A 72,089-nucleotide genomic window follows, 5' to 3' on the forward strand; every position below is an offset into this window, starting at 1 on the left:
AAACAAAGACATTAAGGGGTTGACTGAGGCATATTACATCAAGCATGGAAGGTCTACCTCATACTACCCACAAGGAAACGGCCAAGCTGAGGCCACTAATAGGGTGATGCTGAAGATCCTTAAAAAGATGAAGCATGAGTATGGAGGGAAATGGAGTGACCATTTGGCAAATGTAATTTGGGCGTGCAGGAGCTCTGTAAAAATAGCCACGGGATTTTTGCCATTTTCCCTAGTCTATGAAACAGAAGCTATCAGTTCTGTGGAATTAGTTGTTCCTACAACAAGAGTAGTACTTGAAGAAAGCCAAAAGGAAACCGAGGACACAAACAATGAAAGGAGATTGGCAGATTTGGAAAGGGTAGTGGAAGAAAGAGAACTAGCTAAGAAAAGAAGTCAAAGATACCAGCAAAGAATGACTAAAGCATATGCACAAGCAGTACACCCAAGGGCTTTCATTGAAGGGCAACTGGTACTGAGGATGTCAGAACACGTAAAGAGGAACCTTCTAGGACCCTCCAAATTCGCCCCAAAATGGGAGGGACCTTACATCATCAGAAAAGCTTATGAAAGTAGATACTACTACCTTACAAAGGAAGATGGGATAGTCCTGACAGAACCCATAAATGGGAAGTAGCTGAAACAATACTATGCATAAGAAAGAAGTGGTCTCAGCACACCAGGATCCTTTTGCCAACACCCCAACTCGCTAAGTGCTTTTTTTTTTCTTTTTTTTTTTTTTCATTTCTTTGCTTTTGTTATGAATTCTTGTCTAAGTGATTTTGTTCAGGAACCCATGATAGGAGGACACTCTGTGATCCTTACTATCTTTGATGACTTTTCCTATGTTCCTTAAATGGTAATCGTATTTTAATTCAATGAAGTTTTTCTTTCCTTCAGCCCTTTAGTCCTAAATACTGCAAAGTCCAAGTCTGGACAAAATTGAGGGAGGATATCTAGGCCAAGGCAAAAGAAAAAATAAATACCTTTTGACACATGACCTAGGATCCACCTCACAGATAGTTCAAATGCCTCACAGATAGTTTCAAATGCCTCATAGATAGTTTCAAATGCATGGTCTAGGATCACGGGCAAAAGTAAGTGCTCAAGATACTTAGCCCAGCACTTGACAAAAAAGGGGACCTGTCAAGTTCATGAACTGGGACTAAAAAAAAAGGGGGACACCCAATGTACCCAGTTCAGTACTTGTGCAACAAAACAACCACCGGGGTACTTGATCCAGGACCTACAGTAAAACTTGTAGGAACCATGGCCCAGGACTCAGTAAAAAAAGAGGGGAAAGAAAAGCAATATACCAAAGGGAGCAAACAAATCTACATGCTATTAAGAAAAATTAGAAGCAGTTTTGAAACACAAACACTTAGGAGCAGTCTCGAAACACAAATACAGATCTATGCAAAAAAAAAGAGTAGTGTTCAAGCAGAAGAAAGAATAGAAACTTATACAATCCCAAATTGTTCATGCACATCTAAACCAGCTAGAAAGAGGGGGAGAAAGGAACAGCTAGGAAATAAAGCCGGCCAAAAATGAACCATCTGGGGAAATAGCAGGGACAACTAAAGAAGAAAGAACCCTCTGCCTTTTAACCTTCAAATCTTACAAGACCTTGTGAGCACGAGCCAGAGCTTCCTCAGCAGTAACAATCTCAGCATCTATACTCCTAGAAGCCTGCCTCTGAAATAGCATGTGGGCCCGTAGACACAAATGTTCTAGCAAGAAAGACAGGTTAAACCTGGCCTCTAAAAGGTCCTGTACCACCCCCCCCCTCCACTCCAAAAGCGTCTCTTTAGATAAGGAGTCTACAGAAGAATTTCTTAAAGAAATCAACATAGCACACAACAGCTCCATAAGGATGTTGCCCAGAAAAACACCTCCCCTAAAACCACTGGTAAAGTCTCCATGACTCTTGAGCAAACCTTCTAGCAATGGCAGACCCTCCATAGGCACGGAGAAACGCAAGAAACTGCAACAAGAAGACCCAAAGGAGTGGAAGTGGCTAGTAGGAAGGCTGTTGAACTCCAGAAGATCAAAACGAGCAAGGAAGCTGGAAAGCCTTGAATCAAGATCTAAAGCAGCCACTCCCAGAACGTCCACCGTCACTATATCCCCACCTGCAGGAGCTGGAGAACCTTCAGCCTTTTGGGTTGTTTGAAGATCAGCAACCTAAATGGATCCCACAATCCCCTCAGGAACCACAAACACAGAATCCCTAACACCTGTATCAACACTCACAAAAAAAAGAAAAAAAAAAAAAAAAAAGGGATAGGAAAAAAGGGAAACCAGTATCGGCCTCCTAGGGCAGAACCTCCTCCTCTTGCTCCTTTGGCTTCTTAGAAGACTTTGAGAAAGGACACATAGCAAGTTGAAGAAAGGGTGAGGAATCCTTAGCAAAACGACTAAAATTAGAAAGAGACGCAGGGGGCTTCGCCATAGAAGAAGAAGACAGGGGAAAGGCATAAAAAATAAAAGAAAAGGAAACATAGTAAGGATGATCTACACCCACCTTCAATATCTTCTGATTCCAAAGAAGAGGCAACGCTAGGAATAGACCTCACACTTGCTTGACCTAAAAAGAGAAAGGAAAGAAAGAACCCAAAAGGGGAAGGAGAGAAAAAAGGGGACAAAAGAGAAATAGAGTTAAACACTATTATAAAGGAAAATAAGGCTCACCCATTTGTTTGGATAGAGACGCGCCTCTCAAAGTTTCTGTATTTAACACCGTTTGAGGGAACACAGTTCTGATGGGACTAGGAGTCTGCTTGAGTTAAGGACTTTGGGACGCAGGAAGTTGAGAAGCCTCAGGATCTTGGGTAGCTTGGACACCTTGCATTGGCTGCCTAGCCTCCTCAATTATGCCACCACTAAAAGGCTCTTCTTCCACACCAGGAAACGCAACAGAGAGGGCTGCAATCGTTTCTTCCTCCAGAGTCCTGCCAGCCATAGAAGGAGACACTTCCACCTAAAAAAAAAAAAACAAACAGAGAAATAATAATAAGTGTAGGTAACAAGGTGTCACAAACACACAGTACTTGAGAAGGGAATAAAATCAAACAGAGAGGCATGAATAAGGAAAGGCCATACCACATCATCACCAGATGACTGACTTCTACCTTTCTTGGAGTCCGATTTGCGTTTGGACTGCAAAGGAAACAACCACTCATCAACTAAAAAGGGGAAGGGGCTGTAACAACAATGACAAATATAAAAGAGAGAAGAAGGAAAGAGGTCTTGCCCTTCTCTCTCTCTTTATAGATTCTTTGATGGTCTTTTGTTTACTACGAGTACGCCCAGAGGGTCCTAAGGGGGATTGAAATAAAAAATCAGATGATCCCATAGGACCATGGACTGAAGAAGTCACAAGAACCTAGAAAAAAGAAGACTCTACCTTAGTCTTCTTCCGGGTCCTTGTAGCCAAAGGTTGCCCAACTTCCTTTTCCTCAGGAGTCACCAATTGCTTTTGGGATTTCCCAGTCTTTCTCTTTTTCGCCTCAGGACCAACCTATGTGCCCTCTGCACTTTCTTCAACTTCAGCTTCTTTCAATTTTTCCTGCTTAATCCTTTTTTCTTTTCCTTTACCTGCGGGAGTGGCAGCACCTATTGCCTCTATTGCACCCCTCTTAATAGGTACCCTAGAAGAAGTACTAGTCACAGCCTGACCAAGTTTCTGGAAATTCCTGTGCATAAGTCACCCAGCCTCCCCTGGAAGCATGCCATTCCACAAACCCTGTCTTACTACTCACAGCAGTAGAAACAATTCCAGCAGTAGGCAGGGATAGGCGTTTATTGGACGTTGGAGCAAAAGAAATACTAGGATTGGGGGCTTCCCTAATTGTGCCAGAACTAACATAGTCAACAAAAATTTTTGTACTCTCCTCCAATAGCCAACATAACCATTGGAGGCAAAAACTCCTCTCTAGGAATTGGGCACTACAAACTAAAGGCTCCTCTGCGACCAGTAGGAGAAGGCCTAGAGTCTCAAAAAAGGATCCAAAGAAGGAAGAGATGGTACTATGTCTTTAAACACTGGGGGAATATCCTGATCAAAACCGAATTGCCAAAGTACCCGGTGTGTTGAGTAATGAGTGTACTTGGGACCACTTGAAGAAGGCATAGGAAGCCAAGAGAGACTAATACAAGCTAGGTAGGCTAAACTACCCTCATCACCATGGTGCAAATCAAAAGTGTTTCCTATAGAAGTAAGAAAAGAAGACAACACAGAATCACAAGCAAAGCCAGGACCAAACTCCCGGGGAGACCTCCAATGTAAATGTCCTGCCTAATCAAACAACTCAACCAGGTTGAGACTTCCACCTTTCAGACTAATCCAGCAGAAGATGATAGGAAAAGTATTAGTTGAATTACCACAAAGACCTTTAATTATATCAAGGGATCCCTAGAATTTGTCTTTCACAAACTTCAAATTCCTACACTTAGCTAAAGTGGCTGAAGAACGATCCCTCATAAATATCTGAAGGATGGCACAGTGAAGAGATGAAGTGATTACATAACAAGAGTTGCCTTCGGCTTCATCTCCATGAAGTTGATCTAGTTGGGAATAGACATGGCCCAAGAACAAGGGGACTAAAGGATACTGAGTGCCTCGGGCCAACTTAATTGCCAACGGGAAGAAAGTAGACTTGACCCCGTACCTGGGGAACTCACTAAACAGGAACTTACTAAGCCAGAATGCTAGGAAACCGGCTCGCCTGACTCATTATCTTTCTAACGCGAAAGAGTCATAACCCATCTCCCCATCCTCGCCGGCTTACCACCAAGAGAAGCATTGCGACCACCAAAATGGCTAAATAACTTGTTTTCTACCTCGAGATCCTCTTCAGAAAGACTAATATCAAAAAGATTCTCATCCCCAATCACCAAGAGAAGGAAGTTGTTGACCACATCCTCTAGGGTGATAGTCAACTCACCAACAGAAAAGAAAAAAGTGTGAATAGAAGGGCACCAACGGCGTACCAAATGCCTGAGACCCTTAGCGTCTTTGTAACCCTCAAGATTTCTGAAAATCGCCACTGCTTTCAGGATCCCAGCACGCTCCAAGCGACCCACGAACTCCTTATCAGAGAGTTCCCTATTCATCCAGATGGGCCAACCTTGGATTTTCCCAAGAACGAAATCAGAGAAGATAGGCACAGCCTCTCGAAGTCCCTGCCTGATCTAAAGATCAAAAATTTCTCTAGGGTCTGGAACTTGAGCGGAACCAGCGAAACTCGCCTGACCAGAGAATACCCAAGCGTAAGGGGATGGAAGGGACTCACCATGAGACACCTGAGGGAAAGATAGACTAGGGGTATACCAAGGGTCCCGTAGGGGAAAAGCTAGGCGCTCTATAACCTCATGAGACTCGCCCTGAGCAAAACCAGAGGAGCCTTCACCCTTAGAAGGGTTAGGAGTACACTCTCTTCTTTTTCGAGAAGAAGAAGAAGCCATTAAAGCAATGGGTATGATGAGAAGTAGGGAGAATTGGAAGAATGGAAAAAGAAACGGGAGTAACAGACTGATTGAAAGAGAGAAAAGAGACTTAAGAGTGGAAGATTCAGGGAAACAAGAGATAATGTGAAGCGCCTGCAATAAAGGCACAAAGATCAATTGGAGAAGACAATGTATAGAAAGACGCGCCAGTTGCCAAAATATTTAATTTTTGAGGGAGAGATTAATTAGCAATTATTAATGGAAGTTACAGGGAACGTAAAAAGTGGATGGAGGAAGTTTTACTCCAAAATTCAACTACCACGTCCTATGCAAAAGGGGGAAACTACAAAATAGAGAAGCACGACACGCAGAAAAGACCAGGATATCCAAAAGTAGCAAGAAGGCCAGGATCTTGAAGAAGGAAGAAGGGAACCCAGGGATAATTAAAAGGAAATCCCATGGAAGCTTAAAAATAAAAAAAAATAAAAAAAATAAAAAAAATAAAAAAAAGAAGAAGAAAAAACCCTGAATTACTCACGCGTGGGCTTTAGGCAACCCACCAGCTTGGGGGCTAAATGTTGAGGTCTAAAAAATCACAGCACTCAGGCCCAAAAGAAATAACACAAGGGGCCATAGAAAATGAAAAAAGGTGGTAAGCCCAAAAGGTTTGAAGCCCAAAAACCATAAAAAAGACAAGCCCTAAAGCCTATGAGAAAAAGAAGGAAGAAAAAGAAAAGAGGCTCAGATTAGAAGATTGCAGAAGAACCAGCGTAAAAAAGCTAAGTCGGAATCCCCTTAAGCTACCAAAGGCTCGGAATCCCTGAGATGTGTAGCACATCCAAGACAGGATTAAGACAGCTCAAAGGAAACGCCAAAAGAACACAAGAAACAGAGGGTAGATACGTCTTTCTCAGGTACCAAAGATCCAACAAGAAAAAGGAGAAAGCCTAGAGTGACCTCTCACAACGCAAATGAACGGTACCTAGGGGAACCAGAATAAGGAGCTATAAAAAAAAGGATGTAGCAGTAAAAAACTTTCGAACCCACAGAGTGGGATTCCGCCCACTTGGGAAAAATGACAAAGAAGAAGGACGGCCAAAAGCTGAACCATAAGGAACATGACATCAGAAACAAGTGCACTCCGGAATGGAAAGTCAGTCATAGACTTTCGAAGAAACAACACCAAAAGGAAGAAAAATTGAGAAACAAGGAAAGGCTCAACCTTCTGGGCGATGGGCACAAAACGGGCTATGGTACCTAGGGTGCAAAACAGGGGAATCAATAGTTCCCCGGGACTCTAGAATAACACTATAAAAAGGGGGGAAAGTAGCCGGCAAAAGCGGAGGAATTTTTTGTGAAGAAAGCAATAGAAAATTACAACATAATCATTTAGAAAGTTTTGTCGAAAAAACTCAAAGAAAGTAATAAACTATCTCCCGGTATCCCAGAAATAGCCACTATAGCACGTACTTGGATTCAAAAGGATTCAAATTTTGCAAATCTTAAAGGCTTGGATAGCCATCTAAGTCTGTAATTTTTAAGCTTTTTGAACCTTGTATCATGTCTTAGTGAGCACACTGTAATCATAATAAAGAAAATTTAATGAAGTATTTCTTATTAATTTGAGGATCCCTGACCATTGCTTTGTGTATTTCCCGATTGCTTTGTATTCCTTTTGCTATTTTTCATTGTTCTTCAATACAAATATTCTCATTTGCTAGTTTATGTGTATTGTAGGAAGCATTTCCTGTGCACCACTTAGTTCTTAAACAGCCCTTTAGTTGTGGTGAACCAAAGCCCAATCTACCAAACTATAATTATTTGGCCCAGGATCCTTGGACTTGTGTGCTAAAAAAAAAAAGGCACTCTCACAGAAAGTTTGTCAACTAAGTGTTTGTTTTGCTAATTTATTTTACTATTCAGTTTATTTTTGGTACTATTCATGAGTCCTACTGTACTTTTTGGTACTATTCATGAGTCTCGCTGTACTATTTCAACTAACATTGACCTTTATCTACCGTACTTTCAGCAAAAAGTTTTTAGTTTTAACAAAATAAGTGGATCCCAAACAGACCATAAATATAAAAACTTAGGTAGAATCCTAACGGAATCATTTTAATTCAAACTCTAGGGCTTTATTTTATTTTTTATTTTTTTTAAATGAAACAATAATTACATTAGCAAGTCACAAACTCACAATACAGATACACAAAGTACTTGTACAATAATTTCTAAGGCTTCTAACACATGAGCTGGTCGAGTTACTTAAATTATGTACGAAATCTATATATTGGACCATGAGTATTGTAATCAGTAACATTACCTTATAGATATATATATATATATATATATATATATATTTTTTTTTTTTCTATTAAGAGAATTAAAGTTATACCTCTTCCTCACTAATAATAACAATTTAATTATTAAAAAAAAGAAAGGAAAATTTATGATAAGACAACCGTTTCAACTAAATTATATTTTTTTCCAAAAAAAAAAAAAATCAAAATGTTGACAAAGAATTCCAGGATGTCTTTAGAAGATTGTTTCAAAATGCAAAAAACTATGAACATGCACAAACTCACCCAATTTTACAACTTACTTAAGTGTCATTTTGTAATAGGATTTGAACACTTACACAGGGGACTCACACAAGCACTTAATAATAATAATAAGTGCACCAATCATAGGGTAACACCTAATCATTTTGTGAATTTAGGTGTGTCCTAAACTTTCTCTTCAATAAGTCATTATTCACGGCTGGCCTTTCTATACTTCCAAAAACTGGTGAAAAAGTTTGCGGTCGCACTTTTTCACCAGAGACTTTTCCAATTCAGTCCGCAGCCATCGGAGACTTTTTCCTTTCCATCCTATATGTTGTCTCCATTTTCCTCTACAGTCCTTATCTGAAAGATTTTCTTCACCTTTAGTCGTTTATTTATCAATATTTATTTATTTTGATAGATAAGTTTATTTATAAAAATGTAGTATTATTTTCCCCGGATGGACCCGGGGCCTTGACCCCTCTAATATAAGGACCCAGAAATATTGAAGTTGATTTCCTGCTTCACGTATACGAAATAGAAATAGCATATCCTGTGTGATGGGTTATTATTGGATATTTCAGCAGTATATTTTCTCTCTTGCAGAAGAGTGAGTCCCACTGACTCACTCTAGAATATATTGAAATATTAAATCTAATAAAATAAAATAAGTATTTATCTTCTTCTTTTTTTTCTTCTTCTTCTAGAATATATATATATATATATATATATATATATATTGGCCTTTAAAATTATCATAATGTTTTAATATGGAGTAACCAAAAATAATTAAAAAAAAATCCCTTTTGACATGGAAAGATTGGTTGAGTTGGTCAATTAAATTTGCTTGGTTGACTCTATATAGCATGAGTAATAAGCACAGTGAATGATGCTCTCTCCTCTCACATTCATGGTGAGATTCACTAACCAAATTCATGGTAGGGGCCATTATGAATGTGAGAAAAGGGAGTACCATTTTATTATACTCAAAGAGTACATATGAATTTTCCCAATAACAAAACCCTTGTCGTACATACAAAGATCATAATGAGTTATGCAATATATAAATACATAACAATTTTCAATTGAGTTATTAGGTTTTATTAGTTTTTACCTAAACCCATTATTAATATCACTTTATCATCAAATATTAATAAGTTGTCACCTCAATTATTATGAAATATTTTGTAAAAATTGTTGTGACTGAAGAGTTAAGGAAGCAGAAAATTTGTATCTTCACCATTCATTTCCTATGAAAAAAAAAATCTTTAAAATATACCAACTGAAATCTTAATTTTTGATGATTCAGTTGATAGTATACTTATTTTTCCAGAGAAACAAATTGAAAGGATATCAGTATTGTATTAGTCTAATGTTTCCTGTGCCGAATTTAGAGCAATAAACGTTTTCGAGTATTCAACATGATACCTTTGTTATGCCATGAAATTCTGTCAATATTGAGTTTTGGTGCCATATTATTATGGCTTGTTACGGTAATTGTGGAGTAAAGTAATTATTGTATAATTAAGTGAGAATCTCGAAACTTGTTAACTAGTGCCCTTTGGTTACTGCCTTAGGGGCAAAAACCCACACTAACCGTTTCAAAACATAATTGTGTTTAGTAAAGTTATCTTCATCTTGCTTTTTGGCCAAATGGCGTGATTTTTATACGTTTGCACAATGGACCACGTGAGCAACAAAAACAAAAAGCTATTTTTCAAAAGTGAAAAAGTAGTTTCAAAATTTTCTTTAAATGGTTCAATAAGAAATAGGGTCAAGATTTAGAGTCAGGGGGGTGGTTTTGCTGTGGGCTACATGCGGCAGCTCCAATATTTGGCTTTGTTGCAGGGGCAGCTCCACTTGAAGCCTTGTGGGTTCAAATGAACCCACTGAATTGGACCCAAAAAAAAATTATCATAATATTTTTTATCTTATTTTTCTTGTTTTGACACTTAAAATAAAATTTTGAACACCATAACTTTAAGTCCAACTGAAATAAACTTAAATATGATCATCTTAATTCTTAACAATATCTTGACCTTTTTAAACACAAAAAAAGATCCCAATAACAAACCAAGTTGATCTAAAATCTGGGAAAAAATTTTAATTAGCCCAACAACAAAACTAGAATTTGCTAATCTTGAACCTTAGAAAAGCTCATTTAGATCTTAACAAATTTTAAATAAATAAATCAACGGGGAAATTAATGAATGAATGATTGATTGACTATGTACATTGAAACAGTTGTAGCTAATAAGATTGATAATAAAGATATCATGCAATAATTTCAAAATATGAAACAACATAGAAAACAGTTGTAAAACTTTATGTATTAAGTTTTTTTTTTTTTTTTTTTTTTTGGTGATGTCTATATATTTAATTTATCTTTTGCTTAAAATTTTGTATAATTTATTTTTATTATTGAACCCCCTAGAATATAATCCTGGAGCTTCCACTGCTTCGTTGTTGTTTAGCCAATTAAAGTATTTTATTTTATTTTATTTTATTGGGTAGTCTTTGATGTGTCCATCTGCAGTTAGGTAAAGACAAAAATTATTTCATTTAAAATTTTTTAAAGGGCTGGTTGTTTGTTTTGGGTGAAATTGTTTAGCTGGACTTTATTTTTTTTTTTTTTTTTTTTTTTTTTTAGCTTTGTTATTTGTAATTTTTGTTGTTGGACTAATTTTTAGGCTTGTATATTTTGTTTTAGATTTTAGATCTATAGATTTTTTTTATGATTTTTAAATTGAGGAAAATGCTAGAACTACATTTTTTTTTTTTTTTTTTACAAATTGCTGATATAGTGAATGGTTATTTGTAAGTAAAAAAAATTATATAAGTGGTGGGCCCATATGGAAACTATAGTAAGAATCTTTATCTCATCTATTTGTAAAAATATTTTAGATAGGTTTTTGGTTGTAGCATTATTTTTAAGGAAAATGTTAATCAATGCCCTATGGAGATTGTTTTAAGAGCTATTTTTAAAAACATTTTATTGGGAGAATGATAAAATAATAAATATTTTTGACAGCTTTTTATATTTCGCATAAAAGTAATATCAAAACTTTCTTATTATGGTTTATTAACAATTACCCTAAGGGCATTTGTCAACGTAACCCTATTTTTAAAAGAGTTAATAATATTTTTAAGGGGGCAAAGTATAATTTTATAGAACAAAATTATTAAAATTAGTATATACATATATATATATACATACCAAAACGAGGAGACCATTTGTCATAAGAGGCTAGTAAAAGGCTAAAACTCTCTAATGGAATTTGTTAGGACATATGTGGACCATGTTAAGAACATGTGTCATTTAGAATTGGCTAATCCTTTGACAAAGTGCACTTTACTTATCATTAAGTAGATCTAGGATGTGTTTAATACTTTAAGGAACAGGAGTTCAAAGTCTAGTATTAAAGCCATGAAGATTGGACCAAGAAACAAGTGAAGAAAAACTATTCATTAAAGCTAGACAAATTCTTGACAGCTGCCGATAGATAACTTATCTATCAAGGTCTCAACAGATAGCTCGACAGCTGTATCTATCGAGAATTACGAAATTCAGATTTCCAGATTTGATTTTCAGCCCATGCTTCTGTATTTGTGTAGGGTTTCTTTTCTCATAACCCTAGACATATATAAGGCTTATTTTAAAGATCGTCACATATGAGAATAAAAGGAGAACACATGCATAAGGTGACCAAGTGCTTATTCTCTCTGAAAGAAGCTACTGCATCTTTGTGCCTTAGGATTTTGTAACCAAGTTCTTCTTGATCTTCATTGTTGATGAAGTGAAGAATTTTTTAGCCAAGAATCTTCTTCAAGTTGGTGTGTTAGTCACGATTAGAAGATAGTGGCTAGTACGTTGTGAGTGTTGGCTGAATACTTACAGTAGACAAAATGTTTGGTGAAAACAATGGTAAAGAAGGAAAACCACCTAGGCTTAATCTTGGCTATAAAAGGAATAGTACCCGTGAATATGGGAAGAAGAGAACAACATAGAAATCAATGAAAAACATATTAAGGAAATTTGAATAATGAGTTAAAAGCAAAAGAAGAGAGAAGAGAGAAAGTAAAGAATATAGGGCAGAATTAGCACGTATCACTAGGAATCTTTTCCCCCCTCAGAAAACACCAAAGCACACTCTTTGCAATCTTCAAAGGATGACTACTCTTACTCACATTCCAAACTACATAACTTTATAGCCTTATTTGGTAATAAGGTTATGTGAGTTGGGATTGAGATCTTTTTAGTCAACATCTTGCTGTGAATTCTCTTTTCCCATTATTATTTTTGCTGAAGCTTTCATTATTTCTTTGTTATTACGTGCATTAATTTTAATACGAACTAATCATTATTCTGCTTATATATATATATATATATATATATATATATGTATGTATGTATTATGTGAATACGTATAAGTATATATACGAATATATGTATGTATATATTTGATAATATACTAATCCTTGTAAACTAACATTTTCTTGATGGATATTTTCTTTGGGTTTTAAAGTTATTTATGTTTAGGAAGTGGAGAAATATTTATATAGCAAAAAATAGAGAACAGTCACTCACGTTGCAGAAAAATGCAAAAAACTTTACAGCAGGGTAGAAAGTTAAAAAAATCAGTTCTGTGGTAGAAACCAAAGAAATGATCCTTCTGCAGTAGAAACAGAGAATAAGCCTAGTTTGTAGTGTCGTTCCCTCGACTATGATCATACCCAATCACATACTCAAGCACAACTTATTTTGGTGTCATTTGGTGATTGGACATCAACACTTACATACGTGACCCACACAAAAACTTGATTAAAAAAATTGAGTGCACCAATCACAAGGTGACACTGCATATTTTGTCCTAAACTTTCTTCTCACTAACAGATGGCCTTTCTATACTTACAGAAACTGGTGAAAAGTTCGCAGTCGCACTCTTCCCTCACTTTTTCAATTCAGTCCGTAGCCATCAGCGACTTTTTCTTTTCCGTCCTATATGTTGTCTCCATTTTCCTCTCCAGTCATTATCTGAACGATTTTCTTCACCTTTAATCGTTTATTTATCAATATTTATTTATTTTGATAGATAAGTTTATTTATTTTATTTATATATGTAGTTTTATTTCCCCCTGATGCCCCGGGGTCTTGATCCCTCTAATGTAAGGACACAGAAATATTAAAGTTGCTTGATTATCTTGGTTGACTTTCAGCTTCACGTGTACGGCATAGTAATAGAATGCCCTGTGTGAAATATTAGTGAAAAATTAATCTAATATAAGTATTTATCTTGGTCTTTAAAAATCTTCGAAATATTAATCTAATATAAGTATTTATCTTGGTCTTTTTCTTCTTTCTCTTCCTCTCAAAAAAAAAAAAAAAAAAAAAAAAAAAAACTTGGTCTTTAAAAATATCGTAATGTTTTAATATAGAGTAATCAAAAATAAAAAATAAAAAATATATTTTGACACGGAAAGATTGGTTGGGTAACTCGAATAGTACTTGGTTTGTTTAGATTGAAGAAAAGTAGAGAGAGTAGAATAGATTTGACTGGAAATTAGTATAATTTTTGGTCAACTCTACTCTACTGTTCCTTACTTCCTCTTCCTTTTTCCCTTAATCCAAATAGGCCATTAGGTACTCCTGGAGCATTATGGATGGTGTTCCTTTCTCTTACATTTATGGTGGGATTCATAAATAAATTTGTGGTGGGGTCAATTATGAATATAAGAGGAGAAAACATCAGTTCATTATACCCAAGAGTACATGCGAATTTTTCCTATAGCAGAACCCTTATCGTACGTACAAAGATCATAACGAGTTATGCACTTATGCTATATACAAATACATAACAGTTTTCAATTGAGTTATTAGGATTTTAGTAGTTTTTAGCTAAATCCACTGTTAATATCACTTTATCATCTAATATTAATAAGATGTCACCTCAACTATTATGAAATATTTTGAAAAAATTGTTGTGAATGAAGAGTTAAGGAAGCAAAAAATTTGCATCTTCACCATTCATTTCCTACGACAGAATCACAAAAAATGTTTTAAATATACCAACTAAAATCTTAATTTTTGATGATGCAGTTGATAGTATACTAATTTTGCTTGAGAAATAAACATTTACAACATGAAAAACAATTGAATGGATATCAGTGTTGTATTAGTCTAATGTTTCCTGTGCCAAATTTAGAGCAACAAACATTTACTAGTATTCAACACGTCACCTTTGTTATGCCATGAAACTGTCTATATTGAGTTTTGGTGCCATATTATTATGGTTTGTTACCATTTTATTTTTTTATAAATACGATAGAGCTTCAACTTATTCGATGATAAAAGACTTTATTAATTAAGCTAACTAGAACCAACATTATAGCATGTTACTTAATTTAAATGACTACTGTGCTAATTATGGAGTCAAAGTAATTATTGTATAATTAAGTGAGAATCTCGAAACTTGCTAACTATTGCCCGTTTGGTTATTGCCTTTTGGGCAAAAAGCCACACCAACCATTTCAAAACATAATTGCATTATCTTCATCGTGCTTTTTGGAAAAATAGCGTGATTTTTCAAAAATGAAAAAAGTAGTATCAAAACATTCTTAAAAATGGTTCATTCAGGAATATGGTAAGGACTTGGAAGTCTTTGATGCATGCAACTGTAGCTAGGTAAAGGCAAAATAATTTTGTTTAAAATTTTTTTGGAGGGCCGATTATTTGTTTTAGGTAAAATTTATTAGTTCGACTTAATTTTTTTTAGCTTTGCAATTTGTAATTTTTGTTTTTAGCCTAATCTTTTTAGGCTTGTATATTTTGCTTTAGATTTTAAATCTACAGATTTTTTTTATGACCTTTAAATGGAGAAAAAGGCTAGAGTTACAATTTTTTTTGCAATTTGCTGATGCAGTGAATGACTATTGGTAAGTAAAAATATTATGTAAGTGATGACCCTAGATGCAAACTAATAAAAATTTGTATCTCAACCATTTATAAAAATATTCTAGATACGTTTGTGAGTGTAGCATTATTTTTAAAAGAGCTAATGATATTTTTAAGGGAACAAAGCATAATTTTATAGAATAAAATTACTAAAATTAATACATATATATATATATATATATATATATATGTGTGTGTGTGTGTGTGTAAGGACACGATTCGTGGCGGACCGTAACGGTGTTGGGTTCGCACGTAAAAAGGCCCAAACAACATCATTTGTAGAGCGTGGATTTGAAAGGCTAGGCCTTGGTCGCCAAACGGGGGGTTTACGTGATATGCATACATAGTTAAGTCGTCTTCGCCTTAGGAGTCTTTCTCCCGGAGGCGGGCTGGGAGGCTCTGGTTTTTGGCCATTTTTCCCAGCCCCCTCTTTCCACACCAACTTTTACATTATATAGTCCTTCTTGGTTGATCCTAGCCATCCACTTGTAGGTCAGGCAGGTACTTAGTCCTGTTCCTGTCCCATCAGCTGTCCCCTCTTACTTTTCTGTTTAGTCGTGAGGACCAAGGTTACACCGTCCAAGCGTCTTTTCTCATTAATATGATCAGAACATTGGCCAGTGCATTTAATGTGGAGGGGAAGTACTTTCCTTGAATCTATTTTGCACCGCCCCTCCATGTGGGCACTATTCCACTCACATCCCCTTCAGGGGATTATTCGGGAGCGGCTTTCACTAAGACGTTACTCTTTTCATCAGAGCCTTGGAGTGCCGAGGACAGGGTCGTCCTCAGCTGTTCCCCTTAACCCCTCGGCCTTTGATCACTCGTCCTCGGCACACTACTTCCTCGGCACGGGCCCTGAGCCCGGATAGTGCGTGGGCCGGATCATAAGTTTCCCGGCCCTACAATAGCCCCTTAAAATCCTGCTATCCGACTTCTCGGACGGATAGGGGGGTTTTGATGACATCACATATCTGCTAATGCCTGTCCATTCTTGTCACCTATCGGTTCCCGAGACTTTTTATCTGCCATAGATACGTTCCTAGAGCCCTTGGAAGGCGAAACGTGGCCTCATTAAATGCGGGCGGTTTTGTGTTTCCCACGTTCAACGGTATGATGAAGATCGAACGATCGTGATCCCTTGGTCTTTATGGGCGGGAAAATTTGTGCAGTTACCCTAGAAAGTATAAGAGATTTTTTGGAACGGATCTGTCTCTTCAGTTTTGCACTTAAGAGCTCTAGCGCGTATATTCTGGGTTCATCTGAATTTTCGTCCAAATTCAAGTCTATCTCCAGCACAAAAAACCTATTCGAAGCGTCTTTCTTCTTTTGTGTAAGTTCCCTACCTCCATTAACTCGTACTTTTTCTTTTCTGGGTTTATTTCTCTTTGGCTCCCTTTTCTTTCCCGCCACGGGTTGGGTTTGTTTAGTAAATCACAAAGATGACTAAATTGAGACTGAGGAAATTAGTCGATACTGAAGAGGTGATGAATAAGTTCATCGTTGATTATAGGATTCCCCCCAACGTAAGTCTGAAGCACTGTAAGATGGGGGAATGACACTACAAGAGGGAAACGGGTGCGGTAGTAATCCCTGTCCTCGCCTTTGTAGAGGGAGGTATGAGGATCCCTATGGGGCCAGTGACGAGGGGTTACCTCAGGCACTTCCGTTTAGCCCCCACCCAGTGCGCCGGCAACATTTTTAGGATTCTGGGTTGCGTGGACGCCTTAAATGAGAAGATGGGGTTAAGACTGACCCACCATGACGTGAACTGGTGCTATAACCTCCAAAAATTGAAGGGGAAAACCTACTACATGAAGTCGAGGGATGAAAGGGTTCGATTAATTCAGTGTCTCCCTGACTCCAACAAGGGACTGAACAAGGATTTCCTTATCGTCTCTGGGGAATGGCACGATGGCGACCCATGCCCCATAGTAGAAGGAGAACCAGGTGGGGTACTGGGAATGGAAGGGGGATGACCCTTTACGCCATTCTAATTTAATGTTGTTCGGTAACTAACCATGCGTACGTGTTTGTCTTTTTGTAGATCTACACGCCTACACACGGCATTTTCACTTAGTCAACCGGGCGGACTTGGAGACCATTTTGCAAGCAGCAGTTTTTGTAAATGACAGAGATGGTCAAGTCCGAGCTGCTCACAAGATATTAGGGTATCCCCTGTTCAGAAGTCATTTGCGGACGCAAGGCACGTGATCAGCGACAACCGCCCTTGGCTTCCAAAAATTACCGTGGTTGAGACGGGATTTTTAATCTCCCAAGAACCAGCTGTCCCTGAGAACACCCCACAGGTGGGCCCCTCCTCGTCTTATCAAGTAGCAGAGGACGAAGGCGAGCCAGAACGGCCCGAGGAAGGTTTTGGGGTATTTGACCTAGCCCCCCAGTCCGAGGATCCTTCTGGTGACCTAGGTGACCCAGCCTTGTCCGAGGCGGAATTGTCGTCAGTAGGCATCTCTTCTCAAGCCGAGATGGGACTCAAGAGAATGCCCCTGACCCCCCTTCTCGAACTCCTCGAGGACCAACCTGGGAAGGATATGCAGGGAACACCACAACCCAATGCTCCTCCCCCACCACCTCGGCCTCTGACAATCCAGACCAGGTTATCTTCCACCAAGTCACAGCCACAATCCCCCCACCCCGCACTTCCTGCTTCCTCCCAACCAGCTCGGCCTCCTCGACCTGAAGGCACTGATCCAAAGAGAAAGATGAGTCCCAAGGGTAAGGGAGTCATGGACGGGGGAAAATCCCAACCTCCCAAGGAGAAGGAGGAGGCCCCACGTACTAAACAAATGAAGATTGGACACCAGAGTAAGGGCAAAGAGGCTGAAGCCCAATCCACCCAAGGCAAGGGAAAGGGGATAGAGGCTCAGTCCCTACCGAGTGCCTGGCTTCCTGCCCCAATGCTTCACGGGGGTCCACTACTGGAAACGGCATCCATGAGGGACCTTGGAGATGGCGAGGGTGGCTACGTGGCAGACGCGTTAGGGAGAACCATGTTACTCCCTAATGACATGGATGAACTGAGGAAAATGAGGATGCAGGAGGTCTTCCTCAGTACTAAGAGGTACCTGGGTATGGTAAGATTTCTCGAAACCTAAAACCTTATTAACTCTTGCCACTAGTTTGTCACTAACTACACGCTCATCTCCCTTGCCAGGCTCTCCAGGCAACCTATAGAATGGAGGAAGAGGTGAATAACAGGAGTAAGGCGGCCGAGAATGAACGCAAGAAGCGCATAACGGCCTCGAAGACTCTCGAAGCCTCTAAGGATGAACTTGCCAAAGTCAAGGCTGACTTAACAATAACTATCCGTGAGAGGGATAACGTCTCGGCGGGCCTAGCTAGCGCCCAAAAACAGGTCGAGGACCAAACAAAGCGCGTACTTGAAGCCGAGGATCAGTTGCGAATAGCCAAAGATCTGATCGAGGGTTTAAATAAGCAACTAGCCGCGGCCGAGCATGACAAAGGGGTGGCGGAATACGCACGTGATGACGCCCTAAGGGCCAAGAAGGAGGCCGAGTTTGTCAGAAACGTGGCAGAGATTGCCAAGGAAACAGCCGAGGATGATGGTTACAATGCGGGGGTGACCGAAACCCAAGCCATCCTTAAAGCCCAGATTCTTTGGAGTGTGCAGGTTTTATTGCTCCCAGGTTTGGGAAGAGGCATTGAAGCGAGCTGGGGTAGATGTTTCATCTGATTTGTGGAAGGCGGAGAATATATTCTACCCTACTGCCATCCGCGAGGCCACTTCTACCAGCTCCGTGACTATGGATGACCAACCTGAGGAAGGGGTCACCCCGTCGGAAGACTTATAGGTCAGCGGTTCTTCTGGCCAGATGCTCAAAGAAGGAGAACTTCAGGATGTGATAGAAATATCTCGGCATGCGGATCCTGAGGCACCTAGAGAGGTTACTGAGCCCGTGGTTGGCATTCAGGTGTCTAGTACTGAGGAGCCAGCCACACTTGCCCAGCCGCCACAAGCAGTTCCCCTTACTGTGGTCCCCCAGAGTACCAACGCTGACCCTGTTCAGCCTTCCCCAGAAGGGACTATCCTCCAGGGCGTCGAAGCTGATCCCGTTCCATCTTCTCAGGACGTGGCCAACGCGAAACTAAAAAAGTAGAAATCTTGGCTAGGCTTTTGTATTTATTTTTAGTTTAACGATCAACTTGCTTCTTTTTATTTTGAAAACTTTCTAATCTGTTGATAATTTGAAACCGTTTGAACATGTATATATGAAATCTTTTCATTCCTTTTTCCTTCTGGTTACTTGATAATTGACCTCGCTAATACTTAATATTGTTTATGAATCCTGTACTAATTCATCTTAACATGTACAAATATTTGTGCATGCGATACATTTAACATCATACTTCAAAACCCTAGCTTATTTGCACTCGGAGAGCCTTTAGACTCATTTCTAACCCTCATTCAACTAAGATATAGGTATCATTTTAGATATCACGTGTAGCTACTAAGTCCTGCTTAGTGCCCAGGTTTCCTGAATGTGGTTGTTTTCCCCATGTATGAATATTGCATGATCCGAGAACCATACAATACCTTGGTTCTAGTTGGTTTTCCCATAAGCTTGAGTCCGAGGACCATGCAATGCCTTGGTTCTGTCCAAAACTCAGTTTCCTCATCCAAGTAGTTGGTTTCCCCACAGGTTTGAGTCCGAGGACCATACAATACCTTGGTTCTGTCCAAAACTCAGTTTTCTCATCCAAGTAGTTGGTTTCCCCATAGATTTGAGTCCGAGGACCGTCCAATACCTTGGTTCTGTCCAAAACTCAGTTTTCTCATCCAAGTAGTTGGTTTCCCCATAGGATTGAGTCCGAGGACCATACAATACCTTGGTTCTGTCCAAAACTCAGTTTTCTCATCCAAGTAGTTGGTTTCCCCATAGGTTTGAGTCCGAGGACCATCCAATACCTTGGTTCTGTCCAAAAAACTCAGTTTTCTCATCCAAGTAGTTGGTTTCCCCATAGGTTTGAGTCCGAGGACCATACAATACCTTGGTTCTGTCCAAAATCTACTTGGTTCTGCCCAACTCAGTTTTCTCATCCAAGTAGTTGGTTTCCCCATAGGTTTGAGTCCGAGGACCATACAATACCTTGGTTCTGTCCAAAACTCAGTTTTCTCATCCAAGTAGTTGGTTTCCCCATAGGTTTGAGTCCGAGGACCATCCAATACCTTGGTTCTGTCCAAAACTCAGTTTTCTCATCCAAGTAGTTGGTTTTCCCATAGGTTTGAGTCCGAGGACCATACAATACCTTGGTTCTGTCCAAAACTCAGTTTTCTCATCCAAGTAGTTGGTTTCCCCATAGGTTTGAGTCCGAGGACCATCCAATACCTTGGTTCTGTCCAAAACTTAGTTTTGATAAGTAGTTGGGGGAATTATCCCCTCGGTTATGGCGTAGGATCTTGGTTTAAAGGGACCATCCCCTCAGCCAAGCCCCTGGAACCATCCGTGCTATTGACGCTACAAAGCGCAGCCCCTAGTGAAGAAACGTAGCCCCTAGTGAGACTTTACTCTAAAACACTATATCCAACTACTTAAAATGATGTGAAGGATGGTATCAACCCACCACCAGTGCCAAGACACAAGCCTTCCCCACAGACGGCGCCAATTGTAAGGACACGATTCGTGGCGGACCGTAACGGTGTTGGGTTCGCACGTAAAAAGGCCCAAACAACGTCATTTGTAGAGCGTGGGTTTGAAAGGCTAGGCCTTGGTCGCTAAACGGGGGGTTTACGTGATATGCATACATAGTTAAGTCGTCTTCGCCTTAGGAGTCTTTCTCCCGGAGGCGGGCTGGGAGGCTCTGGTTTTTGGCCATTTTTCCCAGCCCCCTCTTTCCACACCAACTTTTACATTATATAGTCCTTCTTGGTTGATCCTAGCCATCCACTTGTAGGTCAGGCAGGTATTTAGTCCTGTTCCTGTCCCATCAGCTGTCCCCTCTTACTTTTCTGTTTAGTCATGAGGACCAAGGTTACACCGTCCAAGTGTCTTTTCTCATTAATATGATCAGAACATTGGCCAGTGCATTTAATGTGGAGAGGACGTACTTTCCTTGAACCTATTTTGCACCGCCCCTCCATGTGGGCCCTATTCCACTCACATCCCCTTCAGGGGATTATTCGGGGGCGGCTTTCACTAAGACGTTGGTCTTTTCATCAGAGCCTTGGAGTGTCGAGGACAGGGTCGTCCTCAGCTGTTCCCCTTAACCCCTCGGCCTTTGATCACTCGTCATCGGCACACTACCTCCTTGGCACGGGCCCTGAGCCCGGATAGTGCGTGGGCCGGATCATAAGTTTCCCGACCCTACAATATGGATACTAATATTTTTATAAAAAGAAACAAAAAAAAATTTCGAGGGTGACCATTACTTCCCAAAGTCAACGTGGTGGCGGTCCCCAACTAGTAATTTCATTAACAAATGTTTTATGAGAACTCAAATCCTAATAATATTATTTGAAAAAATATTAAATGGGAAAAGTTAATAGATATTTTTATAAAAGTAAGATTTAGATATAATATTTAAGCGATGTTTTTTAAATTTATTTTTAAAATTTTATGATTTTTTTTATGAATAAAAATATATTTTTTTAAATTAAATAATCATATAACAGAATCTTAATAAAGAAATTTAAAAAACAGTACTGTACTTTATATAAATTTGTTATTTTTATAAATTTTTTACTAGAAAAAGGAAAATAAATCGCGTGACATTTTTTTTATATAAAGATAATATCAAAATTTTACTAAAATAATGAATTAATAAATGCTCGATATCCTGGGACCAGTGGTCCTTTAGTTATCTACGGTTACAATTTTCATAATTGCCGACGTCTGTTTTGGCCACACTGCTGTTTTCAAGCCAGCAAATCATCTGACCTCTCCCGTAACAAGGACACAGCATTAAAGGGTTTTTGTCAGAATTGGTTGACGTGTTGACTTGCTTTGAGAGACGCCCTCATCCTAAAGGCAAACTATAAATTTTCATTGCTTGTACCTATTCTCTAAGTACCTAATCCCATTCATACTCATCAAAACATGCACTAATACAATAAAAAAATCTCTGCATAATTTCCGAGAGGAAGAGATTAATTCAACAAAATGACTTTCTTCAATCCTTTCTCTCTTCCAATCTTGTTCTTTTCCGTACTCAGCCTTAGCTTCCTAAGCCTCACCACTCATGCTGCTGACCCTGTTCACCTCACAGATGTTTGTGCAAACAACACTTTCAGCGCCAATAGCATCTACCAATCCAATCTAAAGTCCCTCCTCTCTTCACTCGACTCCAACGCCACACGCAACATCGAATTCTTCAACACCACCACTGGCCAAAACACCTCCGACCCTGTCTACGGTCTCTTCAACTGTCGCGGCGATGTCACCCCTCAACTCTGCCGAGCCTGCGTGAACGCGGCGGTGAAGGTACTAACCAGCAAGTGTTCGAGAGAGAAGGTCGCTCTGACATACTACGACGAGTGTATAGTGCGCTACTCAAACCGGTCGTTCTTCTCCACCGTGGACGAAAAACCAAGGCTGGGCTTGTTGAACACCCAGAATGTAACTGATCAGGACAAGTTTAATCGATTGCTGAACACTTCGATGCTTGAGTTAGCAACTGAAACCTCGGACGCTCCGACGGGTTCTAAGAAGTTTAAGACCAAGCAAGTGAGCATATCTGCTTTTCAAACACTGTACAACCTTGCACAGTGTACACCGGACCTGTCCAGCACCGATTGCAAAACTTGTCTACAGGATGCTGTGAAGCTTCTTCCATGGTGTTGTAGTGGCAAACAAGGGGGTAGAATTGTTTTTCCTAGTTGCAATATTAGGTACGAATTGTACCCTTTTTACACTTTGGGAGCCACTGCACCTACACCTTCACCTGGGGTTCAATCTCCACCGCCTCCAAGTCCAAGTTCCGTGAGTGGACCAAAAGGTAAAGTGGTTCACCCATTAATCCCATTTGAACTCTTTTTCATTCTTGATTAGTATTAGTTAATGCTATTAGGTGGCGTTAACTTATGTCAACATTTCACAGCTTGCTTTTTGGAAGAGCTTTATCTTATTCATAGTACAGTAGTCTATAATAATATGTATTTCTATCAGTTTGGTTTTGGTGTGAATCACTCTCTTTATCTTTAAGAAATATGGAAATAATTAGGTACAATGTGATGATCGTGCCCATGAGTGGTTGCAATTATGACTGGTACTGATAACATAAACAACAAATTATATCTTTAAAATAAGCAAGTGTTTCTATATTTCGACATTAGATTATAGAGTCCATTATACTATTATAGGTTCTGGACCCGCCAATATGTGTATTCTAAATAGCAGATCAGTTGTACCTAAATTCAACAACAGACAAACGAGCAAAAAATGAAGTGAAAGTTGACTTGATATGATAAATTGAATTACATAATGTTTCATGAATTCAAATCCTCTGTATTTGGACAAACTTCTATTTACTCTAAATTAAAAAATAAAATTTGACAAGGTTGAATACTAAAATGTTTAGTTCATGAGTATTAGTTGTTTTTATTTTAACCTACGGTTACATTCTTTTTATGTCTTTATGTGATTCTTAGTGGTTGATGGTCTTTTGGACCATTTCCTCTGTTCCGTAGTGCACAACTTGATTTACCTTAAAAAAAAAAAAAAAAAACAAAAAAAAAACAAAAAAAAAAAAAAAAAACAAAAAACAAAAAACAAAAAACGAAAAAACAAAATGTGTGTGCCCACATGGTACTTGAAGAGGAGGGAGGGAATAGGAATATATACTCCTACCTGCTCTCATATTGTGATAAACTACCACATGTTTTAGTAATTTAAGCTGATAAGAAATGGTGAATCTAGTCACTCAATCATTATTGTGACAATTTATTTCTTATGTACATTTAACTGGAGAATGTAGAATTAAAAAATAAATAAAAAAAAAAAAAAAAAAAAAAAAAAAAAAAAAAAACTGATCACTATGACTATCAATTATACAGTGAAACTTAATCCTTTTCAAGTAAGTGCTTATCATCTCTGACCATTGTATTGTTGAGCATGTCTGAAACATATGGTAATCAACAATGAATTTGAGCTGTACCAAGTGTAATCATACGATGTTGTTTATGCAGATAAAAGCAAACTGTCAACATCAAAAATAGTCGCCATCGTTGTTCCAATTTCTGCTTCTGTGGTTCTATTCATTGTGGGCTGCTGTTTCCTAATTAGGAGAGGAAAGAAGTACAAAGCTGTAGACGGAGAAAACGGTAATGAATAAGTAAATTGGATATATGCAGTCTTTTATGTCCTCGTGTCCAAATACAATGCCCTTTGGAGTGTAATATCTCACGTATATTCTTTGCATTTGTAGATGCCAATGATATTACAACTGTAGAGTCCTTGCAATTTGATTTTGTTACAATTGAAAGTGCCACAAACAAATTCTCAGAGGATAACAAGCTTGGTGAAGGAGGATTTGGTCAGGTTTACAAGGTATGCAATTAGAATACTTCACTTATTTTATTTTTATTACCATGCTATTTTACAGGGCAGTACTAGTTAAGCATAAAAAATTAAACACATAAAAATATGAGTAATTTAAAGTTCACAACATTTTGATGTTGAAATTTTCAAATTATACAAAGTAAACTATTCTAAGGATTGGTTAAAGTATTTTCTCAGGGAACACTTCCTAATGGACAAGAAATAGCTGTGAAGAGGTTATCAAAAAGCTCAGGACAAGGTGCAGAACAATTTAAGAATGAGGTTGTAGTGGTAGCCCAGCTTCAACACAGAAATTTAGCAAGGCTATTGGGTTTTTGCTTGCAAGGAGAAGAAAAGATACTTGTTTATGAATTTGTGCCCAACAAGAGTCTTGACTATATTCTATATGGTTTGTCCATTTGAATTATGATAACAAAGTAGTAATTAAGAATCATTTGATTAAGCTTTTATTCCTAACATGAAGTAATTTTTGATGAACTTGTAGACCCAAAAAAACAGGGACTACTAGATTGGTCAAGGCGTTACAAGATAATAGGCGGGATTGCTCGAGGAATCCAATATCTACATGAAGATTCTCGACTTCGAATTATACACCGCGATCTCAAAGCTAGCAATGTATTGTTGGATGCAGATATGAACCCAAAAATTTCAGATTTTGGCATGGCAAGGATATTTGGAGTTGATCAAACTCAAGGAAACACAAGTAGAATTGTGGGGACATAGTAAGTTCTGAAATTTTTTGCATTACCTCATTTCTGAAATCAGTCAGGAGTCAGCTATGAACTCAACTTAAATGATTAGACTTGTGAGAATAAGATATTGACTTCTTATTAACTTTTGTTATGTTCTTGGTGATGCCTTGCAGTGGTTATATGTCTCCAGAGTATGCAATGCACGGAGAATTCTCTGTGAAGTCGGATGTGTATAGCTTTGGTGTCTTGGTTCTAGAGATTATCACTGGCAAGAAGAACAGTAATTTCTATGAATCAGAAGTTGCTGAGGACCTCTTGAGTTATGTAAGTGTGAAATTGATGTTATAAATATTTTCCCTTTTAAATGTCTGTATCACCTTCTCCAAGTTGCTTAGAAGAGAAGTGTGGCATTCTGAACACAACATGATGAATTGATGCAGGTTTGGATACATTGGAGGGATGGTAGGCCTTTGGAATTGTTGGATCCAGCTTTGGGAGATTCCTTTTCTAGAGATGAAGTCATGAGATGCATCCATATTGGTTTATTATGTGTTCAAGAAGATCCAGCTGACAGACCCACCATGGCGACAATAGTTCTCACACTTACAAGCGGCTCAGTTTCACTGCAAGCACCTCAACAGCCAGCATTTTTTTCCAAAACAGACACAAACATCCCAATAAAGGGCCTGGAATCATCAGATCAATCTACGAACAAGTCAATGCCGTGGTCTGTTAATGAAGCATCCATTACTGAATTAGACCCTCGATAGTTATATATCCAACTTAAGCCTCTGTTTACCAAGTGATGAAGTCTTAAAAAATTGAGTTATGGTTGCATATGACATTTGCTTATGGAATAAAAATTCAATATGTTTAGAGTGCTCAGTAGTTCAGTTCGAATATCTATCCAAATCCTCTGTATGTTTGGTGTATATTATAGTTTTTCTCTGAAGATGAACAAATGGGATGGGCTTCAATTATTTAAGAATGTTGCAATTAAAGTCAATAGTTTCCAAAACTATTTCATTTTGAATCAGTTAAAAACCAACGAGGCTCTTGTAATCTGCAGTCCCATTCTTTTGGCAAATAAAATAATATCAAATAAATATAGTGAAATGAAATAAATACCAGAGATCAAATATGCAAAAAAAATGTTAAATATCTCCAAATTCTAGAACACGTAATAGTCCAATCAAGCTAATCAACTAGTGGCTTTTTGTGGATGGTGTTCAAGATGCGAGGTCATTGAGGCATTGGCTATCCGGCGGGCTATCAGGTTTGCAATTGAAACTAGCTTTAATTGTGTTATAATTGAGAGTGACTCACTCTTGGTGTTTAAAACTATCCAAGATACTGCCGAATCTACTTATCATATTGAAAACATCATAGATGACGTGAAGCTTTTGTCAAAGGCCATGAAAAGCTGTGAATTTCATCACACAGCGGGAGGCAAACCAGGTTGCTCACACCCTGGCCCGCAATGCTACTCATGTTGACACAGAGATGGCCTGGATTGAAGAGATTCCTCCTTGTGTGTCTGATGTAATCCAAATAGATGCTGTGTAATTGTTGTTTTGTTTGTTCCTCCTTTGTTTTTTATGGAGCTGTTTCTCAAAAAAAAAAAACTAGTGGCTTTTTAATACCCCCAAAGGTTATATTCGTTATCTTTCTCTTTCTTTCTTTTGTTTTTATATTTTTTTCTCAGCACGTTCTGACAAAATAGTCAAAACAGTTGTGCCTCGTGATATGACGCAATTGGAACATGCAGTTAATCCCCCTCTTTCTCACAATAGTTTTTTTTTTTTTAAACATAAATTTGATGATAATTTAAAATAAATTTGATACAAAATTTATGAAAAACATAAAAATTTATATTAAAAAGTTAATCATATTTTTGTTTACCATAAATTTTATAAAAAAATACTTTTTAAATAATCTCTCTTAGAACATCTTATATGAAATCTTAGTGATTTAAGAGACGTGACATATACTTATCTTTTTCATTTGTTTAAAAAGAAAAAAAAAATCTTGCTACCGTATCTTCTCTCTCTTTTTTTTTTTTTTTTGGGTAAACCGCTACCTTATTCTCTCTCTCTCTCTCTCTCTCTCTCTCTTTTATCCTAAAACATTAGTTGGAACTGTCTCTCTCGTTTATATCAGAAGGGCTAGTGAAGCTAAGCTAAGCGATGTGCGCAAAAATGGTCGACTTCGAAATCCCCATATCGATTAAGCTTGTGTTTTTCTTTCTCTTATTAAGCTTGCTTAACCATACCACTGAGTCAACACCTACCTACGCCTCTCACTCCTGCTCCAATTCAAGCTTTTTCACACCCAACAGCACCTACCAAGCCAATCTCGACCTCCTCCTCTCCGCTCTATCCCCCAACTCCACAAACCAAGATGGTTTCTTCAAAACCCAAGTGGGTCAAAACCAACCCAACATAGTCACAGGCCTTCTCCTCTGCCGTGCTGATCTCACCCCAACTGCTTGCCAAGACTGCATCTCTGTTGCAACAAAAGACATACAAAAGCGTTGTCCCTTAGACAAAGTTGTCCTAATTTGGTACGATGAGTGCACTTTGCGTTACTCAAACGAGACTTTCCTCAACAACTTAGTACCTTATGTGAACTTTTTCACTACCAACCAGAGCGTCGTTGAGTTGGACCGGTTTAATGGGTTGTTGGCTAGCACCATGAAATCGTTGGCTCAGCAAGCTGCGAATTCACAATCGAATAAGAAGTTTGCCACGGCGGTGGACAAGTTTACGAGCTCGTTGACACTGTATAGCCTGGTGCAGTGCACACCGGATTTGTCTGTGAGTGAATGCTTGACATGTTTGGATAGTGCCATCGCTTCTCTTCCCACATGCTGCAATGGAAAACAAGGTGGAAAGGTTCTGCTTCCGAGCTCTAATGTTAGATATGAAATTTACCCATTTTTTAATTCCACTGCATCATCTCCTACACTTCCTCCAGGTACGCTGTAAATATTGCTGTATATCTCTTTTGCTTTGACAAAATCAGTACTTGAAGAAAAGGAAAATAGAAAATATTAGGCGCACAATTTTTAAGTATCTATAATTGGGACAGAATTTTTATTGGTCTTTTTCCTGCTTCATTCTTTAACTATTACTAATTGGTTGGGCTGTCACTGACATATCATTTTTCTAGTTTATTATCACTAATTATATATAATGTTATTTTTAATATTAAAGGATCACGATGAACTGTCTTACTTTCTAAAGTAAATGATGCATATCGTTGAATGCAGGAGAAAAAAAATTGTCATCTCTAACAATTGTTGCCATTGTTATCCCAATTGCTGTTTCTGTGGTTCTTCTTTTCATTGGCTGTTGCTTCTTTTGTCGGAGAGCAAGGAAGAAGTATAATACTTTACCAGAGGAAAATGGTGAAGAATAAAAGATTATTATTTCATCACTTTGCTTTTTGGTCTTTGTGGTATAAACAATTCGCAATTGGAATTTTTATTATAAAAAAATCATTATATTTACTGCTTTGTTGTCTAGGTGGAGTCGAAATTACAAATGTAGAGTCCTTGCAGTTTGACTTAGATATCATTGAAGCTGCCACAAACAAGTTCTCTGAGGATAATAAGATAGGTGAAGGAGGATTTGGTGCCGTTTACATGGTAAAAATTAAGTTAATACTGAAGGTCAATGAGAGTTTTTTGCACACAAAAGATTGTTTAATCTTGGTTCAAATATATTTTCAGGGTACCCTTCCCAATGGACAACATATAGCTGTGAAAAGATTATCTGTAAGATCTGGACAGGGTGCAGTAGAATTTAAGAATGAGGTTGTATTGGTAGCCAAGCTTCAACACAGAAATCTTGTGAGACTATTAGGATTTTGCTTGGGGAGAGAAGAGAAGATACTCGTCTATGAATATGTTCCCAACAAAAGCCTTGATTACTTTCTATTTGGTTAGGCCCATCTGAACTTAAATCCAATTATTTTTTTCTTTCTTTGTTTAATGTCTCTAAGGTATGTATGGTTACTGTTTAGTATCAGAGTACATGATACTGATCACTTACACATCCCTCAAAATTCACTTGTCTTGAACTTCTCACAAATTGAATCAGTGCCAAAGAGCTGAAATTCTAAGATGATAATAAAATTTTGTTTTCGAATTGAATCAGAATATTTCCTTGTCCATTTGAATCTCATTCCTAACTTGAGTATTTAATTATGACAAAATTATAGAGCCATCAAAGCAAGGAGAATTGGATTGGTCAAAACGTTACAAGATTATAGAAGGAATCGCCCGAGGGATTCTTTATCTTCATGAAGATTCTCGACTTAGAATTATTCATCGTGATGTCAAAGCTAGCAATATTTTGTTAGATGATGATATGAACCCAAAAATTTCAGATTTTGGCATGGCAAGGATATTTGTAGTAGATCAAACTCAAGCAAATACAAATAGAATTGTTGGAACATTGTAAGTTCTTAATCACAAATTTATTTATTTCTTATAACATGTGAGAGTTACAGAAACGAAATATAGATATACTTTAACACCATCAGTTCATGCTCTGCCTTGTGTAAATAGCAATGCTGTGAGAGGGATTATCTTAGGAGATTGATTAGCTTGAGATGTTCCAAAATTTACAGATATGATACTATGATTGACCTTCTAAAAATTCATTCTTTTATTTTACTTAAGGCTTTTTCTTTATGGTTCTTAATTGTAGTGGTTATATGTCTCCGGAGTATGCTATGCATGGACGATATTCTGTGAAGTCCGATGTGTTTAGCTTTGGAGTCTTAGTTCTAGAGATTATAAGTGGCAAAAAGAATACCTATTTCTATCAATCAGAACTTGCTGAAGACCTATTGAGTTATGTAAGTATGAATCAGATATTTTAAATTTGTCACTTTTACAATGAAATTATTTTTCTTTGGTTGTGAGGAAGAAAGATGAACTTGATGAACTTCACATTTATAACGAGTTTCTGCAGGCTTGGAAACAATGGAGGAATGGAACACCCTTGGAACTGTTGGATCCCTCTTTGAGAAATTCTTATTCAAGAAATGAAGTTATTAGGTGCATCCATATGGCCTTGTTGTGCGTTCAAGAAAATCCTGCAAATCGACCTACAATGGCAACAATAGCTCTCATGCTTAACAGTTATTCTGTTACGCTACCATTACCTCAGCAACCGGCATTTTTGCATCGAAGCAGAGCAAAGCTCAACAAGCCAATAACGGAGCTTGAGTCTGATCAACATACAAGCCAATCAAATGGATGGTCTGTTAATGAAGCATCATTCACTGAAATATATCCTCGATAGTTTGACTAGACAAGATGCTTTCCAAAATCAGTATATATTAGTAAGTGGTGGAACTTCTATTCCAGTTCTCAGATAGCTCTTATTTATGGACTGAAACCCGTAAACAATCGTAAATATAAGTTCGCTGTCAATTAGAACTGATATCAGTACGATATCAAAGTTGGGTGTCAATTGTATTTCTCACAGGGCTGGTTAATTTTGGATGGGGGTGAATGACACTTTTCTCAATATTCCATTCTCATCATGGTGGAGGATGAGGTATTTTAACTGGTCTCTTCTAAAATCGACCTGCTATCACATCATATTAGAATAAACATTTTTTTGAAAAAAAAGTGATGGTGATTGAGATTTCTGAGACACACCTTATAATGAAAGTTTTATAATCCTTGCATTATTTTTTTTTTAGAGGAATTCTATTTATACATCTGGTCTCTGAGATATTTGTCACAAGAAGACAAGTATTTTGAGGTATAGGAGCCTGTACCTATTTTCAATTATCATTTATTAGTGGGGTGTTATGGATAACTCCAGTAATTTATTTATTTATTTTTTTTTTTTTTTGAGAAGTTGAAAGGAACACCGTTTCAGTGGCAAAATTATTTGCTTGCCCACTGCGCGACTAGACACGCCAACTTTTAATTTTGTGAACCTTTCTGTTTAAAGGAAAAATTATTAATTCTACTGGGATGATTGTTGACATAGTTCTTTTAATTGTTATTTATGTAAATGTATGAGTGAATTTCTTAATCAGTATAAAGAATAAAAAATAAAAAATTATCAAGTGATTTTATATATGCTTATATAGCAACATTTTATTAGTTAAGAGGTCATAGAAGACTATTTCAGCAATTATCCCGAGACCTAATAATTTCTCCCGTATAAGGTATACCTATTTTTTGTGCCTTTTTTGCCTAAAAAACCCATGTGTAGAATTTTATTGCCTTCATTCTAATACTAGAACTACTCCTTTCTCCTAGGCTCTGAAATAGGAACTTTCCATAAATAAGAACTTTCCATTCCCCTCTATCCAAATTCATAATAATCCACGGTTACAATTAAGATGAACTTTATTATTGTCTTATATCAGAATAAAAAAAAATATTGAAGAAAAAGTATTTGGTTGGTAATAAATAGGATTTCCTTGACATCTTCTCCAATTAAAGTGACTTTTGTTAAATATATTAGCATTGATTTGTATGGCATATTGTATATGTTAGAGTAAATGTAGAAGAGGAAATATAGAATGGGAACACAAAAATATAGGATTACGTGATTTAGCCTTAATGGCCTACATCTACAGAGGAAATCTTTTAAAATTACCTCTTTATTATATAAGAGTGTAGTACAAAGTCTGTGTTACAATAAAACATAACATGAATATATATAGGAGATTCATATATCTTTAACACGCTATATCTCTAACACCCTCCCAAACTAATGGTAGAAGCTTGATGAAGATTTTAGATTGAATAAACATAAAAAGATGCCTTGAAGCCACAACAAAGAATATGTCACTTAAACAATTTTGGAACTTCAAAAAAATAAACGGAATCTAAAATTAGAATCTATGCAAAAACTGAGCAAAGTAGATTCTTTCGAAAATTTTGACTTCTGATCAATGCTCCACAAAATAAGTCAAAGTCAACAGTCAAACTTATGGTCAACGAGGAACTGCGAAGTTGCTTTTGTTCACCTGCGTCCAGAGACCCCACCCGCACTACTCAATGCTCATCACCCGTATCCTCATCATATCCACCAAATCTTTTATCTTTATGACTTTATTCCATTGTCCAACTTACCAAAAAACACAAAAATAATTACACATGAAATTGAACAAATATTGGGTGATCTTGCAATCGGTGTACTTGTAAGAGGTATAACCAAAATGCGTTATTTCAAATTTCCCATGCTCCTTTTGTCTCTCTGGTTAATTACCTTGCTTAGCCTTACCAAAACTGAATCAGCACCCACTTACAGCGCTCACTTTTGCTCAAACTCAACATTCTTCATCGCTAACAGTACGTACCAAACCAACCTCAACCTCGTCCTCTCTTCTCTTACCTCAGACTCCTCAAACAACAACAACAACAACAACCACAATGGATTCTATAACGCCTCAGCTGGGGACAACCCAGCTGACGACGTGGTCTCTGGTCTCTTCCGTTGTCGCGGAGACGTCAACACCATCGTCTGTCAAGACTGCGTCGCCACTGCAAGCAAAGAAATGTTGCGGCGATGCCCTCTAGACAAAGTCGCTATAATATGGTACGAAGAGTGCCTTTTACGTTACTCTAACAAATCCATCTTCGCTACCATCAACGAAGTCCCTCAAATATTCTTGAGTAGTACGCAGAATATCACAGGGGCAGAGAATGATCGGTTTAACGATGTGTTGGCCAAAGCGATGAATTCTTTGGCGACGAGAGCGTCGAACTCTGATTCGGGTAGGAAGTTTGCGATAGAGGAAGATGAATTCACGAGTTTAAAGTCGCTGTACAGTCTTGGTCAGTGCACGCCGGACTTGACTGTGTCTGATTGCTCTAGGTGTTTTCAAAGTGCCATAGGAGCTCTTCCTACGTGTTGTAATGGAAAACAAGGTGGAAGAGTTCTGCTCCCAAGATGTAATATTAGATATGAACTGTACCCATTTTACAACATCACATCTGCTTCGCCTGTAATTCCTCCTCTTACTCCTGCAGGTACGGTAATTAAGAACATTATTTTTCCAGATCTTTGAATTTTAGACCATATAATATGTCCAGCTCGATTGGGTTTTACACTAGTGAGAGAAAAAAATTTTGGTAATTTCGGAGTATTATTTCCGGCTCTCACAAAAAGGGTGAGCCCCACATGAGAGTCACACCATAGACCTCCCCGTCTTGTGAGATGGTCCTGTCTCTCTTCTGTTATTGAAGAGTTAGTATTTTTATTTCTATATTTTTAAAGGAAGGTGTCGAGAATTCTTTGAGCACCAAACCATTTCAGAAGTGTATAGTTCTCCCTCTTACATACACATATGAAGGGGTAAAAAATAGCATGACGAACCTTCGCTACATTGGGCCTGACGGATCCTAGCCTATGGGCGGCAATGGGAGAGAGCCCAGGGTCGAGCCTGACTTAAAATACTTGTCACACACGTTTGAAATCCGAGAGAATCCCAAATGAAATCAGAATCCTAGTGCAAGGATAATTCTAGAAGATACGCGCTTAATGAAAGACCCACTCTACAAGGAAATGTTTTGCCCATCACGTTTGGGATTACTCAAGTAGAGTCCTATAAGGAAAAGACTTCTACGTCAAGGAAGAAAGGCCAACCTTCTACTACTATAAAAGCCCCAATACCCTCACAAATCAAGGTACGCACAATTTCCCCTTCTCTATCACTCTAGAGTTGAGAATACTTCTAACTTGACCTTCGGAGGGTATTTGGCCGGCACTACACTGGTGCCCTCTATTAGATCACTTCTTTCTTCTTGTAAGTCGCTATTTCGAGTCTGCGAGGATTGTGTAGCTCACTGGTGATTTTACGGCATCATCTGTTGGCGCCGTCTGTGGGAAATCGAAGAGTTTATCCAGACTATCGCCTCCCGGACATAAGAGTTGCATGGTACTCACTCGCTCGATGGCTACCACCAACAACGTTCAAGGAGACGAGCCACCAAGATCTACTGCATTAGAGAGGTAGGTCCAGACTCTCATGGCAGCAGTAGAACGACTCACAAAATAGAACCATGATCTGGAGGAGCAGCTATGCCAAAGGGATGAAGGACATAACATTCAGGAGGAAAACCAAGAGGGTACCAGTGCCGAACGAAGGGACCAAGAGAAGCCAGAGGGTAACAATGCCCCAAGTAGACCAGAATGGCAAAACATGAGCCTTCCATCCCTCATGGATTCGGCCCCTCCACCTATTATCGTAGAGATGCAGGCGATGAAGGAGCAGATGGAGGTCATGATGAATGCCCTCAAGGGACGAGTGTCCAATGATCTTGACGACCTAGTAAACAGAACTGACTCACCATTCACTACCTCCGTCAACTCATTCCCCTTGCCCCAGAAATTCCACATGCCCCAGATCGAAAGCTATGACGGGGTCAAGAACCCCCTCGATCATCTAGAGACTTTCAAGACCCTGATGCACCTTCAAGGGGTACCAGACGAGATCATGTGTAGGGCATTCCCGACGACGCTAAAGGGCCCTGCGAGGGTTTGGTTTAGTAGATTGACGCCAAGCTCCATCAACACTTTCAAAGAGTTGAGCGCCCAGTTCACTTCGCACTTCATAGGTGGACATCGGTACAAAAGGTCCACCGCATGCTTAATGAGCATCAAGCAGCGAGAAGACGAGACGCTGCGGGCCTACATAACTCGTTTCAACAAGGAAACCCTTTCAATTGACGAAGTTGACGATAAGATACTCGTAGTTGCATTCACTAACGGGCTGCAGAAGGGTAAGTTTTTGTTTTCTTTATACAAGAATAACCCAAAGACCATGACAGACGTGCTCTATAGAGCCACCAAATACATGAACGCAGAAGATGCATTGCTAGCCCGCGAAGAGAAACCTAAGAAGAGGGAGAGATAGGAGGACACAAGACAAGATAGGGGGCGAAAGGTTGCTAGAATCGGAGATCAACGAGATGAAAGGCGCCTTAGACCCCCCACTGGAAAGTTCACCAATTTCGCCCCATTAACCATCCCGATAGATCAAGTCTTGATGCAAATCAAAGATGAAGGAGCACTGAAGTTCCCTGGTAAATTAAAGGGAGATCCCAACAAGAGGCCAAGGGACAAGTATTATCGCTTTCACCGAGACCACGAGCACGACACAGCCAACTGCTACAACCTGAAAAAGTAGATTGAGGCCCTTATCAGACAAGGGAAGCTATAGAGGTTAATCAGCAAGGAAAGAACCGATCCGCCACAGGACCAGGCCCCACGACGGGAGAACGAGCGCCCTAGACCACCTATAGGGGACATAAGAATGATCATAGGAGGCACAACCGCAGCTGGATCTTCCAAAAAAGCCCGCAAAACCTACCTCAGAATGGTCCATAGTGTCCAACTTACAGGATCCGTACCCAAGATGTCGTGAATGGATAACCCCGTTAACAGATTTTCAGAGGATGACGCTTGGAGACTTTACCATCCTCATGACGATGCACTGGTGGTGAGCTTGCAAAAAAGGGATTATAAAATGCATCGGGTCCTCGTCGACAACGGCAGCTCAATAGACATCATGTACTATCCAGCATTCCAGCAAATGAGAATTGACAGGGAACGGTTGACCCCAACGAATGCCCCACTCATGGGATTTGGGGGATCGAAGGTGTTCCCTTTGGGCGCAATAACACTAGCTGTGACGGCAAGTGACTATCCTCAGCAAATCACTAAGGAGGTAACTTTTCTCATAGTTGATTGCTCGTCTGCCTACAATGCTATCCTCAGGCGACCTACTCTCAATTCCTGGAAGGCAGTGACTTCAACATACCACCTGATGATTAAATTCCCGACGGAGTATGGGGTGGGAGAACTGCGGGAAAATCAAATAGTAGCACGGGAATGTTATATTGCCATGTTAGAAATGGAGGATCAACAGCAAACAATGTGTATCGGAAAGCAACGAGCATTAGTAGAGCCGGTTGAAGAGCTGGAAGAGGTGAGACTTAATGACACACAGCCTGAACGGATGACTAAAATTGGCACACTAGCTAGTTGGCCCGTGCGCCAAACGATCACGACTTTCCTCAGAGATAACCAAGACATGTTCGCCTGGAGTCATGAAGACATGCCAGGAATCGACCCCTCAGTCATGGTCCATAAGTTAAATGTGTCACCCTCATTCCCTCAAATCCGGCAAAAGAAACGAGTCTTCGCCCAAGAGCGGGACAAGGCCATAGCCGAGGAAGTTCGAAAGTTACTCGAGGCAGGTTTCATTCGGGAAGTATATTACCCCGACTGGTTGGCAAACGTCTTCATGGTTAAAAGGCCAATAGAAACTGGAGGATGTGCGTGGACTTCACGGACCTCAACAAGGTTTGCCCTAAAGACAGCTACCCGCTCCCACGGATAGATACCTTGGTAGATTCAACTGCAAGACACCAGTTCCTAAGCTTTATGGATGCTTTCTCCAGCTATAACCAGATCAGGATGGACGAATCTGATCAAGAGAAGACCTCCTTCGTTACAAGCCAGAGATTATTCTGCTACAAGGTAATGCCTTTTGGACTAAAAAATGCTAGGGCAACATACCAAAGGCTAATGAACAAGATGTTTGCACATCAGATTGGCAGGAACATATAGGTTTATGTTGACGACATGTTGGTAAAAAGCCTGCGTGAAGTTGATCATCTAGACGACCTCAGGGAGACATTTGACACACTCCGATCATTCAACATGAAGCTGAATCCAAACAAGTGCGCGTTCGGAGTGACAGATGCGAAATTCTTGGGCTTCATGATGTCCTAAAGAGGAATAGAGGTCAACTCAGAGAAGGTGCAAGCCATAATGGAGTTGGAGCCACCAAGGACGATTAAGGAGGTCCAAATTTTAAACGAAAAGATTGCAGCCCTGAACAGGTTCGTCTCAAAGGTGACAGATAGGTGTTTACCATTCTTCCGCACTCTAAGGAAATCATTTGAGTGGACGGATGAATGCCAGACGACATTCAATGACTTAAAGGCATATCTCTCATCTCCACCGTTGCTCAGTCCATCCATGCTGGGAGAAGAGCTCTACTTATATTTAGTCGTTTCACAAGCTGCAATAAGAGCAGCTTTGGTAAGAGAGGAGGATGGATCCCAGAAACCAGTCTACTTTACTAGCCGAGCACTCCGAGGGGCAAAAAAGAGGTACCCTCAGATGGAGAAGTTGGCTTTCGTGTTAATAATCGCGGCGCGAAGACTTAACCCATACTTCCAAGCGCATACCATCGTTGTCTTAACGGACAAGCCATTGAGAAAAGCCATGAGTAGCCTAGAAACGGCAGGAAGAATGGCTTTGTGGGCAGTAGAGCTGAGCGAGTTTGACATCCAATACCGCCCGCGGACAGCCATAAAAGGGCATGTAATAGCTGACTTCATCGCCGAGTTCACTCTCGGAGACGGCCAGGTGGAGGAAGAGAAAGGATAATGGAATATCTATACAGACGGATCTTCAAATAGACGAGCCGGTGGAGCCGGCGTAGTGATCCAAACTCCGCAGGGGGACAAGATCCAATGTATGATCCGACTGGACTTCTCCACAACCAACAACGAGGCAGAGTATGAAGCCTTGGTGGCAGGGCTAGACCTTGCAAAGGCTGTGGGAGCAGAAAACATAATCATACACTGCAATTTACAGGTGGTAACAAGTTAGATCAATGGCGACTACGAGTGCAAGAACGATAGAATGAAGAGGTATTTAGAAGAAGTAAAATACCGAATCAGCGACCTCGAAGTCAAATTCATTCAGATCCCAAGAGAAGAAAACGAATGTGCCGACCATCTAGCAAAAGCTGCGTCAGCCGAGTTTATACTGGTTCCCAAACAGGTATTATCATTCGTTCAACTCTCCTCACTTATCGATGACGGAATAAGTATGCAGGTAGTAAACTTTGAATGCAATTGGATTACGCCATTGATATCCTACCTAAAAACTGGGGTGTTACCTGACGAGAAGGGCGCCGCAAGAAAGTTGAAGGTCCAAGCATCACGGTTTGTGCTGATAAAGGACGTCTTGTATAAAAGAGGTTTCTCTCGACCATACCTGAGGTGTTTAGGCCAAGAGGAAGCGGATTACGTGATGAGAGAAGTACACGAGGGTATCTGTTGAAAACACTCAGGCGCACGATCATTAGTACACAAGTTAATCCGAGCAGGATACTACTAGCCTACAATGATGAAGGATGCGCAAGCTTATGTCCAGTCCTGCGACAAATGCCAAAGGTTCAGCAATTTCATTAGACAGCCGTCCAAAGAACTGACCCCTATGACGGCACCCTGACCGTTCGCACAATTGGGGACTTGATATCATGGGCCCATTCCCGACAGCTATCCGGCAGCTAAAATTCCTGGTAGTTGGCATAGACTACTTCACTAAGTGGGTAGAGGCGGAAGCCTTAGCCACCATCACGAAGAAGAACATCCGAAGTTTTGTCTAGAGGAATATCATATGCAGGTACAAGATATTCAGAGTACTGGTCTCTAACAACGGTAAGCAATTCGACAACAGCGCGTTTAGAGACTTCTACTCGGAGCTAGGGATCAAGAATCACTACTCGTCGCCCGCACACTCACAGGTGCATGGGCAAGTCGAAGTCACGAACCAGTCCTTACTCAAGATAATCAAGACCCGCTCGAGGGGGCAAAGGGTATTTAGCCGGACGAACTACCAAGCGTCCTATGGGCATACTGGACCACAGTAAGAACACCCACTGGAGAAACACCATTTCAACTTGCATATGGAATCGAAGCTGTCATTCCCGTAGAAGTGGGGCTCACAAGCTACTGGGTAGAGAGCTACGACGAAGATAAGAACAAAGAGGCTATACGCCTCCAGCTCGACCTAGTGGATGAAGTCAGAGCGGCAGCAGAGCAGAGGTTGGCGCATTATCAGAATCTCATGGCAAAACACTACAACACCAAAGTGAGGCATAGAGACTTCCAGGTCGGTGATCTTGTACTACGGGAAGTAATGGGTGCCGCTAGAGATCCTTCGCAAGGAAAGCTCGGCCTCAACTGGGAAGGACCCTACAGGATCGTATCATGGCAAAGGAAGGGAACCTACCACCTCGAGACAATGGATAGACAAAAGCTGCAGCACCCTTGGAACATGGAGCATCTTCGAAAATACTACCAGTAGAGAGAATATGAAAAACCAGCAATGATCCTCAATTTCCCAGTTTATTTAATTTTAGCTACAATTACTAGTTTTCCTTTAATAATTTTTGCTACAATATTTTGTGCCTTTTTAAGCCCAAGGGGGTAGGTACTTTTCCTATAACGCAATTTCTTTTTAAAGAGGAATTATTCAAACAAATGCTAATAATCCAGAGGGAAAAACATAAAATCAAGTAAAATAGAGTTCAAGAAAGAAAACTCATACCTGTTACTTGAAGATTTTGAGCTGAAAAGAAGCAACAATGGAGTTTGAAAATAGATACACGGAGTGTTTGGGAAGGAGACAGTTGAGAGAGAAGATGAATAGTCACAAAATTTCGAGGGAAAACTGAAAAAAATTTAAAAACTGCCCCTATTTTTGCCAAACACGCGTTTTTCGCGACTGAAGTGAGTCGCCAACAAGTCGCCAGGTCAAGCTGCCAGAACACTCAAAGACAAAAATTTGAAAAATTTTTCTAAATGTTTTTCGCGACTGGAAGGTCTACCCGCTAGGGAGTCGCGAGCTGAGCCGCAAAAATCTCTGAGTAACCCTCGCGACTGGACCTTCCACTCGCGAACAAGTCGCCAAAATTGACCCGCGAACTCGCGACTGAGGCCCGCGACTTGACTTACTCGCGAATGAGTCGCCAAAACAGAGCAAAAATGAATTTTTCAAATTTTCAAATTTTGAGAACAAAATACTTTCCAAAAACACCTAAAACACTAAAAAAATCTTTTTGTGTTTGAATTAACAAAGATTGAGCATGTGAAAACACATTTCATCAAGTACAATCACACAAATGAATATGGCATTTATTGAACATAAACTTGTGTGTTATGTGTGGATATCAACAATGAGATAGTCCTTAGTCTAATGTGAAGTTTCAATGATCAATTCAACCAAGGCATACACAATTAGCACTAGATTAAGTGATCCATCTCAATTATAAAAATATGTATATATGACCTCCCACAAAACTTGATAACATATCTTGGAGCTTTACATTTGACTCCACTTTCAATCATAACATTTAATCTTTTTGATCCTTTCGAGAAAAACCCATCTCATTGTGAGAGTGATAATAGATATTTCACCTTGATGAGATAGCTTTTGGCTTTTTGAATAAACATTCACTTTAATTTTAGGTCGCTTACCCTTTTTTCTAGTCGAATACTAGAATGTGCAACAGGCTTTTGCAGCTCAATATCTCTTTTCATTTGGAGATTTACATTTGTTGAGCTCTTTTTAGCAAAAACAAAAATAAAGAGTGGGAAGATATATAGACACAAGTCTATGCATGTCTCAAGATCATCATAACCATTCACTAATCATTCATGACTAGTTTGACGATCTATTTACAACAATCACATAGATTTCAAGATTTCTCCCACAGTGATAAGAGTGCAAAGAGACAAGCTATGCTCGAAAATGCACAAAGCCATAAGCACAAAGGTATAAGGCAAAACAAGTTTTGAGACAAAAAAAACTCAACAATGTCAATCAAACTTTTTGATTTTCTAATTTTTATGTGATTTTTGGATTTTTGACATAAAGAAAAAGATAGATCAAAAACAAAAAGAAAACCAAAAGTATGCACAAATAGACAAACAAACAACCATCACATAAACAACAAGCAAACAATCAAACATCGTCACAAAGCATAGGAAGTATTAATGCATGGACATGTTGTAGTGCTTATGCATGAGTACCCTTTTTCACCCACATGTCACTTGCGTTTGGGGTGATTTCCCTATAGGATTGGGTATGGGAGTTAGGGCTTTCAAACCTTCGTGAGAAGCTTTCCAAACAGTTGGTGAATGCACCAATCATCTTCATCACATTCATCATTCCGGGATCACCATTTTGATCTCTCGATTGTTCACCTGCCCAATTTCTTCTATCATTTCTAGGTCCTCGTGACCTTTGAGGAGTTGCACTATTCTTTGCTCTCAGCTTTTGGCAATTTGGTCGAGTATGCCCTTGAAGTCCGCAATGATGACACACATAAGTTGATCTAGGACCTCTTTATGGTCGTGGACGAGACTTGGCTCAAGATTCAAACCTGCCCACAGATTGATTACAGGAATTCAACAATCGTTCATTCCCCACATTTCTCTTCTCCTTTATCTTGGGCTTTTCAGCAGTAGGACCAACATCAGCTGATTCTTTGGCCTTTATAAACTTCACTTCTTTAGTGACATTTCCAGATGAGCTACTTCCTCCGATATATCCTAACCCGGATTTGTCTGAAAAACTCTTTTGCGATGAAATAACATCATCTAGCTTCTTGGTGGTGACCCTCTCAATTTTAGCATTTGCTTGCACAACCTCTTACTCAAGAAATCTCACTTTTGTGTAAGTTTCTGACAGCTCACCATTCAGTGTTTCTATCTCACATTTGTCCTCCCTATATCGGATTAGGAGACTTTTATAATCCTCATCTGCCTTCTTCATTTTTCTCACAGCTGCCTTGGCCACCCTTGTGTACTCACCCGACTTCTCCAATAATGAGTTATAATTCTCTTGAAGATTGGTTGTGCTTTCATCTTCTTCAGCATCTGATTCTTCCACAATTCCCAGTGATTCTTCATCACTATGTTCTCCAAGGTCTCGTACAAGCAGATTCAACTCATCTGAAGATTCAACATAAGCAATAGTCATAAAAGCTGAGTAGTTCCCCTCTCCATCACAGTTTTCTTCAGATTTTGATTCAGATGAATCCGAGTCACTCAATGTCGTGGCATACACTTTGCCTTTTGATTTCAAATAATTCGGACATTCTTTCTTAAAGTGTCCATGCCCGTTACATTCGAAACAAGTGACACCTTGTGTAGGTTGGGATTCTTTTCCATCTTTCTTTTTGAATTCCCTTTTTTCCCTTCCTAAACTTTGGAATTTTCCTTTATCACCAAATTTGCCATTATTTTTGAATTTCAAGAATTTTCTGAAATTTTTTACAAGGTATGCAACATCTTTGTCAACCACATCTTCTCCCGATGAGTCATGATCTTCCACCTTCTCATTAATGGTCTTAAGAGCAAGAGATTTACTCTTCCGTTGATTGGGCAGCGACATCTCATAGGTCTGAAGAGAACCAACCAGCTCCTGGACTTTGATGTCATCAAGGTCCTTGCTCTCTTCAATCGCTGTCACTTTAGCACGAAAACTTTCCGGCAATGATCGAAGGATTTTCCTTACAATTTTAGAGTCCTCCGTTTTCTCTCCCAAATTGAACTTGCTTACAATCACCTCATTCAGCTTGCTATAGAAAGAGTCAAAGGACTCATCCTCACTCATTTTTAACTCCTCAAACCGAGTGGTTAGCATCTGCAGCTTGGTGTCTTTTACCTTCTTCGTGCCTTCGTAAGTGGTCTCCAATATCTTCCATGCTTCTTTAGCAACGGTAATGTGAGAGATCCTCTGAAATTCATCTGGAGAGACACCACAGAAAATAGCATTGAGTGTTTTACTGTTAGCATTAGATGCAGCAAGTGCTGCCTTATCCCATGTGGATTTGGCTTTCTCAAGCCTGGTCCAACCTATCTCAACAACATCCCAAACAAACTCATCAATGGAACACAGAAAAGCTCTCATGTGAACTTTCCAAAAAGCATAATTACTACCATCAAAATATGGAGATGCATTTAGGGATTGAGACCGATCCATTTCAAAAGGGAGTCAAGGATCACACAATGGTAATGAAACCACAAGATGTGTACCCGCTCTGATACCAATTGAAAGTTTAAATATGTGTATAAACACCCTTGAACGTTTAGACCCCCAATTTACAACTTAACCAATTCAAGCATTATGTCAAACAACTAGTGTGCGGAAAATGAACATAAGCTATAATATAGAATTTGAAAAACTATCTAAACCAAATTAAAATCACAAACCACGGCAGATAATAAAAAGACAAAGATAAAAGGGAAGGAAGATGCAAACACAAAGACAACATGCGATGTGTTATCAAAGAGAAAACCGAAGCCCTCGGCGTAAAACCTCTCCGCTGCCCTCCAAGCAGTAAACAATCCACTAGAAAATGTAGTTGGGATACATGGACAGCAATAGACCCTTCAAGCCTAATCTACCCAGTGCACCTAAGCCCTCCAAGCTTCTTGCTCCAACGAGGTTGCACCGAACCTTTTTCTTTTCTAGCTTCCCGAATTCCGCTACTAGACCGTAGCATCAACCAATGTAGATTGGTTCCTTCCTAACTGCTTCCCAGAACACCAAACAGCCCTCTCACAGTGATGAATATGGTGAGAACAAGGTTTTGGTAAAATGTCTCTCAAGGGTTTGACAATGGAGAGGAAGAGAGTTGAGGAATTTGAAGAGACTCTAATGTATAGATTGTAGGTGAATCAATCTCGTTTTACTCTAGGGTTTCTCTCTCAAAATTCTCTCTGGAAGCTCTCTTTCATTTGTGGGTATAAGGGGTATTTACATTGGAATGAGAGAGGAATGTGAAACGTCAGGTTTTACAAAACAGGGGTGGCTCGCAGCTTGGCCTCGCGACTGGACTAAGTTGCGAGACCTAGTTGCAAGATAACCGTATGGCCAGTTGTCCTGTTTTGTCCTGTAGTGCTCCAGCTAGCATGACTGTTCACCTTCTAGCACGCTTGGCACATGTGCTGCATCTGGCGGCTTACAGCCGCGAGCCACCCACGAGATCAAGCCGCGAGTCTCTATTTTCTTGCACACTCTTGAGCAATCAACACTCCATCTCACTCACTACCCTTACAACAAACCCACCTAAATACAGGGTTACTAAATGCTAAAATACAAGCAAATTTGGCACGGAATAAAGCCAATAAAATGGTTGATTAAATTCAACCTTACATTCTCGACTTAGAATTATTCATCGTGATGTCAAAGCTAGCAATGTTTTGTTAGATCACAATATGAACTCAAAAATTTTAGATTTTGGCATGGCAAGGATATTTGTAGAAGACCAAACCCAAGCAAATACAAATAGAATTGTTGGAACATTGTAAGTTCTTAATCATTATATCTGTCTTTGAATAATCTAAATTAACAAATTTATTTATTTCTTATTACATTCAAGATTTATTGAAATGAAAAATAGATATAATTACTTTAACACAGCCAATCCATGCTCTAACTTGTGTAAATAGCAATGCTGTGAGAGTGTGAGAGCGATTATCTTAGGACATTGATTACCATTAGATGTTTCAAAATTTACAAATTTGATACTATGATTGACCTTCTGAAATTTTCTTCTCATATTTTACTTAGATTTTTTACTTTTTTATAAAAAAATTTATGGTTCTTGCTTGTAGTGGTTATATGTCTCCGGAGTATGCTATGCATGGAAGATATTCTGTAAAGTCCGATGTGTTTAGCTTTGGAGTCTTTGTAAGGTTGAATTTAATCAACCATCTTATTGGCTTTATTCCGTGCCAAATTTGCTTGTATTTCAGCATTTAGTAACCCTGTATTTAGGTGGGTTTGTTGTAAGGGTAGTGAGTAAGATAGAGTGCAGAATGCTCAAGAGTGTGCAAGAAAATAGAGACTTGCTGCTGGATCATGCGGGTGTCTCGCGGCTGCAAGCCGCCAGATGAACCACACATGCCAAGCATGCTAGAAGGTGAACAGTCATGCTAGCTGGAGCACTAGAGGACAAAACAGTACAACTGGCCATACGGTTATCTCGCGACTGGGTCTCGCGACTTAGTCAAGTCACGAGGCCAAGCTGCGAGCCACTCCTGTTTTGTAAAACCTGACGTTTCACATTCCTCTCTCATTCCAATATAAATACCCCTTATACCCACAAATGAAAGAGAGCTTCCAGAGAGAATTTTGAGAGAAAAACCCTAGAGTAAAACGAGATTGATTCACCTACAATCTATACATTAGAGTCTCTTCAAATTCCTCAACTCTCTTCCTCTCCATTGTCAAACCCTTGAGAGACATTTTACCAAAACCTTGTTCTCACCATATTCATCACTGTGAGAGGGCTGTTTGGTGTTCTGGGAAGCAGTTAGGAAGGAACCAATCTACATTGGTTGATGCTACGGTCTAGTAGCGGAATTCAGGAAGCTAGAAAAGAAAAAGGTTCGGTGCAACCTCGTTGGAGCAAGAAGCTTGGAGGGCTTAGGTGCACTGGGTAGATTAGGCTTGGAGGGTCTATTGCTGTCCATGTATCCCAACTACATTTTCTAGTGGATTGTTTACCGCTTGGAGGGCGGCGGAGAGGTTTTACGCCAAGGGCTTCGGTTTCCTCTTCGATAACACATCGCGTGTTGTCCTTGTGTTTGCATCTTCCTTCCCTTTTATCTTTGCCTTTTATTATTTGCTGTGGGTTGTGATTTTAATTTGGCTTAGATAGTTTTTCCAATTCTATATAATAGCTTTTGTTCATTTTCCACACACTAGTTGTTTGACATAAAGCTTGAATTGGTTAATTTGTAAATTGGGGGTCTAAACGTTCAAGGGTGTTTATACACATATTTGAACTTTCAGTCTTGGTTCTAGAGATTATAAGTGGCAAAAAGAATACCCATTTCTATCAATCAGAACATGCTGGGGACCTCTTGAGTTATGTAAGTATGAAGTAGATATTTTAATTTTGGGTTACTTAGAAATTACTTTGCTGTGGTCGTGAGGAAGAAAGATGAACATCACATTTTTAACAGGTTTCTGCAGGCTTGGAAACAATGGAGGAATGGAACGCCCTTGGAATTGTTGGATCCCTCTCTGAGAAATTCTTATTCTAGAAATGAAGTTACTAGGTGCATCCATATTGGCTTATTGTGCATTCAAGAAAATCCTGCAAATCGAGCAACAATGGCAACAATAGGTCTCATGCTTAACAGTTATTCTGTTACGCTACCATTACCTCAGCAACCATCATTTTTGCATCGAAGCAGGGCAAAGCTAAACAAGCCAATGACGGAGCTTGAGTCTGGTCAACAAAAAAGCCAATCATGAATGGTCTGTTAATGAAGCGTCATTCTGAAATATATCCTTGAGTTTGACTAGACAAGGGGCTTTCCAAAATCAGTATATATTAGTAAGTGGCGGAACTTCTATTCTAGCACTCAGATAGCCCTTGTTTATGGATTGAAAACTGTAAACAATCGTAAATATTAGTTCCCTGTCATTTAGAACTTACATTAGTACAATATCGATGCTGAGTGTCAATTATATTTCTCATAGGGCTAGTTAATTTTGGATGGGGGATGACACTTTCTTAATATTTCCATTCTCATCATTTTTATTCTGTGTAATTAAAGTTGACAAAAGCACAGGCTGCTGTGGTCTCAATGGTTTGTTTGCTTCATTTTACCCCCACTCTTGGGGGACTGAAAGAATGTTGCTTGATGTGCCAGATACGTAATAATAGATTGTAGATACTGGCTGAGTATTTGTTATGGATATTTTTGGAAGAAAATAAAACAAATATTGACCATTATGTTAACTCATAAGTAACATTCAGAACAAAAACAATAATCTTGAGGTGGTTGTTGGGGTCCAACACCACCGAGAGCAATGAGTTGCCTAAGTTGGAACTGTCATGGGCTTGGGAACCCACAGATAGAAGATGAACTTGTTGCCTTGGTGACGAGCAAAGATCCCAAAATGGTTTTTTTCATGGAAACCAAAGTTGAAAAATATGTTTTGGAGAAAGTTGGTAGAAAGATACAGTATCCTAATCTTTTTGTTGTTCCACGTGTGAACACGAGAGGTGGTTTAGCTTTGTTTTGGAAACGTGATTTTAATGTGGATGTTCAATCTTTTCAGTTAACTATATTGATGCCATTATTAACCATGGAGTTGATGACGCTTGGCATTTCACGGGATTCTACAGAGAACCTGAAACGGCCAACCGGGAAAACTCATGGTCATTGTTACGTGTTTTACGTCAATGTTTTTCTTTGCCTTGGGTATGTCTGGGAGATTTTAATGAAATATTGTTTGCGGAAGAGAAGCAAGGCTGGTTGGACCGACTGGAAAGACAAATGCAGGGGTTTAGGGATGCATTGGATGATTGCCGATTTAAGGATCTTGGGTTCAGTGGGTTTCCCTTTACTTGCTGTAATCGCCGTCTGGGTGACCAAAATGTTTGGGTTTGTCTGGATAAAGGTGTGGCAACCATCGAGTGGATTCTCCGATTTCCATCCACTCATATTCTCCATCTTAATGCTTTCCATTCTGACCACAAGCCGTTGCTACTTGCTACTGACTCTGAGCTAAAATGTTTCTATAGAAAAGGACAGCCATTTCGCTTCGAGTCCATGTGGTTGAAAGAAAGATCTTGCGAAAAGGTGGTGCAAAATGCTTGGGGTGTGCCTACTGGTACGAATTCAGTTTGGAGGTTTAATGAAAAAATTATTAATTGCCAAGATAACTTGAAGGAGTGGAATAGAAAGAATTTTGATCATGTCCGAATTTCTTTATCTAAGAAAATGCAAGAACTTAAGGAGGCAGAGGAGAATGGCAACTACATAACCAACCCAGAATTGATTTATAATTTGAGGGGGGATATCCAAAGCCTCAAAAACAAAGAAGAGGCTATGCGGAAGCAGAGATCTCGTAATGACTGGCTCAAGGAAGGTGATAGCAACACCAGATTTTTTCACTGTTGAGCTACCCAACGAAATTGTCGCAACCTTATTAAGGATCTGGAAAATGATGTCAGAGTGTGGGTGGATGATGAACCACAGATGGGAGGTGTGCTTGAACAATACTTTAACTCCCTTTTTACTTCCTCTAATCCGTCAGGCTTTGAAGAGATCTTGGATGGCATCCAACCAGCTATGACTGATGAGACAGCAAGATATTTAGGCCGTGACTTCCAGGCAAATGAGGTTCGGCTTGCACTCAAACAAATGTCTCCACTTACAGCCTCAGGCCTCGAAGGTATGTCTCCTATATTTTATAAATCTTTTTAGCATATTGTGGGTAATGATGTAACTGCAATTGTTCTTAAAGCACTCAACACTAGTGTTGTGCATGAATCCCTTATTACCACCTTTATTACTTTGATCCCAAAAACCAAACACCCAAAAAAGGTGGCTTATTTCCGGCCAATAAGCCTGTGCAATGTTATTTATAAACTCATTTCAAAAGTTGCGGTGAATCAACTGAAGAAATTCCTAGCCTAAGCTATTCCTGAATCTCAAAGTGCCTTTTTGTCGGGGCATCTAATTACGGATAACATCCTGGTGGCATTTGAAACCTTGCATTACCTAAAGAGGAAAACCTAAGGGAAGTTGGGATATATGGCACTCAAGCTAGATATGAGCAAAGCGTATGACTGGGTGGAGTGGCTTTTCTTGGAAAAAATAATGAGACATTTGGGTCTTGGGGAGAGGATGGTAAGTCTTATCATGTCTTGTTTAAATTCTATTTCCTATTCTGTTCTCCTTAATGACCAACTTGTAGGAAACATCAAATTGAGTTGGTGGCTGAGACAAGGTGATCCATTGTCTCCATACCTTTTCCACATGTGTGCTATGGGACTCCAAAGCTTGATTCACAAAGCTGAAGGGGAGGGGCTTATCCAAGGGGTGTCAATTTGCAGAAATGGCCTAAGGGTATCACGTCTATTTTTTGCAAACGATAGTGTGCTATTTTGTCGTGCCAAGGAGGAAGAATGTCAAAAAATCCTTGATATCTTAGACATTTATGAGAGGGGTTTGGGGCAGAAAATCAGCTGGGACAAGACAAACATTATTTTTAGCTATAATACCCTCCATGATACTCAGGTTTGGATTCAACAATTTCTGGGTGTCCCAACTATTAGACAATATGAAAAATATTTGGGGCTACTTGCACTTGTAGGCCTTGCAAAAAGGCAAAACTTTGTTTACTTGAAGGAAAGGGTGTGGAAAAAACTCCAAGGATGGAAGGAAAAGCTTTTATCTCAAGCCGGGAGGGAAGTCCTTATCAAATCAGTCATTCAAGCAATTCCGACATACACGATGAATTGTTTCAAGCTCCCTAGGGGTCTTATAAAAGAATTGGAAGTATTAATCCGAAAGTTTTGGTGGGGTTTTAGCGGTGATAGTAGAAATGTGCATTGGGTGAAGTGGGAGAGACTTTGCGAAGCTAAAGAAGTTGGGGGAATGGGCTTCAAAGAAATCGAGAAGTTCAATGAAGCCCTATTAGCCAAGCAAGTATGGAAGATGATCAATAACCCAGATTCCTTGTGTTATCGAGTTTTTCAAAGCTAGATTTTTCCCTGAGAGCTCGATCCTAGAGGCAAAAGACTCAAGGGTTGGGTCCTATGCATGGAAGAGCATCCTTAGCACAAGAGACATGATTCGAAAAGGGATGGTATGGCGCATTGGCAATGGTGAATCTGTTCACATAAAAAAGGACAAGTGGTTGCCTTCACAACTGAGCAAGTATGTTTTCTCCCTAATCCCTTAGATGCCACCTGACACTAAGGTGTGTAATCTCATAGACCAAGACAATGCAGCATGGAAAATCGATGTAGTACAACAGTTGTTTCTGCCCCAAGAAGCCTTGGAAATTCTAGGCATTCCTTTGAGTGAAAGGCTCCCCCCTGACCGAATCATTTGGGCTTGTACTCCTTCGGGAAAATTTACCACTAGTAGTGCCTATAAATTGATGATATCATGTGATTTGGCTCATAATGCAGGTCCTTCAAACCCAGAAGCTCAGAGACATTTCTAGAAGAGAATTTGGTAGCTCCGGACCCCAAACAAAATCAAACATTTCATTTGGAAGGCATGTAATAATGCTCTACCCACCATGGCGAAGCTCCACCACTTCCATATTGTCACAACAGAAATTTGTGCGGGTTGCCAGGATCGAATAGAGGACAAATTGTATGCTCTTTGGTTTTGCAAAGAAATTGCATGTGTGTGGCATTTAATGGAGTTGTTCCACCAAGACGTAGCTGGGCAACCTATGTCTTTCAGTGACCTTTTATCCAGGTTCATGCATTCTCAGGAGGATGACTTCAGATTGGAACTTTTCTCAATCACGACATGGCTGCTGTGGAATAGGCGCAACGCTAAGCACTTTGGCCGCCCAGTTCATCCACTCACCAAGATTTGTAGTTTGGCTAGTACCCTCCTCCAACAATTCCTTGTATTTCAGGTCGAGCCCCCAGCACCCCCTGATCCAATAGTTTTGCAGCAATGGAGATCCCCTGAAAATAATGTCTATAAGGTGAACTTTGATGCAGCCACATTCAGGTCCACCAATTCAGCAGGCATTGGAGTTATCGTTCGCGATTGTGTGGGTGAGGTTATTGGTGCTCTCTCAATGCCAATATCGATGCCCCAATCAATTGCAGCTGTGGAAGCTCTGGCGTACCACCGAGCGGTAAAGTTTGCTGCAGAAATTGGCTTGACTCGGGTGGTGTTTGAAGGTGATTCAGCTATGATCATCAATGCAATTACCATGGCCAAGGGCGATCAAACCAGCTATGGAAATGTTATTGAGGACATTTGTGCACTAGCTACTGGTTTTCAACTGGTAGATTTTCATTATGTTCCTCGAGCTTGTAATTCAGTTGCTGATGCACTTGCAAAAACAGCAAGCACAGTGACCAGTCTTTAGGTCTGGTTGGAGGTTTCTCCACCTGATCTTATCCCTCCTGTTTTAAGGGACGTTTTAGTTGTGAGGAATGCCCACTGAACTTTTCAGTTTCTGAATAAATTCCCAGAAGTACTGGTTTGGTTTCTCAAAAAAAAAAAAAAAAAAAAGTAACATTCAATTTGTCTTAGATTCTGATGGGTGATACCAATATTCCAAACATAATGGCAGATAATATTATTCATTGGCATTGATCTGGTTTTTGACTTTGTATATTTACTTATTTAGTCAAGAATTCCATGTTTCCAAATCCTATTTTTAGTCAAGTATCCCATGTTTTAACATAAAGATACGCTACAACTCTACTCAAAAGCTACAGTAACTTTTAAGGAAGAGTATGGTAAGTTATACTACACACAGAACCTCTTTCCCTCTTTTTTGTGTATGTGTGTGTTTTTCCAAAAAAAAAAAAAAAGTATCCCATGTTTTAAAAACCAAATCATATGTTTGAAAGAAAAGGGGCTTGTTGTTCAACTCATTACTATCTCTTAGTGTTTATTATAGAGGCATATAAAGTTCAAATTCTCTCTTTTTGTTGTAAGCATTAAATTATCTAAAAATAAATAATAATAAAAATCATACGTTGAAAATATAAAGATCGAATGAGATGTTCAAGGTTTTGAGATTAGATTAGTATTTTGGTGCCTCTGTAAAGAGAGAGTGGAGAAAGAGGTGAGAGAGAGAGAGAGAGAGAGATAAAGAGAGAAAAGAGTGGAAATCGAGAGAGAGAGAGAGAGAGAGAGAGAGAGAGAATTTTGGGGCTTATTTTTGGCCTTTGGATTTTTTTTTTTCCTCACATGGTTTTCATCCATATTAAAATGAGAGAGAACAAGAGAATAATAAATAGGAGAGGAGTCAGACTCAATTTAGACTACTACAATGTTGACTCCACACACACATTACTTTAGTAAATTCACATATATTTAATTGTTTCAACTAATTTAAGCATAGAATTATTAATATTTTTTTATTGCATGTGCTACTAAAAATGTTATTGTTTTTAGATGGTATTTCTTTCAATTGTTGGTTTCCAAAGCTACAAAACATGAGAAAGAATGTCATATTTCAAATAAGTTTTTATTTTTATTTAAATTTTATGAAATTTACCCTAAATTTTTTTTTTTAAATAAATAATTGAAACACCATATATATAGATAGGACAAAGTTTGGGGATAAACTTGATTGTCCTACTAATAACAGTAACATAATTACATACTTTGAAAATCTACTCATTGGATTGTATGTTTTTAACACACATGTCAAATTATGAGTTTATTAGATGTTATTTACGGAAAAAATTGCCAAACAGACTATTTCGTGGAAAAAATTAGGCGCGTGGCACGTGTTCAAAGTTATTTAGTAAGTTGGACTCTTTTTGAAAGTCGAGTTTGGCAAACTCGACTTTGGGCTGGAAAACAGACACTATAGTGGCGTTTTTTTTTTTACAAACGCCACTATAGGTTTCCTATAGTGGCGTTTTCTATAAACGCTGCTATAGCCACTAAAAAAACGCCACTATAGTGTTCGTTTTCCAGCCCAAAGTCGAGTTTGCCAAACTCGACTTTCAAAAAGAGTCCAACTTACTAAATAACTTTGAACGTGTGCCACACGCCAAATTTTTTCTCGGAAATAGTCTATTTGGCAATTTTTTCCTGTTATCGATCCATAAACTTATTTTCTATGTATAATTTTAGATTACAAAAACTTGAAATTTAAACATTTAATTGATGATATAGCTATTATGATTTGATCTTTTAAAAATTTTGCAAGCATGTAAAAAATAAGAAGAAAATGTAATCTAATGATGAATTTGTCAAAATTTATATCCAATAAAAAATATTAAATGTAGTTGTAGAAATTAGAGATAATAAAGTTTGTAACCAATTATTATTTATATAAATAATTAATATATGGAATTCAATACGTATATGTCACATATGGAAATTTATTCATAGATTAACAGAAATGTTTCTTATTTTAGATAGAGAAGGCCAATTAAAAAGAATTATCATTCATTCATGAAGGAGAATTTGGGTATTTGGACTTGCATATGCAAGTTGTTAAACAATGCAAATGCCTTCCACATTGGTCTCCTTCCGAGCCACTACCATACTCTTTGACCCACAAAAGAAGTCTTGGCATTTTAATTTTGGCTAAATGGTAAGTGACACACCTAAGGTTTGAGGGTGTTTTTATTTTATACTATGAAGTTTGAGAATTTGGAATTTAACCCTTGAAGTTCTATTCCACTTGCATAGTAGCCATTTTTATTAAGTGATATATAAGCTTGTTGTGAGGACCTGATTTGGGTTCCCTAGCCCAAAGGTTGGTGGACTTTGGCCCAAAAAGCCCAAAACAATGAATTTTGTAGAGAATAGGTTGGAAAAATTGGGCTTTAGTGATTCAAACCAATATTAAGGTAGATTGAAATGACAAAAGAATGAAAACAGACGGGTTTATGTTGAAGAAAAAGGTCCTCGGCAATGTCCGAGGAGCACAACTCTTATATATTGCTCTTAGGTTTGATTACAATATTGGTTCCTGATTGCTATAGTATTTTCCCCTTGATTTCTCGATCCCTTTTCCATGGTAGGTTCCTTCCATTATATAGTTCCCTTTAAATGATCTTGGCCTTCCACTTGTTGTCCATCCAAGCCTCTACTTGAGTGCCTGTCCCATCGGACACCCCCTCAGGCTCCTTTGCGCGTTGGGGTGGCCAATATAGCCCTGTTCAGGGGTCTTCTCCACATTAATGCGGCTAGAATGTTAGCTGCAGAGCCTTTAATGCGGTGATATCAGCTTTCCCTTTAGATATTTTAGGACATCCCTCTGCACTTTGTTTTTGCAATGCTTATCCATGCCTGCAGAATTTCCGAGAATGTTCCCCTGGATGGCATGCCACCTATTCGGACCTCGGCTTTGTTTATCCGAGGTGACATTTGTCCTTGGCCTACACTTCCATGCCATTATGACCAACACTGACCTCATCATCTGCTAACACAAACTCCTTTCATAACGTTTACCCTTTCTTGGACGGTCTCAGTCCTCGACTTGGGCTTTAGGCCCAGTACATACATGGGAATTAGGCTCCTGGGCCCAATATCCCTGCCCTTGTCATGACTCATGCTTGTTTAGCTCATCTAATAAAATGATGTTACTCATTTTTATTATCCCATATAATTTTAATTTTTTTAGGCTACAAAAATGATGTATTATTTTTTTGACAAACTTAACACACATGACAAGTTAATGTGGCATTTAAAGAAAAAATTGAATAAAAAATAGCTGCTTATGCAAAAGAAATAGAATTTTAAGAGGTACTGTAGTGACCCAAAGAGGGGGGGGGGGTCTTGCATTCCATGGAATCCCACATCGCCTAAGGAAGCACATGAGAATGTATTTATAAGGAATGACCTCCCTTCAATGTGTAGAGGTCTTTTCCCCCACTGTTGTGTGCTTTGGGGGAGAACAAAACCGTGAGGGGTATGAGGCCCCAAAGCGGATAATATTTACATAGATAGGATGGGTTCATTACAGATGGTATCAGAGTCATGCCCTAGCCGGAAGTGTGGGCCCCACACGCGAGGATGTGTGTGCCCGTAAGGGGTTTGAATTGTAGTGACCCAAAAGGGGGGGGGGGGGGTCTTGCATTCCATGGAATCTCACATCGCCTAGGGAAGCACATGAGAATGTGTTTATAAGGAATGACCTCCCTTCAATGTGTAGAGGCCTTTTCCCCCACAACTGTGTGCTTTGGGGGAGAACAAAACCGTGAGGGGTATGAGGCCCCAAAGCGGACAATATCTACATAGGTAGGGTGGGGTCATTACAGGTACATTGTAATTCTAAAATTTTAGTATGTAAAATTTAAATACCTTCAAAGTTTAAGGATATAGTTTGCAATTTTTCGACTAGTATTTAAGGGGAGGAATTTCAACTCTAGACAAAGAATTCAGACAAAAGTGTGATTATAGACCACGGTTTCACTATAGTAGAAAGTAAATCAGTTTTGGGCAATGCTTCTGTCACAGTTCAACTCCAGTCTCCACCCATTAACGGAATATTCTTAACACTTTTCACTTTTTCGTATGTTCCAGAAATGAGTGAGGACATATAAATATAATTACTAAAGTTTACATGACTTACGTCATGTCCTAAGTCCTATCCTGATCTAAGAGCATTTCCATCAACTCTTCCATAAAAAATGTCATTTTGACACATTAAAAGTCTACTAATTATTTTAGCACATCATTTTACAATATACCATTTATCACATGTTCTATTTTTCAATCTCATACATTAAAATAATATATACATCACATTAAAATATCATTAAAAAAAACTTCAAACAGTAATATATACTACATAGCCCACCACCACCACTGCCCATAGCACACCACCACCACCGCAATCCACCACCGTCGACAACCATAACCAAAACCCAAAATCAACCAACCAACCCACTACCACTGACCACCATAACTAAAATCCAAAATCTGCCCATACCCATTGCCATAACCCACCAACATCAGCCCATCACAACCCATGAAAATCAGCCCACCCATTGTCATAACCCACCAACATCAGCCTATTACAACCCATGAAACTCAACCCACATCCACCCAAAAAAAAAAAACTAAGGTGATCTGAGAGTGTAAGGTGGACGGCGCTGCGTGGGGGGCGACAATTTTCCCATCTGAACCCACCCACCACCGATCTGTCCATCCGAACCGACGCATTGCCCAACCCACCCATCAAACCACAGCCAAAAAAAGAAGAAGAAAACCCATAGCTAGAGAGAGATTGATGTGGAAGTTATGTGTCGGCGTCGGCGTCAGCGTGGAAGAGAAGTGATGGTGAGAGAAGAAAATATGAGAGGATTAGAGAGCTATGATCAATGTTTGAGAAAAAAAAGGGAGGAAGAGACTGACAGAGAGATGAGAGAGAAAAGAATAAAGAAATCATTAAAATTTTACAACATCTGTCCGTACACTTCCATATTTCAAAGTGTACTATTCATCAATGTCAAATTTTTTTACATTTAGAACATCTCATGAGAGATTTTTTTGGTGTTTGGTGTGTCAAATGCCAAATATTTGGCATTTGGCACACCTGATGGTAATGCTTTAAGAGGCGGTGAAAGGTATCCTAAGTTGTAAAGACTAACTTTATCCTTGATTCTCAAAAAAAAAAAAAAATTAAAAAAAAAAAATAATAATAATTTCTAGCCTTATCCTCAAGCAAATGGCTGCAAGCAAATGGCTGCCTCTACACCACTGACGTCTTCTTCATAGATATTTTTTATTTTACAAATATTATAGAATTTCAATTTATTGCGTCTAACTAATTAATGATATTTGTTCTTTATTATCATGGCATATAATTGGTAATATATCAATCAATTTTGAGTATAAGTAGAGTTTGAATCTCAAGTATATTATTCGACCATAAGAACTAATCGATTTTTAGCATTTGTGAGGTTTAAACTCCAAATTTCTTAATAATGGATAAGAGACTTTAGTAGTTGAGTTGACTACACATATTTAATTTTTTTATTAGATAATACTTTCATAAACACAAATTAAAATAGAACACAACAGGACAATAAAAGGAAAAATATCTCCATCTCTATCTCATGGAAAAAAAAAAAACAAGAAATCAGGATATCCAAGATGGGTATCGTTCGTATCCTACTACTGAAAAAGGCTTATTTTGAATAGTTTAAATTAATTAATTGAGAAATGATATGTCCACAATATTTTTACAACATTTTTACAACAAATCCTAAGTGGTAAGTTATTATTGGTTGTTATTGTTGGGGTAACAAAGTAATCTTAGTATTAGATTCAAATTTGAACTAGTAACAACAAACCACCAATGATTTGTTGTGAAAATGTAGTGGACGTAGCACCTCTCTAATTAATTATATATATATATAGTAGAATAAGTCAAAAACACATATGTTTGGATTAGACTTTTTCCTTTATTTTGTTTTTAATTTGTTTATTATATATGCCTTAAAGTTTCATTAATTTAAAATAGTTTAACTTTTTAGTTGACTTCATAATATTTTCATATAAATTTTTGAAACCTCAAAATTTGACACGTTAATCTTTTAACAAATATATATTTTAGCTGAATTTAGATTATGTTCTATATATAAACCTTCCTTTAAAATATTATCACATTATTAGAATAGATAAATGCATATACAAATAAAATTATTATAAATTCCTATTAATTGTTCTACAGTTATCAATTTTATTTTTAAGACCAAAAAAAAAAAAAAAAAAAAAAAAACCAAAGCAAATATATATATATATATATATGTGTGTGTGTGTGTATTGGACGACTTATCCACTATTTTTAAGTATAATTATATTTCTGTGATCCTTCTTAAAAAAAAAATTTATTTTGTTCTTTTGTGTATAAATAAAAACAAAACAAAACAAAAATCTAATGCAAATACGCACATATTTCCCACGTGTTTCAAGATATTATAAGAGATGTGGACCAAAAAATTCATCTCCAAAACAGTATTTCCTTATCTAAAATCTTATCAATTCTCACTCACTCCATCAATAAAAGCTGAAAATCAGCTATAGTTACACACATTGGAAGAGACTGAACTATCAAAATGACTTCTTTGAGCTTGAATCCCTCCATCACCCTTCTATTCCTTTCCATGCTTAGCCTCCTTAGCTTGACCACTCATGCAACTGCCCCAATTCACCTCAATGAGGTATGTGCAAACACCACTTTCAGCTCCAATAGCACCTACCAATCCAATCTCAACTCCCTCCTCTCTTCACTCTCCTCCAACGCCACACACAGCCTTGAATTCTACAATACCACCAGTGGCGAAAACACCTCCAACCCCGTCTACGGCCTCTTCCTCTGTCGCGGCGATGTCACTCCTCAACTCTGCCAAGAATGTGTAGCTGCAGCAGTCAAAGAGATAACCAAAAAATGTTCCAGAGAAAAGGTTGCCGTCATATGGTACGATGAGTGCATGTTGCGTTACTCAAATCGGTCATTCTTTTCCACAGTGGACGAAAAGCCAAAGTTTGCCCTATTGAACACGCAGAATATCACTGAACAGGACAGGTTTAACAAGCTACTGGCTAAGTCAATGAATGAGACAGCAGCTCAGGCCTCTAATGCTCCTATTGGTTCCAAAAGTTTGGAACCAAAGAAGTGAATATCTCTGCTTTTCAAACACTGTACAACCTTGTACAGTGCACAACGGACTTGTCCAGAAACGATTGTAGTACATGTCTTCAGGCTGCTATAAATCTTCTTCCATGGTGTTGTAGTGGAAAGCAAGGGGGAAGAGTCATTTTTCCGAGTTGTAATGTTAGGTACGAATTGTACCCCTTTTACCGAATGGAAAATGCGACATTCATGCCTACATCAGCTCATACATCTTCACATCCAGGTTCGGTAACTGAACTTTGAATGCTTTTTCCCTTTTTTTTACGCAGTAATGTTATGGATACAAATTTTTTTATAAAAAATTTTACAAATTATTGAAGTGATGAGTGATTATTTGCAAATGAAAAAAAATAATATTAATAGTAAGTTTAGATAAAAACTAAAAAGAAATTAACCACTTCAACATTTTGTAAAAAATATTATAAAATAGATCGTGACCGTAGAATTACTTTACATTATTGGCTACCGAGGAATGATGCTTCAATTTTCACAGCATATTTTATGAATCTTTGACGTTATTGATAATTTTGTTGTGTTTGATTTTAGTGCGAGTCCTCTCTTTAACGAATATAGACAATTAGCTATGTACAAAGTCAGGTCCAAGCGGGTTACAACTCTAAAGGATGGAGCTATTAGATAAAACAAACACTATGGAGTAGGCAACAAGCCATTCCATTGGACCATTGCCCACCAACATTATTCAGTGAGGGGTAGAATGTAGACCCACCATTGGCAGGGCTGATATCCCTCTATGATTCACTTTCCTGAGAAAGTAATTCTTGTAGCAACTTATACTAAGTCAAGTGTAAGTAGGGCTATCCAAGAAACCCAACTACCTAGTAGAACCGATGGAACCGACCGAAACCGATCACCAATGGCTCGAACTAATCCCTTCGTCGGTTGGCCATGGGTTCCTTCTCTCAAAAACCGACTCCGACAGGTCAAGTGGTGGGTGTCCTCCACCAAAATCCGAGCCACCCAACCCGATTGGAAAACCACTTCAAGAAACCTTCAAATCTACCAGATTCTATCCTGATTCGGCGACTATTAGGCCTTCAAAGCTCAAATCTAGCCACGTTTGGCCTTTCTCTACTTAGATCCACTTAAATCTGGCGATGTTTAACTTAGATTTTCTAATATTCGACGATGTTTGGCATAGATCTGCTTAGATCCGATGATGTTGGTCTCAGATCTGGTGACATTTGGCATAAATCCAGCAACGTTTAACTCAAATCTGATCGAATCTTTCTCTCCTTCACTTAGATCTGACGAAGATCTACCACCCTCCACCCACCGCCGCTCCTTCATCGATTTCGACCGAACTGACCTAATCATCTGTTAGAGCTCGTCCGACTTGACCTTTAGTGGTCACTGGTCAGTTGCGGGTCTTCTCTTTTTTAACCAGAACTAAGCGAGTCGAGTGGCGAGTTGATCTCAAACTCGAACCACAGACCCGTTGACAGCCATAAGTGTAAGTCACACACATAACCACTAATGAGTCAATAGCATGTGCAAAGTTGGTTTGAACCAATTTAACAAACAACTAAATTATACGCAATGACTAACGAGCGAATAGCACCTATGTGAAAAGTTGGTGGGAACTACTTTAACAAAAATAAATAAATCACATGGCATTCATACATTAGTGTTAAATAGTCTTGATATTCCCACTTTTTCACTTAGTGAGATTTTTTTTTTCTTTGTTGTTTGGTTTTTGGAGGCCAATTAGTAAAATTATATATATAAAGAATTATTACTTTAAATTGATAGTATAATATAAATTAATAATTTACCCTATTGGAGGAAATAATTTTTAAAAGCAAGGATCACGAGCATCCCACCCCTCTTCCCCCAGTGCTGGTGGGCCTATATACATACATATATATATATATATATATATATATATATAATCTTTTGTTATTGGTTCACCCCTCCCCCGGTGCTGGTGGGCCTATATATATATATATATATATATATTTATATATTATCTTTTGTTACTGGTTCATACATTTGGGCCATGGGCTGCTGCATGATTAAAGTTTAGTCTTTAATTGTTACAACTCACAACTGGGCCCATCCTTTCTTTATTTAAAAAGTAGCGATTTTTTTTTGATAGGGAATGCATAAACTTTTCATTACTAAGAAACCATAAAATTTACATCATGGATGAGGGCTTGCTTAGCAAAGAAAGGATCCTCCTCAATTCATACAATGTCGTTAACAATGCTATAAGCATTTTTTGCTACTAAGTGAGCAGGCATATTCCCTTGTCTTTTTACATGGGAGAACTGAAAATGAGAAAACCCCTTACAAAGCTCAAGAATCCCATCAATAACAGGGACCACAGCTGAGGGAGCAGGGGAGGAACCCACTAGAGCATTAACCAAGACTTGAGAATCACCCTCTAGCACCACAGCAGGACAGCCACAACACAGAGCAAACAGGATTCTAGCTTCAAGGGCCTTAGATTCAGCCTCAATAGGACCGAGAGGGGCATCTAACTTTTTGCATAAAGCCGCAACAACCATACCTAAGCTGTCACGGATTACAACTCCAATCCCCATTGCTTTAGTATCCTTGAAGGTGGCTGCATCAACATTCACTTTGTAGAAACCCGGAGGAGGAGGAGACCAGGACAACGACTGGACTACCGAGCTAGAAAGCATATCACATTCATTTGCTGCCAGGAACTCAGCCCAGAGTTGCAATGCCCCGAACATCAGCTGCAAACCAGACCGTGAAACACCACTAAGGTGCCGTTCATTTCGACTCTGCCAAACCTTCCAAGCAATCATTACCAGCCGAGCAACACAATCCAGATTCACATTATCACCTAACAGCAGCTGCCACAAGATGTCTATAAAAGAGAAATACTCTCTTCTATCTATGTTTAGTACCAACTTAGAACACTCCCACACCTCCTGAGCTTTCGGGCAACCCCACAAAGCGTGGCCAACAGTTTCGGGCTTCGCTTTACACCAATCACATAAATCCTCTGTCAGCACCTTCCTCCTCTTAAGGCTAACTTTTGTGGGAAGCGCTTCTCTACAAGCTCTCCATGCAAAAAGCTTAACCTTATGGGGAATAGGAAGCCTCCATAGACTTTTCCAAAACCTCCTCAATAGGCTACAATCCGAGACACTACCTCTAGTGCCCTCTGAAGAAATACTCACTCCCAAATGATAGGCGCTTCTGACAGAGAACATTCCATTTACTGTTTCAGCCCACACCAATTTATCTGGAGGAAGGCGGACACTCAAAGGGATACATTTGATAGCTTCCGCTTCATGTGGCAGAAAAATAGAGTCCACTACCGAGGATTTCCAACATTTGAACTCAGTGTCTATCAACTCACAAACCCGAGTATCCTCATGCAAGAACAACCAAGGAGAAATTAGCCCATGAGAGGAAGAAGGAGGTAGCCACCTAACACCCCATACCCTCACTTCCCTCCCATTACCCACTCGCCACATAACTCCTTCCTTCAGTAGATCTTGTGCCGCCATAATGCTCCTCCAAGTATAGGATGGATTATGGCCTAGAGAGGCGTGAATAAAATCGCATCTAGGGAAATATTTAGCTTTCAACACCCGGACTACCAATGAGTCTTGAGCTAGTTGCAATCTCCACCCTTGTTTGGCTAGTAGAGCCAAATTAAAACATTTCAAATTCTTAAATCCCAACCCACCGTTCGCTTTGGGCATACACATCTTTTCCCATGACATCCATGGAATTTTCTTCTCCTCGGATTTTTGGCTCCTCCAAAAATTCCTAACCATGCTTGTTAGGTCATCACAAAGAGAGTCCGGGATTTTGAAGCAGCTCATAGTGTATGTTGGGATAGCCAAAGCCACAGCTTTAATAAGGATTTCTTTGCCCACCTTTGATAACAACTTCTCCTTCCAACCCGCTAGTTTTTTACCGAGCTTCTCCTTGATATCATTAAAAGTATTCCGCTTGTTTTTCCCCATAAGTGATGGTAAGCCAAGATACTTCTCATGTTGTTTTATGACTTGAGCCCCAAACCTTCTTTGGATTTCCCCCAGAGTGTTTTTGCTAAAGAAGAGAGAAGTTTTTGCCCGGTTTAGCTGTTGACCCGAGGCTCTTTCATAGACTCCCAACGGTCTTTGAAGCTCAGCACAATCCTTTATAGAAAGCTCTACAAAATATAAGGCTATCATCTGCAAAAAATAGATAGGAGAGTACGGGTCCCCCTTTGCAAACATAAATCCTTTTTAAAACACCGTTGGCCACAAATGCCATAATAAGAGATGATAAACGCTCTGCACATAGGAGAAATAAATAAGGCGACAAAGGGTCCCCTTAGCAAATACCCCTAGTGGGAGTAATGCTACCGAAGGGGCACCCATTGACCTTAATTGCATAGTTTACAGAGGTAACACACTTCATAACAAGACTTCTCCACCTTTCAGCGAACACTAGCTTCTCCATTATTTTTTCCAACCAAACCCACTCCACCCTATCATACGCTTTACTTATGTCAAGCTTTAGAGCCATTTCCCCCACTTCCCCCCCCCCCCCCTTTTTTTTACTAATATGATGCATAGTTTCAAAAGGTACCAACACATTATCAGTAATAAGTCTACCATGCACAAAAGCACTTTGAGAACCACTAATAATAGATGGCAAAATTCTTTTAAATCTATTAGCAATAGCCTTTGAGGCAATCTTGTAGATTACATTGCATAGGCTAATAGGTCTAAAATCAATCACATGTTTTGACTCTTTAACTTTAGGAACAAGCACGACATGAGTAAGATTAAAGTTAGGAGGAGAGATACCATGGTTCAGGAAATCCAAGACTGTTTTGCACACAACACATCCGCATGTACTCCAAAATTTTTGATAGAATAAAGGTGGCATTCCATCCGGGCTGGGAGCCTTCAGAGGATAAATTTGCTTTAGAGCTTTATGGACCTCCCCTTCATGAAACACACAAGCCAAATCATCATTCATCTCCCTTGAAACTTTCGGCCCAATAGCATGGAGAATCTCCTCAAAGTCCTCGGGGAGGGAGGAAGAGAAAAGATCCGTGTAGTAATCTACAAAAATTCCAGCTATCTAAGCTTCATCCTCGTGCCACACCCCGTTCCCATAAAAAAATACCCTCAATATGGTTCTTGCTTTGACGGTCCGAAGCCTTTGCATAAAAAAACTTCGTATTCCTATCGCCACCTTGGAACCAATTTTGCCTAGCCCTTTGGCTCCACATCTCATCCTCCCTATCCAACCAACAGTTAAGTTCAATCCTCATGTTTCTCAACGCATGAATCAGATTAGGAGACGTAGGATGGTTCCCCAAGAAAGCCAATCTAGCTTGTAGATTGGTCACCTTCGCCCCCACATTACCGAACTCATCCTTATTCCATCTCATTAATTTAGCTTTGCATCTTTCCAAGCAGTTCAAGATAGCGCAATCCAAGCCCACCACTTCCCCTTCCGCCCAAGCCTCCTTAACAATCTCCTCACAACGAGCATCTTTGAGCCACATGGATTCAAACCGAAAGGACCTTCTTTTACTTCTCTTACAAGGCCGGCTTTTCAAGTGTAAGGACATAGGAGAATGGTCAGAAACCAATGTGGTAAGATGGTGTAGCGAAGCCCTTGGGAAAAGGTCCATCCAATCCGAACTCCCCAAGGCTCTATCTAATCTTTCTCTAATCTGAAAACCATCTTTTTGTTGAAAAAGCCAAGTAAACTTAAGCCCCACAAAACCCAAATCCCTAAGAGCACAAAAATTAATCACCTTCAAAAACAACTCCATTTGCCTTTTTGGCCTTATACGACCCCTTTCCTTTTCCGATAATCCAATGATTTCGTTGAAATCCCCGATCACCAACCATGTGAGAGAAGAAGAGTTCTTAAGGAACTTCAATTTAGCCCATGACTCCGGTCTCCTATCCGTTTTCGGATTGCCATAGAACCCCGTAAAGTGCCACCAACCAATACTCGAACCACCATCGATCCAAGTGTCAATATGGTCATGAGCATAAGAATGTACATCAAGAGTCACCCCATCTTTCCAAAATAATGCCAATCCACCACTATTACCATTGCTTGGAACAAACACTCCATGCTTTAACTTACACCTTTCTTTGATTTTATCAATCCACTCCTTTTTATCAACCTTAGTTTCCATCAAGAAAACAATGTCGGGCTCTTCTTTATTCACCACCTTTTCCAAGGCACGAACTGTCCAGAGGTTCCCAAGCCCCCGGCAGTTCCAACTTATTATATTCATTCTGCTTGGCGGGGTTGCCTAGCAACCTCCGCTGAAAGACTAGGTTCAATCATGGCAATAGTCTTACCTCTCTTTGTACCTAGTTCAGGACCATCAGTACTCTCCACAATTTTTTTACGTTTCTACCCAACATCAATGTCCATGCAACAACTCACTGCCTCCTCTACGGGTCTCCCCTCTTTTCTTTTCCAACTGCCTTGTTGAGACTTGCCTTTGCTTGGGCTAATATCCTTTCCCACATTATGGGCCTTAGTACTTGTCTTGCCACACTTATACCCTTTGCATGAACTCCTATTGGCCCTATTTAGTTTACTGACCTCAATTGGCTCACCCCCAAATTTAAAGCCCAACTTAGATGAGCCCACAACAAGCCCGGACCCAACATCTTGACTGGGGATCACTATAATTAAATTAGTGGTAATCTCAGCTTCCTGAATATCCACGTCGATCAGTCCCTTACCACAGAAAGCTCCCTGCAATTTCGCCTGGCTTGTGTCAGGGATAATAACTCCTTCCCCCTCAATTGCCGCATCGATCTTCTCCAAAACCCTCTCAAAATCCGCCTCAGCCCACGCTCCAAGATTAACCCTCTGATCATTTTCCTTAGCCCTCAGATCACTTTCCTCATCCCTAGGCCCCGTATCCTTTTGGGATATTCTCTGGAAAAACAGGTAGCGTCCCACTTGCTACTCTCTGTGCAGCCAGTTTACTCGTCCCCCCTGCTACTCTCTTTACCGCTCTGTTCTGCGTCGTCATCTCATTTTCCATCCCCATCTCTCCCTCCGCTCTTGAAGTTGTTTTTGCCGGCCACCTACAACTTTTAACCAGTCACCGTATTGGAGTTCCATTGTTGCCCCGTTCTTTTCTGCAGCAAAGAAACCCACACAGTGCTTCACGTCTTGTCCCACGAATCCACAAAAGTAGCAGAACATCGCCAATCTCTTATACTTGAATTTTAACCAAGTACGGTTGCCATCGAAATTTGAGACAAAACACCCCCTTCTTAATGGTTTAGAAACAGAGACTGAAACTCTTACTCGCATGAACAAACTTAGAGATTCATTTGTCCTTCGTTTTTACACTTCCTCCACCGTACCAATCCGGCCACCAATATTTGTTGCTACTTGAGGAGACATCATATCAAATGGTGCTCCCCAAATCTGCACCCACAAAGGAACACGATCAAGAACAACATTGACAGCGGACATTCCTCGTTGCCATCTCTTGAGTAATAACATTTGATTATCAAACGACCAGGGACCATCTTTAAGAATACGAGCTAACTAAAATTCCGTCTTAAACTTAAACTGGAACAAGTTTGCACCAACTTCCACAATCTGTAACTCCAAATCCAACCCCCAAACCCTTCTTAAGGTACTCAATGCCGCTCTCTTTTTATATGGTTTACATGTTAAGAACTTGCCTACCAAGCTGAGTACACAGCTTTCAATCTCACTGGTCCTCCTTTCATCAGTAATCTCAATGACTTTCTCCTCCTCGGACGTGAGTTTTAGCTTTTCTAATATATTAGAGACACCTTCCTCCTTGGCCGTGATGCACCAAAATTCACTTAGAGGAGAAAAGGGAGTGGAACAGGGAAAGAAAGAAGGGAAAAGGAAAATAAAAGACTCAGCCCCTTAAGACAACCTAAGGGAGATAATTAGTAGCGATTTTATTGTAGCTACTGCACGCATGATTAAAGAAAAAAAAGTTTTCTCTTTAATTGTTACAACTCACAACTGGGCTCATCCTTTCTTTATTTAAAAAGTAATGATTTTATTGTACCATGCCTAGGTTGAATAATAGGTTTTGGATCAATATGGTAGATATATTGAACATCCTTCCATCCCTAGTAATAGTGTGTGGACTCTAAAGTCACGTGAGGCCTACATTTTGTGAGAGGGATGATGTGTGAGATATATTTTTCTCTCTTCTCTTGTTGATCAACATTCTCACTAAAAAAAAAAAAAAAAATTAATAAATAAATTCTGATTTCATGTGAGAAATTTAAATCATTCAGTTTATGAAAAAAAATTTTAGAGAATTTTTTTTTCTCTTACCTCAAAGAAACAAAAAGAAGAAGAAAGTTTTGTTTGATATTAAGTTTCTCAAAAAAAAAAAAAAAGTTGTTCAGCTCTTGAGTTGGTTGATTTTCCACCTATAGATATCTTCTTTTCTTTCTGTGAGTGATGACTGTCCATTTTCCTAAATAAATAAGCGAAATGATCCCCTCCTATTGATACATTAAACTCTCTCATTTTTAGTCAGATATGTTACAAATAACATTTATTTGATCTACATCTATTTCATCTAAAAAGAAAGTGTAAGGAATTGGAGGATTAAATGGGAGGAAGTGGTCTGGCATACGACTCAAATTCCCCTCTCCAACTGCAATGTATCCTGAATTTAAAAAATATATATATTTAAAAGAAAAAAAAAAGAAGAAAGAAGAAAACTCAAGCATACCAGCCAATCTTGCTATATAGTCAAATGGCACTTTTGCCTTCATTTGTACGGCGAGGACTGGGGCCGCATCCTCAATTTTTTCAAGGGGAAACAAAAAGAAAAATGACTCAAAGTATACTTATTAGACCTAAATAATTGAGTAATGTTTATTAAACATAAACTGTTTTATACAAATTTTACACACAAGTTACGATTTTCACTGCCTTTTGGAGTGTGCATACAACTGAGTAAAACAGTTTCTGTAAAACAAGTTTAACCCTATATATTTTATTGGGCAACTCTCTCCTAACGAGCTGTAAACTGTTGTCAATGAAACATGATATTGTTTATGCAGGAAAGGACAAAAGCTCAACGGCAACGATAATCGCCATTGTTGTTCCAATAGCTGCCTTGGTGCTAGTCCTACTCATCCTATCCTTCTGTTTCCTAAGGAGGGCAAGAAAGACGACCAATGCTATAAAGGGAGAGAGTACTAAGAAAGCTAATCATATCCTAAATTATCAAGGTAAGCAAGTAGTCTTATATTTACATCATATGTCACTTTCTTCTCATTTTCAAGTATACATGAAAATGATGTTAACATATTCGAGTGTTAGTGGTGTACTTCAAGTGTGAGTGGTGTAGTTAGGTAAATGTTCGAGTTCCACATTAGATAATAACCACAAAAATAAGTGGTTAATATAACATAATTAGATTTATATATAAAGAAAAAAAATTAATTGGACACAAACCCATTAATTTAAGACATTTTTTTTGTTTTAATATATATTTATACGATAGAATTTCAATTTATAATATTTGCTCTATGATAATTATTTTTTAACATCAATCAAGACGTCAATTGATTTTTGGATTACACCAAAATACCAATTGATCTTTGGTATAGGTGGGGTTTTTAAACAACTAGATCTCTTATTCGACAATAAGAGACTTTATCAATTAAGTTAACTGGAGCCTACGATTTAAGTTGTTCTCGAGGGAGTGTTAAAAACTACTTGTAGGTTAAATTTCTAGGATATATGGTAGTTTATCAGAAAATGAGAAAGAAGTTATTGATTATGTACAAAGTCTCACCTTATGATAAGCTAACATTGCTCTTTCTAGTGTAATATCTTACTTTTATTTTTTGGATGTTTAGCTGCAAGTGAATTAACAACTGTGGAGTCCTTGCAATTTGATTTTGGGACAATTGAAGCCGCCACAAACAAATTCTCAGATGACAACAAGATTAGTGAAGGTGGATTTGGTAAAGTATACATGGTATATATCAATTTTTTTTTTTTTTTTTTTTGGGTACTCAAATAAGCATACGTAGCAAATTTACTGCATATATATAATCACAATTTAGATGTGAAAAGTTTTGCCATGAACCTTATAGCTTAATTAGTTGACACCTTCTAGTAATTTCTAATGAAACATTCAGAGTTTAAATCCCCTATCCCCAATTGTCGAATTATAAAAAAAAAAAAAAAAAAAAAAAAATTGAAAAGCTTTCGAAGTACTAGAATTTAATAAATTCCATGAATTAAACTATTCTAAAGCTATTTAAAATACATACATTACCAGGGTACACTTCCTAGTGGACAAGAAATAGCTGTAAAGAGGTTATGGAAAAGTTCTGGACAAGGAGTAGAACAATTTAAACAATTCAAGAACGAGGTTGAACTACAAGCCAAGCTTCAACACAAAAATTTGGCAAGGCTATTGGGATACTGCTTGGAAGGAGAAGAAAAGATACTTATCTACGAATTTGTGCCCAATAAGAGTCTTGACAATTTTATATATGGTTTGTCTATCTAAACACGCATCCAATAGTTTTATGTGCATTTGGAATTCTTTGTTTTTATTTTATTTTATTTTTCTTTTGATGAACCTTTAGAGTAAAAAAAACAAGGACAATTGGATTGGGAAACACGATATAAGATAATTGGAGGGATTGCTCGAGGAATACAATATCTTCATGAAGATTCTCAACTTAGAATTATACATTGTGATCTAAAGGCCAGCAGCATATTGTTAGATGCAGAAATGAATCCAAAAATTTCAGATTTTGGTATTGCACGGACTCTTGAAGTTGATCAAACTCAAAGAAATGCAAGTAAAATCGTGGGGACATAGTAAGTTCCAAATGGTTTTTCTTCTAATTTGCATCATTAGAATTAATGCATTTATTCCAGTCCCATTCCAACTAATAAATCACTGAAAAAAAAAATTATAAAAAATGCAAAAAAAGGTAATTTTGACACATTGAACTCGAGGAACATAATCATGAGGTTCCTCATTGTCATTTAGTAATACTACTATGTTTGTGGTGTTGGTTTGCAGTGGTTATATGTCTCCAGAGTACGCAATGCAGGGGGAATTCTCTGAGAAATCCGATGTGTATAGTTTTGGTGTCCTCGTCCTTGAAATTATCACTGGAAAAAAGAATAGTAACTTTGAATCAAAAGGGGCTGAGGACCTCTTGAGCTACGTGAGTATATAACATATAGTGTAATTTGTTTCCCTTTCCTAATGCCTAGGGTCACCACTAGTAGCATGACATTCTAAACACTACTTCATAAAATGTGCAGGCTTGGATACATTGGAGGGATGGGAGGCCCTTGGAATTGTTGGATCCAACTTTGGAAGGTTTTTATTTGATAGATGAAGCCATTAAATGCATCCACATTGGCTTATTATGTGTTCAGAAGGATCCAGCTGACAGACCCACTATGGCATCAATAGTTCTCGCGCTAAATAGCCACTCTGTTAGTCTACCAGCACCGCAACAGCCAGCTTTTTTCCTTCGCAACACAGACCAGAACTTGCTCCAAATGTCTATGGAGTCTGATCAATCTACTAGCATGTCCATGTCATGGTCTGTCAATGAAGAATCTGTTACTGAACCACACGCTCGATAGTTTACAGAAGCAAGGAATGCACAAGTTTTGTGCAAACGGGTGGGCATAAAGTTTAAAGCTAAGACATTAAATTATTTGGGTTTTTAAAAACATCTTTTACAATCACTGACATGAGCTGTTTTGATTGTATGTAATAAATGTGTTATTAGTACTGATGGATCGAAGTAAAAATATTATTCAAACTTCCAATCTCAACATCTCATGTTAGTCCTTCTCAAAAAAAAAAAAAAAAAAAAAAAATCTCATGTTAGTAATTATAAAAAAATTATGTCACATTACTCTTACAATGAAATAACCAATTGGTTTATTTATTGTGGGTTCCCATTAGCTCAATTGGTAAAATAATTTTTCTAAAAAAAAAAAAGGTAAAATATTTGATTGTTGAATGGGGGTCAATTTCCGCCTATATTAAAAACTGATTGGTGTCTTGGTTTGATGATAATAACTATCATCAAGAAATGATACTATGGGTTAAAACTATTTCAAGAAAAAGAAAAGAAAAACCAATTGGCTATTTAGCCAAAGAAAAAAGCACGCTGATATTGAGGAAGGATTCACTTGTAATCAAGAGCATGATACCGGATGTTCTCACTGCAAGAAATGTTAATATTTGTGAAAATCCAACACGGTCACAATGGTCTCTACCCTTTTGTTAGAGATAGTATCTCATATTCTCAATGGGAAGTAACGGTCTCTAATTTAGGGGAATTCGCTCCCAGTAACTGTACTGGTATATTGGAAATTTCCAATGTACGGGTCATCTATGGAGACACCATAAATTATTGTAAACCTTTATGTGAATCTTTTGGCACTCACTCTTGTGGACGTAGTTAATTACGTAAATCTCTGTATGAATTTGCTCTCTTTTTCTCTCTAATTTTACCATTATGCTAAGATCTGAAATCATATATATTTCTATTGGCCTATCCAACTAACAAAGATAAAGGGAATTATTTTTTGATACATCAATAGTTGGTGTAGGGGGATTTGAACCCTAAATGTCTTGGTTGGAAATACCAAGAGTTGTCAACTAATTAAACTACAAGACTCTTACAATAAAGGAACTAGTTGCAGACCCACGGGGATAAATAATTATTTTGTTTAGTAATATAACGTATAATTTTTTCTCTAAAATTATTTGAAGATAATTTGTTCTCTCTAAAAGAAATTAAACAATTTCTATCTGGTCCAATTAGATCTATTTCGGTCCCATGCGGTCCAATTTAGTCCACTAGGTCAATTTCGGTATCCTTTAGTTCATTTTAGACTAATTGGGCCTCAAATTGATTCTTTTTGTAGGTTGCATTTTTAGATTGAGCTCAAAAATTCACTTAAAAAAAAATAGGGTTGAAAAGTATAAAATGTTATTATATTTGGGTTAAACTCTATAGTTTTGAGTTAATAAACACAAAGAAATTAGACATTATAAATTAGAAATATGAGCCCTAAAAATGATAAATATTCAAAAGTCTCATTTGGTCCACATTGGTTCTATTCGGTCCATTCTCTCCTTTTTGATCTAGTTTGGTCCTATTCGGTCCATACGATCCTAATCGGTTCACTTAGGCCTATTTAGTCCATTCTATCCACTAAAGTTCTAGTCGGTCCAATTCAGTACATTGGTTCGTATTTAGTCCATTTTGGTTGTATTCAGTTCATTCAGTCCACATTGATTCTATTCAGTCCATATTAGTCCTATTTGGTCCATTTTGTCTACTTTGGTTCTATTTGGTCCTATTCGGTCTATTTCATTCAATTTAGTCAACTTCAGTCCTATTCAGGCTATTTGGTCCACTTTGGTCATATTCAGTCCACTTCAGTCCATTTGTTCTTTTTTGATCCACATTAGTCTGATTCAATTCACCTTGTTCATATTTGGTCCATTTGGTCCCAGTTGTATGTCTTTGGGGTTAGGTTTGTAAATAAGATTTTTTGCTAAACATTTAGTTATGTAATATTTACACGAATACCTTAAGTTTCAGCCTAGTTGTTAAACTTGCAAAGTTTGGAAGTAAAGAAGTTTTAAAGTTTTATGAATTTTGTATACTGTGGCTTTTATGCAAGGAAATCAAAAGGAAGACAAGAAACGAATTTTGATAAACACTTTTACCTTTAGTTGGTTCATGTTAGTATCGAGTTTAACTTGAGATTAACATGCCAGTCATGCTTTGAATTCCGAAGTATAGGTTTGGGTCATGACAACTCTCCTTCAACGCCACTCGCAACTTAGAATTCTACAACACCACCACAAACCAAAACACCTCGAATCCTGTCTATGGCCTCTACCTCTGCCGTGGTGATGT

The 72,089-nt window shown here is 38.7% G+C and overlaps 4 protein-coding genes and 1 pseudogene across 5 annotated transcripts; all 5 read left to right on the forward strand.

The window, feature by feature from the left end:
* Positions 1 to 21,980: 21,980 nt before the first annotated feature.
* LOC115988925 (cysteine-rich receptor-like protein kinase 10) lies at positions 21,981 to 26,056 on the forward strand. Its single transcript, XM_031112562.1, has 7 exons — positions 21,981 to 22,914; positions 24,104 to 24,238; positions 24,343 to 24,464; positions 24,654 to 24,864; positions 24,961 to 25,198; positions 25,342 to 25,492; positions 25,609 to 26,056. The coding sequence occupies exons 1-7, from the start codon at positions 22,080 to 22,082 to the stop codon at positions 25,936 to 25,938; spliced, it is 2,022 nt and encodes a 673-aa protein (XP_030968422.1). The 5' UTR covers positions 21,981 to 22,079; the 3' UTR covers positions 25,939 to 26,056.
* Positions 26,057 to 27,237: 1,181 nt separating this feature from the next.
* LOC115988932 (cysteine-rich receptor-like protein kinase 10) lies at positions 27,238 to 30,877 on the forward strand. The gene is made up of 7 exons (XM_031112568.1): positions 27,238 to 28,144; positions 28,440 to 28,577; positions 28,696 to 28,817; positions 28,902 to 29,112; positions 29,393 to 29,630; positions 29,884 to 30,034; positions 30,151 to 30,877. Exons 1-7 carry the CDS (start codon positions 27,355 to 27,357, stop codon positions 30,481 to 30,483), a joined length of 1,983 nt encoding a protein of 660 aa, XP_030968428.1. The 5' UTR covers positions 27,238 to 27,354; the 3' UTR covers positions 30,484 to 30,877.
* Positions 30,878 to 32,368: 1,491 nt separating this feature from the next.
* LOC115991147 (cysteine-rich receptor-like protein kinase 25) lies at positions 32,369 to 35,068 on the forward strand. Its single transcript, XM_031114890.1, has 2 exons — positions 32,369 to 33,182; positions 34,770 to 35,068. The coding sequence occupies exons 1-2, from the start codon at positions 32,369 to 32,371 to the stop codon at positions 35,066 to 35,068; spliced, it is 1,113 nt and encodes a 370-aa protein (XP_030970750.1).
* Positions 35,069 to 35,578: 510 nt separating this feature from the next.
* Positions 35,579 to 36,951, forward strand: LOC115991148. The gene is made up of 3 exons (XM_031114891.1): positions 35,579 to 36,519; positions 36,618 to 36,696; positions 36,787 to 36,951. Exons 1-3 carry the CDS (start codon positions 35,579 to 35,581, stop codon positions 36,949 to 36,951), a joined length of 1,185 nt encoding a protein of 394 aa, XP_030970751.1.
* A 20,542-nt stretch (positions 36,952 to 57,493) lies between these two features.
* Positions 57,494 to 69,805, forward strand: LOC115988945 (annotated as a pseudogene). Its single transcript, XR_004091712.1, has 7 exons — positions 57,494 to 58,378; positions 67,218 to 67,388; positions 68,022 to 68,143; positions 68,450 to 68,669; positions 68,763 to 69,000; positions 69,209 to 69,356; positions 69,457 to 69,805. The product of XR_004091712.1 is annotated as a cysteine-rich receptor-like protein kinase 25 (transcript).
* Positions 69,806 to 72,089: the final 2,284 nt, after the last annotated feature.

The sequence above is a fragment of the Quercus lobata genome, chromosome 5, assembly GCF_001633185.2.
Source record: "Quercus lobata isolate SW786 chromosome 5, ValleyOak3.0 Primary Assembly, whole genome shotgun sequence".
In the NCBI taxonomy this organism is placed as follows: Eukaryota; Viridiplantae; Streptophyta; class Magnoliopsida; order Fagales; family Fagaceae; genus Quercus; species Quercus lobata.

Excerpts from the sequence above, each read along its gene's own strand:
- LOC115988925 (XM_031112562.1), top strand. The coding sequence starts at position 22,080 with ATGACTTTCTTCAATCCTTTCTCTCTTCCAATCTTGTTCTTTTCCGTA. Across the intron at positions 24,865-24,960 it reads TCTTGACTATATTCTATATG|ACCCAAAAAAACAGGGACTA; the intron begins GTTTGTCCATTT and ends ATGAACTTGTAG. Across the intron at positions 25,493-25,608 it reads CTGAGGACCTCTTGAGTTAT|GTTTGGATACATTGGAGGGA; the intron begins GTAAGTGTGAAA and ends GAATTGATGCAG.
- LOC115988932 (XM_031112568.1), top strand. The coding sequence starts at position 27,355 with ATGTGCGCAAAAATGGTCGACTTCGAAATCCCCATATCGATTAAGCTT. Across the intron at positions 28,145-28,439 it reads ATCTCCTACACTTCCTCCAG|GAGAAAAAAAATTGTCATCT; the intron begins GTACGCTGTAAA and ends CGTTGAATGCAG. Across the intron at positions 28,818-28,901 it reads GATTTGGTGCCGTTTACATG|GGTACCCTTCCCAATGGACA; the intron begins GTAAAAATTAAG and ends ATATATTTTCAG.
- LOC115991147 (XM_031114890.1), top strand. The coding sequence starts at position 32,369 with ATGCGTTATTTCAAATTTCCCATGCTCCTTTTGTCTCTCTGGTTAATT. Across the intron at positions 33,183-34,769 it reads TCCTCCTCTTACTCCTGCAG|GTGGACATCGGTACAAAAGG; the intron begins GTACGGTAATTA and ends CGCACTTCATAG.
- LOC115991148 (XM_031114891.1), top strand. The coding sequence starts at position 35,579 with ATGGATAACCCCGTTAACAGATTTTCAGAGGATGACGCTTGGAGACTT. Across the intron at positions 36,520-36,617 it reads ACTTCACGGACCTCAACAAG|CTATAACCAGATCAGGATGG; the intron begins GTTTGCCCTAAA and ends TGCTTTCTCCAG. Across the intron at positions 36,697-36,786 it reads AGAGATTATTCTGCTACAAG|GTTTATGTTGACGACATGTT; the intron begins GTAATGCCTTTT and ends AGGAACATATAG.